General features: G+C 36.9%; 1 protein-coding gene across 1 annotated transcript; it reads left to right on the top strand.

Moving 5' to 3' along the window:
- Positions 1 to 40,740: 40,740 nt before the first annotated feature.
- LOC144361030 (uncharacterized) lies at positions 40,741 to 46,940 on the top strand. Its single transcript, XM_078013356.2, has 2 exons — positions 40,741 to 41,058; positions 42,343 to 46,940. Exons 1-2 carry the CDS (start codon positions 40,833 to 40,835, stop codon positions 45,519 to 45,521), a joined length of 3,405 nt encoding a protein of 1,134 aa, XP_077869482.2. The 5' UTR covers positions 40,741 to 40,832; the 3' UTR covers positions 45,522 to 46,940.
- The last annotated feature ends 25,149 nt before the right edge of the window (positions 46,941 to 72,089 follow it).

The following is a 72,089-nucleotide window of genomic DNA, read 5'->3' as shown; positions in this document are numbered from 1 at the left end:
AGTGATGGTTTTAACATCGCAGTGGCAGGTTAACGTGATAGTGATGTTTAAACGCGATAGTTATGGTGTTAACATGGCAGTGGCGGGTTAACGCGATAGTAATGGTTTAAACGCGACAGTGATGATTGTAACGTTATAGTAGTGATGGTTTTAACATGGCAGTGGCTGTTTAACGTGATAGTGCTGGTTTAAACATGGCAGTGGTGGGTTATTGCGATAGTAATGGTTTAAACGCGATACTGATGGTTTTAACGTTATAGTGATGATTTTAACTTTATAGTGATGATTTTAGCATGGCAGTGGCGGGTTAACGTGATAGTAATGGTTTAAACGCGATAGTGATGGTTTTAACAAGTCAGTGGTGGGTTAACGTGGTAGTAATAGTTTAAACGCGATAGTGATTTTTTTAATGTGATAGTGATGATTTTAACGTGATAGTGATTGTTTTAACATCGCAGTGGCAGGTTAACGTGATAGTGATGTTTAAACGCGATAGTTATGGTATTAACATGGCAGTGGCGGGTTAACGCGATAGTGATGGTTTAAATGCGATAGTGATGGTATTAACGTGATAGTGATGATTTTAACGTTATAGTGATGGTTTTAACATGGCAGTGGCAGGTTAACGTGATAGTGATGTTTAAACGCGATAGTTATGGTATTAACATGGCAGTGGCGGGTTAACGCGATAGTGATTGTTTAAATGCGATAGTGATGGTATTAACGTGATAGTGATGATTTTAACGTTATAGTGATGGTTTTAACATCGCAGTGGCAGGTTAACGTGATAGTGATGTTTAAACGCGATAGTTATGGTATTAACATGGCAGTGGCGGGTTAACGCGATAGTAATGGTTTAAACGCGATAGTGATGGTTTTAACATGGCAGTGGCGGGTTAACGCGATAGTAATGGTTTAAACGCGACAGTAATGATTGTAACGTCATAGTGACGGTTTTAACATGGCAGTGGCGGGTTAACGTGATAGTGATGGTTTAAACATGGCAGTGGTGGGTTATTGCGATAGTAATGGTTTAAACGCGATACTGATGTTTTTAACGTTATAGTGATGATTGTAACTTTATAGTGATGATTTTAGCATGGCAGTGGCGGGTTAACGTGATAGTAATGGTTTAAACGCGATAGTGATGGTTTTAACAAGTCAGTGGTGGGTTAACGTGGTAGTTTAAACGCGATAGTGATTTTTTTAATGTGATAATGATTGTTTTAACATCGCAGTGGCAGGTTAACGTGATAGTGATGTTTAAACGCGATAGTTATGGTATTAACATGGCAGTGGCGGGTTAACGCGATAGTGATGGTTTAAATGCGATAGTGATGGTATTAACGTGATAGTGATGATTTTAACGTTATAGTGATGGTTTTAACATCGCAGTGGCAGGTTAACGTGATAGTGATGTTTAAACGCGATAGTTATGGTATTAACATGGCAGTGGCGGGTTAACGCGATAGTGATGGTTTAAATGCGATAGTGATGGTATTAACGTGATAGTGATGATTTTAGCGTTATAGTGATGGTTTTAACATCGCAGTGGCAGGTTAACGTGATAGTGATGTTTAAACGCGATAGTTATGGTGTTAACATGGCAGTGGCGGGTTAACGCGATAGTAATGGTTTAAACGCGACAGTGATGATTGTAACGTTATAGTAGTGATGGTTTTAACATGGCAGTGGCTGTTTAACGTGATAGTGCTGGTTTAAACATGGCAGTGGTGGGTTATTGCGATAGTAATGGTTTAAACGCGATACTGATGGTTTTAACGTTATAGTGATGATTTTAACTTTATAGTGATGATTTTAGCATGGCAGTGGCGGGTTAACGTGATAGTAATGGTTTAAACGCGATAGTGATGGTTTTAACAAGTCAGTGGTGGGTTAACGTGGTAGTAATAGTTTAAACGCGATAGTGATTTTTTTAATGTGATAGTGATGATTTTAACGTGATAGTGATTGTTTTAACATCGCAGTGGCAGGTTAACGTGATAGTGATGTTTAAACGCGATAGTTATGGTATTAACATGGCAGTGGCGGGTTAACGCGATAGTGATGGTTTAAATGCGATAGTGATGGTATTAACGTGATAGTGATGATTTTAACGTTATAGTGATGGTTTTAACATGGCAGTGGCAGGTTAACGTGATAGTGATGTTTAAACGCGATAGTTATGGTATTAACATGGCAGTGGCGGGTTAACGCGATAGTGATTGTTTAAATGCGATAGTGATGGTATTAACGTGATAGTGATGATTTTAACGTTATAGTGATGGTTTTAACATCGCAGTGGCAGGTTAACGTGATAGTGATGTTTAAACGCGATAGTTATGGTATTAACATGGCAGTGGCGGGTTAACGCGATAGTAATGGTTTAAACGCGATAGTGATGGTTTTAACATGGCAGTGGCGGGTTAACGCGATAGTAATGGTTTAAACGCGACAGTAATGATTGTAACGTCATAGTGACGGTTTTAACATGGCAGTGGCGGGTTAACGTGATAGTGATGGTTTAAACATGGCAGTGGTGGGTTATTGCGATAGTAATGGTTTAAACGCGATACTGATGGTTTTAACGTTATAGTGATGATTGTAACTTTATAGTGATGATTTTAGCATGGCAGTGGCGGCTTAACGTGATAGTAATGGTTTAAACGCGATAGTGATGGTTTTAACAAGTCAGTGGTGGGTTAACGTGGTAGTTTAAACGCGATAGTGATTTTTTTAATGTGATAGTGATGATTTTAACGTGATAATGATTGTTTTAACATCGCAGTGGCAGGTTAACGTGATAGTGATGTTTAAACGCGATAGTTATGGTATTAACATGGCAGTGGCGGGTTAACGCGATAGTGATGGTTTAAATGCGATAGTGATGGTATTAACGTGATAGTGATGATTTTAACGTTATAGTGATGGTTTTAACATCGCAGTGGCAGGTTAACGTGATAGTGATGTTTAAACGCGATAGTTATGGTATTAACATGGCAGTGGCGGGTTAACGCGATAGTGATGGTTTAAATGCGATAGTGATGGTATTAACGTGATAGTGATGATTTTAACGTTATAGTGATGGTTTTAACATCGCAGTGGCAGGTTAACGTGATAATGATGTTTAAACGCGATAGTTATGGTATTAACATGGCAGTGGCGGGTTAACGCGATAGTAATGGTTTAAATGCGATAGTGATGGTTTTAACATGGCAGTGGCGGGTTATTGCGATAATAATGGTTTAAACGCAATACTGATGGTTTTAACGTTATAGTGATGATTTTAACTTTATAGTGATGATTTTAGCATGGCAGTGGCGGGTTAACGTGATAGTAATGGTTTAAACGCGATAGTGATGGTTTTAACAAGGCAGTGGTGGGTTAACGTGATAGTGATAGTTTAAATGAGATAGTGATGGTTTTAATGTGATAGTGATGATTTTAACGTGATAGTGATTGTTTTAACAACGCAGTGGCAGGTTAACGTGATAGTGATGTTTAAACGCGATAGTTATGGTATTAACATGGCAGTGGCGGGTTAATGCGATAGTGATTGTTTAAACGCGATAGTGATGATTATAACGTTATAGTGACGGTTTTAACATGGCAGTGGCGGGTTAACGTGATAGTGATGGTTTAAAACGCGATAGTGATGATTTTAACGTTATCGGAGTGATGGTTTTAACATGGCAGTGGCGGTTTAATGTGATAGTGATTGTTTAAACATGGCAGTGGTGGGTTATTGCGATAGTAATGGTTTAAACGCGATACTGATGGTTTTAACGTTATAGTGATGATTTTAACTTTATAGTGATGATTTTAGCATGGCAGTGGCGGGTTAACGTGATAGTAATGGTTTAAACGCGCTAGTGATGGTTTTAACAAGTCAGTGGTGGGTTAACGTGGTAGTTTAAACGCGATAGTGATTTTTTTAATGTGATAATGATTGTTTTAACATCGCAGTGGCAGGTTAACGTGATAGTGATGTTTAAACGCGATAGTTATGGTATTAACATGCAGTGGCGGGTTAACGCGATAGTGATGGTTTAAATGCGATAGTGATGGTATTAACGTGATAGTGATGATTTTAACGTTATAGTGATGGTTTTAACATCGCAGTGGCAGGTTAACGTGATAGTGATGTTTAAACGCGATAGTTATGGTATTAACATGGCAGTGGCGGGTTAACGCGATAGTGATGGTTTAAATGCGATAGTGATGGTATTAACGTGATAGTGATGATTTTAACGTTATAGTGATGGTTTTAACATCGCAGTGGCAGGTTAACATGATAATGATGTTTAAACGCGATAGTTATGGTATTAACATGGCAGTGGCGGGTTAACGCGATAGTAATGGTTTAAACGCGACAGTGATGATTGTAACGTTATAGTAGTGATGGTTTTAACATGGCAGTGGCTGTTTAACGTGATAGTGCTGGTTTAAACATGGCAGTGGTGGGTTATTGCGATAGTCATGGTTTAAACGCGATACTGATGGTTTTACCGTTATAGTAATGATTTTAACTTTATAGTGATGATTTTAGCATGGCAGTGGCGGGTTAACGCGATAGTGATGGTTTAAATGCGATAGTGATGGTATTATCGTGAGAGTGATGATTTTAACGTTATAGTGATGGTTTTAACATCTCAGTGGCAGGTTAACGTGATAGTGATGTTTAAACGCGATAGTTATGGTATTAACATGGCAGTGGCGGGTTAACGCGATAGTAATGGTTTAAACGCGATAGTGATGGTTTTAACATGGCAGTGGCGGGTTAACGCGATAGTAATGGTTTAAACACGACAGTGATGATTGTAACGTCATAGTGACGGTTTTAACATGGCAGTGGCGGGTTAACGTTATAGTGATGGTTTTAACATCGCAGTGGCAGGTTAACGTGATAATGATGTTTAAACGCGATCGTTATGGTATTAACATGGCAGTGGCGGGTTAACGCGATAGTAATGGTTTAAACGCGACAGTGATGATTGTAACGTTATAGTAGTGATCGTTTTAACATGGCAGTGGCTGTTTAAACGTGATAGTGCTGGTTTAAACATGGCAGTGGTGGGTTATTGCGATAGTAATGGTTTAAACGCGATACTGATGGTTATAACGTTATAGTGATGATTTTAACTTTATAGTGATGATTTTAGCATGGCAGTGGCGGGTTAACGTGATAGTAATGGTTTAAACGCGATAGTGATGGTTTTAACAAGTCAGTGGTGGGTTAACGTGGTAGTAATAGTTTAAACGCGATAGTGATTTTTTTAATGTGATAGTGATGATTTTAACGTGATAGTGATTGTTTTAACATCGCAGTGGCAGGTTAACGTGATAGTGATGTTTAAACGCGATAGTTATGGTATTAACATGGCAGTGGCGGGTTAACGCGATAGTGATGGTTTAAATGCGATAGTGATGGTATTATCGTGATAGTGATGATTTTAACGTTATAGTAATGGTTTTAACATCTCAGTGGCAGGTTAACGTGATAGTGATGTTTAAATGCGATAGTTATGGTATTAACATGGCAGTGGCGGGTTAACGCGATAGTGATGGTTTAAATGCGATAGTGATGGTATTAACGTGATAGTGATGATTTTAACGTTATAGTGATGGTTTTAACATCGCAGTGGCAGGTTAACGTGATAGTGATGTTTAAACGCGATAGTTATTGTGTTAACATGGCAGTGGCGGGTTAACGCGATAGTAATGGTTTAAACGCGACAGTGATGATTTTAACGTTATAGTAGTGATGGTTTTAACATGGCAGTGGCTGTTTAACGTGATAGTGCTGGTTTAAACATGGCTGTGGTGGGTTATTGCGATAGTAATGGTTTAAACGCGATACTGATGGTTTTAACGTTATAGTGATGATTTTAACTTTATAGTGATGATTTTAGCATGGCAGTGGCGGGTTAACGTGATAGTAATGGTTTAAACGCGATAGTGATTTTTTTAATGTGATAGTGATGATTTTAACGTGATAGTGATTGTTTTAACATCGCAGTGGCAGGTTAACGTGATAGTGATGTTTAAACGCGATAGTTATGGTATTAACATGGCAGTGGCGGGTTAACGCGATAGTGATGGTTTAAATGCGATAGTGATGGTATTAACGTGATAGTGATGATTTTAACGTTATAGTGATGGTTTTAACATCGCAATGGCAGGTTAACGTGATAGTGATGTTTAAACGCGATAGTTATGGTATTAACATGGCAGTGGCGGGTTAACGCGATAGTGATTGTTTAAATGCGATAGTGATGGTATTAACGTGATAGTGATGATTTTAACGTTATAGTGATGGTTTTAACATCGCAGTGGCAGGTTAACGTGATAGTGATGTTTAAACGCGATAGTTATGGTATTAACATGGCAGTGGCGGGTTAACGCGATAGTAATGGTTTAAACGCGATAGTGATGGTTTTAACATGGCAGTGGCGGGTTAACGCGATAGTAATGGTTTAAACGCGACAGTGATGATTGTAACGTCATAGTGACGGTTTTAACATGGCAGTGGCGGGTTAACGTGATAGTGATGGTTTAAACATGGCAGTGGTGGGTTATTGCGATAGTAATGGTTTAAACGCGATACTGATGGTTTTAACGTTATAGTGATGATTTTAACTTTATAGTGATGATTTTAGCATGGCAGTGGCGGGTTAACGTGATAGTAATGGTTTAAACGCGATAGTGATGGTTTTAACAAGTCAGTGGTGGGTTAACGTGGTAGTTTAAACGCGATAGTGATTTTTTTAATGTGATAGTGATGATTTTAACGTGATAATGATTGTTTTAACATCGCAGTGGCAGGTTAACATGATAGTGATGTTTAAACGCGATAGTTATGGTATTAACATGGCAGTGGCGGGTTAACGCGATAGTGATGGTTTAAATGCGATAGTGATGGTATTAACGTGATAGTGATGATTTTAACGTTATAGTGATGGTTTTAACATCGCAGTGGCAGGTTAACGTGATAGTGATGTTTAAACGCGATAGTTATGGTATTAACATGGCAGTGGCGGGTTAACGCGATAGTAATGGTTTAAATGCGATAGTGATGGTATTAACGTGATAGTGATGATTTTAACGTTATAGTGATGGTTTTAACATGGCAGTGGCAGGTTAACGTGATAGTGATGTTTAAACGCGATAGTTATGGTATTAACATGGCAGTGGCGGGTTAACGCGATAGTGATTGTTTAAATGCGATAGTGATGGTATTAACGTGATAGTGATGATTTTAACGTTATAGTGATGGTTTTAACATCGCAGTGGCAGGTTAACGTGATAGTGATGTTTAAACGCGATAGTTATGGTATTAACATGGCAGTGGCGGGTTAACGCGATAGTAATGGTTTAAACGCGATAGTGATGGTTTTAACATGGCAGTGGCGGGTTAACGCGATAGTAATGGTTTAAACGCGACAGTAATGATTGTAACGTCATAGTGACGGTTTTAACATGGCAGTGGCGGGTTAACGTGATAGTGATGGTTTAAACATGGCAGTGGTGGGTTATTGCGATAGTAATGGTTTAAACGCGATACTGATGGTTTTAACGTTATAGTGATGATTGTAACTTTATAGTGATGATTTTAGCATGGCAGTGGCGGCTTAACGTGATAGTAATGGTTTAAACGCGATAGTGATGGTTTTAACAAGTCAGTGGTGGGTTAACGTGGTAGTTTAAACGCGATAGTGATTTTTTTAATGTGATAGTGATGATTTTAACGTGATAATGATTGTTTTAACATCGCAGTGGCAGGTTAACGTGATAGTGATGTTTAAACGCGATAGTTATGGTATTAACATGGCAGTGGCGGGTTAACGCGATAGTGATGGTTTAAATGCGATAGTGATGGTATTAACGTGATAGTGATGATTTTAACGTTATAGTGATGGTTTTAACATCGCAGTGGCAGGTTAACGTGATAGTGATGTTTAAACGCGATAGTTATGGTATTAACATGGCAGTGGCGGGTTAACGCGATAGTGATGGTTTAAATGCGATAGTGATGGTATTAACGTGATAGTGATGATTTTAACGTTATAGTGATGGTTTTAACATCGCAGTGGCAGGTTAACGTGATAATGATGTTTAAACGCGATAGTTATGGTATTAACATGGCAGTGGCGGGTTAACGCGATAGTAATGGTTTAAATGCGATAGTGATGGTTTTAACATGGCAGTGGCGGGTTATTGCGATAATAATGGTTTAAACGCAATACTGATGGTTTTAACGTTATAGTGATGATTTTAACTTTATAGTGATGATTTTAGCATGGCAGTGGCGGGTTAACGTGATAGTAATGGTTTAAACGCGATAGTGATGGTTTTAACAAGGCAGTGGTGGGTTAACGTGATAGTGATAGTTTAAATGAGATAGTGATGGTTTTAATGTGATAGTGATGATTTTAACGTGATAGTGATTGTTTTAACAACGCAGTGGCAGGTTAACGTGATAGTGATGTTTAAACGCGATAGTTATGGTATTAACATGGCAGTGGCGGGTTAATGCGATAGTGATTGTTTAAACGCGATAGTGATGATTATAACGTTATAGTGACGGTTTTAACATGGCAGTGGCGGGTTAACGTGATAGTGATGGTTTAAACGCGATAGTGATGATTTTAACGTTATCGGAGTGATGGTTTTAACATGGCAGTGGCGGTTTAATGTGATAGTGATTGTTTAAACATGGCAGTGGTGGGTTATTGCGATAGTAATGGTTTAAACGCGATACTGATGGTTTTAACGTTATAGTGATGATTTTAACTTTATAGTGATGATTTTAGCATGGCAGTGGCGGGTTAACGTGATAGTAATGGTTTAAACGCGCTAGTGATGGTTTTAACAAGTCAGTGGTGGGTTAACGTGGTAGTTTAAACGCGATAGTGATTTTTTTAATGTGATAATGATTGTTTTAACATCGCAGTGGCAGGTTAACGTGATAGTGATGTTTAAACGCGATAGTTATGGTATTAACATGGCAGTGGCGGGTTAACGCGATAGTGATGGTTTAAATGCGATAGTGATGGTATTAACGTGATAGTGATGATTTTAACGTTATAGTGATGGTTTTAACATCGCAGTGGCAGGTTAACGTGATAGTGATGTTTAAACGCGATAGTTATGGTATTAACATGGCAGTGGCGGGTTAACGCGATAGTGATGGTTTAAATGCGATAGTGATGGTATTAACGTGATAGTGATGATTTTAACGTTATAGTGATGGTTTTAACATCGCAGTGGCAGGTTAACATGATAATGATGTTTAAACGCGATAGTTATGGTATTAACATGGCAGTGGCGGGTTAACGCGATAGTAATGGTTTAAACGCGACAGTGATGATTGTAACGTTATAGTAGTGATGGTTTTAACATGGCAGTGGCTGTTTAACGTGATAGTGCTGGTTTAAACATGGCAGTGGTGGGTTATTGCGATAGTCATGGTTTAAACGCGATACTGATGGTTTTACCGTTATAGTAATGATTTTAACTTTATAGTGATGATTTTAGCATGGCAGTGGCGGGTTAACGCGATAGTGATGGTTTAAATGCGATAGTGATGGTATTATCGTGAGAGTGATGATTTTAACGTTATAGTGATGGTTTTAACATCTCAGTGGCAGGTTAACGTGATAGTGATGTTTAAACGCGATAGTTATGGTATTAACATGGCAGTGGCGGGTTAACGCGATAGTAATGGTTTAAACGCGATAGTGATGGTTTTAACATGGCAGTGGCGGGTTAACGCGATAGTAATGGTTTAAACACGACAGTGATGATTGTAACGTCATAGTGACGGTTTTAACATGGCAGTGGCGGGTTAACGTTATAGTGATGGTTTTAACATCGCAGTGGCAGGTTAACGTGATAATGATGTTTAAACGCGATCGTTATGGTATTAACATGGCAGTGGCGGGTTAACGCGATAGTAATGGTTTAAACGCGACAGTGATGATTGTAACGTTATAGTAGTGATCGTTTTAACATGGCAGTGGCTGTTTAACGTGATAGTGCTGGTTTAAACATGGCAGTGGTGGGTTATTGCGATAGTAATGGTTTAAACGCGATACTGATGGTTATAACGTTATAGTGATGATTTTAACTTTATAGTGATGATTTTAGCATGGCAGTGGCGGGTTAACGTGATAGTAATGGTTTAAACGCGATAGTGATGGTTTTAACAAGTCAGTGGTGGGTTAACGTGGTAGTAATAGTTTAAACGCGATAGTGATTTTTTTAATGTGATAGTGATGATTTTAACGTGATAGTGATTGTTTTAACATCGCAGTGGCAGGTTAACGTGATAGTGATGTTTAAACGCGATAGTTATGGTATTAACATGGCAGTGGCGGGTTAACGCGATAGTGATGGTTTAAATGCGATAGTGATGGTATTATCGTGATAGTGATGATTTTAACGTTATAGTAATGGTTTTAACATCTCAGTGGCAGGTTAACGTGATAGTGATGTTTAAATGCGATAGTTATGGTATTAACATGGCAGTGGCGGGTTAACGCGATAGTGATGGTTTAAATGCGATAGTGATGGTATTAACGTGATAGTGATGATTTTAACGTTATAGTGATGGTTTTAACATCGCAGTGGCAGGTTAACGTGATAGTGATGTTTAAACGCGATAGTTATTGTGTTAACATGGCAGTGGCGGGTTAACGCGATAGTAATGGTTTAAACGCGACAGTGATGATTTTAACGTTATAGTAGTGATGGTTTTAACATGGCAGTGGCTGTTTAACGTGATAGTGCTGGTTTAAACATGGCTGTGGTGGGTTATTGCGATAGTAATGGTTTAAACGCGATACTGATGGTTTTAACGTTATAGTGATGATTTTAACTTTATAGTGATGATTTTAGCATGGCAGTGGCGGGTTAACGTGATAGTAATGGTTTAAACGCGATAGTGATTTTTTTAATGTGATAGTGATGATTTTAACGTGATAGTGATTGTTTTAACATCGCAGTGGCAGGTTAACGTGATAGTGATGTTTAAACGCGATAGTTATGGTATTAACATGGCAGTGGCGGGTTAACGCGATAGTGATGGTTTAAATGCGATAGTGATGGTATTAACGTGATAGTGATGATTTTAACGTTATAGTGATGGTTTTAACATCGCAATGGCAGGTTAACGTGATAGTGATGTTTAAACGCGATAGTTATGGTATTAACATGGCAGTGGCGGGTTAACGCGATAGTGATTGTTTAAATGCGATAGTGATGGTATTAACGTGATAGTGATGATTTTAACGTTATAGTGATGGTTTTAACATCGCAGTGGCAGGTTAACGTGATAGTGATGTTTAAACGCGATAGTTATGGTATTAACATGGCAGTGGCGGGTTAACGCGATAGTAATGGTTTAAACGCGATAGTGATGGTTTTAACATGGCAGTGGCGGGTTAACGCGATAGTAATGGTTTAAACGCGACAGTGATGATTGTAACGTCATAGTGACGGTTTTAACATGGCAGTGGCGGGTTAACGTGATAGTGATGGTTTAAACATGGCAGTGGTGGGTTATTGCGATAGTAATGGTTTAAACGCGATACTGATGGTTTTAACGTTATAGTGATGATTTTAACTTTATAGTGATGATTTTAGCATGGCAGTGGCGGGTTAACGTGATAGTAATGGTTTAAACGCGATAGTGATGGTTTTAACAAGTCAGTGGTGGGTTAACGTGGTAGTTTAAACGCGATAGTGATTTTTTTAATGTGATAGTGATGATTTTAACGTGATAATGATTGTTTTAACATCGCAGTGGCAGGTTAACATGATAGTGATGTTTAAACGCGATAGTTATGGTATTAACATGGCAGTGGCGGGTTAACGCGATAGTGATGGTTTAAATGCGATAGTGATGGTATTAACGTGATAGTGATGATTTTAACGTTATAGTGATGGTTTTAACATCGCAGTGGCAGGTTAACGTGATAGTGATGTTTAAACGCGATAGTTATGGTATTAACATGGCAGTGGCGGGTTAACGCGATAGTGATGGTTTAAATGCGATAGTGATGGTATTAACGTGATAGTGATGATTTTAACGTTATAGTGATGGTTTTAACATCGCAGTGGCAGGTTAACGTGATAATGATGTTTAAACGCGATAGTTATGGTATTAACATGGCAGTGGCGGGTTAACGCGATAGTGATGGTTTAAATGCGATAGTGATGGTATTAACGTGATAGTGATGATTTTAACGTTATAGTGATGGTTTTAACATCGCAGTGGCAGGTTAACGTGATAGTGATGTTTAAACGCGATAGTTATGGTGTTAACATGGCAGTGGCGGGTTAACGCGATAGTAATGGTTTAAACGCGACAGTGATGATTGTAACGTTATAGTAGTGATGGTTTTAACATGGCAGTGGCTGTTTAACGTGATAGTGCTGGTTTAAACATGGCAGTGGTGGGTTATTGCGATAGTAATGGTTTAAACGCGATACTGATGGTTTTAACGTTATAGTGATGATTTTAACTTTATAGTGATGATTTTAGCATGGCAGTGGCGGGTTAACGTGATAGTAATGGTTTAAACGCGATAGTGATGGTTTTAACAAGTCAGTGGTGGGTTAACGTGGTAGTAATAGTTTAAACGCGATAGTGATTTTTTTAATGTGATAGTGATGATTTTAACGTGATAGTGATTGTTTTAACATCGCAGTGGCAGGTTAACGTGATAGTGATGTTTAAACGCGATAGTTATGGTATTAACATGGCAGTGGCGGGTTAACGTGATAGTGATGGTTTAAATGCGATAGTGATGGTATTAACATGATAGTGATGATTTTAACGTTATAGTGATGGTTTTAACATCGCAGTGGCAGGTTAACGTGATAGTGATGTTTAAACGCGATAGTTATGGTATTAACATGGCAGTGGCGGGTTAACGCGATAGTGATTGTTTAAATGCGATAGTGATGGTATTAACGTGATAGTGATGATTTTAACGTTATAGTGATGGTTTTAACATCGCAGTGGCAGGTTAACGTGATAGTGATGTTTAAACGCGATAGTTATGGTATTAACATGGCAGTGGCGGGTTAACGCGATAGTAATGGTTTAAACGCGATAGTGATGGTTTTAACATGGCAGTGGCGGGTTAACGTGATAGTGATGGTTTAAACATGGCAGTGGTGGGTTATTGCGATAGTAATGGTTTAAACGCGATACTGATGGTTTTAACGTTATAGTGATGATTTTAACTTTATAGTGATAATTTTAGCATGGCAGTGGCGGGTTAACGTGATAGTAATGGTTTAAACGCGATAGTGATGGTTTTAACAAGGCAGTGGTGGGTTAACGTGATAGTGATAGTTTAAACGAGATAGTGATGGTTTTAAAGTGATAGTGATGATTTTAACGTGATAGTGATTGTTTTAACATCGCAGTGGCAGGTTAACGTGATAGTGATGTTTAAACGCGATAGTTATGGTATTAACATGGCAGTGGCGGGTTAACGCGATAGTGATGGTTTAAACGCGATAGTGATGATTATAACGTTATAGTGACGGTTTTAACATGGCAGTGGCGGGTTAACGTGATAGTGATGGTTTAAACGCGATAGTGATGATTTTAACGTTATAGGAGTGATGGTTTTAACATGGCAGTGGCGGTTTAATGTGATAGTGATTGTTTAAACATGGCAGTGGTGGGTTATTGCGATAGTAATGGTTTAAACGCGATACTGATGGTTTTAACGTTATAGTGATGATTTTTGCTTTATAGTGATGGTTTTAGCATGGCAGTGGCGGCTTAACATCATAGTAATGGTTTAAACGCGATAGTGATGATTTTAACGTTATAGTAGTGATGGTTTTTATCATGGCAGTGGCGAGTTAACGTGATAGTGATGTTTAAACGCGATAGTTATGGTATTAACATGATAGTGATGATTTTAACGTTATAGTTTTAACATGGCTGTGGCGGGTTAACGTGATAGAGATGTCTGAAACGCGATAGTGATGGTTTTAACATGGCAGTGATGGTTTTAACGTTATAGTGATGATTTTAACTTTATAGTGATGATTTTAGCATGGCAGTGGCGGCTTAACGTCATAGTAATAGTTTAAACGCGATAGTGATGATTTTAACGTTATAGTAGTGATGATTTTAACATGGCAGTGGCGGTTTAACGTGATAGTGATGGTTTAAACATGGCAGTGGTGGGTTAACGTGATAGTGATGGTTTTAACATGGCAGTGGCTGTTTAACGTGATAGTGATGGTTTAAACATGGCTGTGGCGGGTTATTGCGATAGTAATGGTTTAAACGCGATACTGATGGGTTTAACGTTATAGTGATGATTTTAACGTGATAGTGATGGTTTTAACATGGCAGTGGTGGGTTAACGTGATAGTGATAGTTTAAACGCGATAGTGATGGTTTTAACGTGATTGTGATGATTTTAACGTGATAGTGATGTTTTTAACATGGCAGTGGCGGGTTAACGTGATAGTGATGGTTTAAATGCGATAGTGATGGTATTAACGTGATAGTGATGATTGAAACGTTATAGTAGTGATCGTTTTAGCATGGCAGTGGCGGGTTAACGTCATAGTAATAGTTTAAACGCGATAGTGATGATTTTACTTAACGTTATAGTAGTGATGATTTTAACGTGATAGTGCTGATTTTAACGTTATAGTGATGGTTTTAACATGGCAGTGGCGGGTTAACGCGATTGTAATGGTTTAAACGTGATAATGATGATTGTAACGTTATAGTAGTGACGCTTTTAACATGGCATGTGTTATTGCGATAGTAATGGTTTAAACGCGATACTGATGGTTATAACGTTATAGTATTGATGATTTTAACATGGCAGTGGCGGTTTAACGTGATAGTGATGGTTTAAACATGGCTGTGGTGGGTTATTGCGATAGTAATGGTTTAAACGCGATACTGATGGGTTTAACGTTATAGTGATGATTTTAACGTGATAGTGATGGTTTTAACATGCCAGTGGTGGGTTAACGTGATAGTGATAGTTTAAACGCGATAGTGATGGTTTTAACGTGATTGTGATGTTTTTAACGCGATAGTGATGGTTTTAACGTGATTGTCATGATTTTAACGTGATAGTGATGTTTTTAACATGGCAGTGGCGGGTTAACGTGATAGTGACAGTTTAAATGCGATAGTGATGGTATTAATGTGATAGTGGTGATTTTAACGTTATAGTGATGGTGTTAACATGGCAGTGGCAGGTTAACGTGATAGTGATAGTTTAAATGCGATAGTGATGGTATTAACTTGATAGTGATGGTTTTAACGTTATAGTGATGATTTATACCTGATAGTGATGATTTTAACATGGCAGTGGTGGGTTAACGTGGTAGTGATGGTTTAAACGCGACAGTGATGGTATTAACGTGATATTGATGATATTAACGTTACAGTGATGGTTTTAACATGGCAGTGGCGGGTTAACGTAATAGTGATGGTTTAAACACGATAGTGATAGCATTAAATGGCAGTGGCGGTTTAACGTGATAGTGACAGTTTAAATGCGATAGTGATGGTATTAACGTGATAGTGATGATTTTAACGTTATAGTACCATAATACCAATTAACATGGCATTGGTGGGTTAACGCGATAGTGATTGTTTAACCGCGATAGTGATTTTATTAAATGGCAGTGACGGTTTAACGTGATAGTGACTGTTTAAATGCGATAGTGATGGTATTAACGTGATAGTGATGATTGAAACGTTATAGTAGTGATGGTTTTAGCATGGCAGTGGCGGGTTAACGTCACAGTAATAGTTTAAACGCGATAGTGATGATTTTAATTAACGTTATAGTAGTGATGATTTTAACGTGATAGTGCTGATTTTAACGTTATAGTGATGGGTTTAACATGGCAGTGGCGGGTTAACGCGATAGTAATGGTTTAAACATGGCAGTGGTGGGTTATTGCGATAGTACTGGTTTAAATGCGATACTGATGGTTTTAACTTTATAGTGATGGTTTTAGCATTACAGTGGCGGCTTAACGTCATAGTAATAGTTTAAACGCGATAGTGATGATTTTAATTAACGTTATAGTAGTGATGGTTTTAACATGGCAGTGGCGGTTTACCGTGATAGTGATTGTTTAAACATGGCTGTCGTGGGTTATTGCGATAGTAATGGTTTAAACGCGTTACTCATGGTTTTAACGTGATTGTGATGATTTTAACGTGATAGTGATGTTTTTAACATGGCAGTGGCGAGTTAACGTGATAGTGATGGTTTAAACGCGACAGTGATGGTATTAACGTGATAGTGCTGATTTTAACGTGATAGTGATGGTTTATACATGGCAGTGGTGGGTTATTGCGATAGTAATGATTTAAACGCGATACTGATGGTTTTAACGTTATAGTGATGATTTTAACGTGACAGTGAAGTTTTTAACATGGCAGTGGAGGGTTAACGTGATAGTGATGGTTTAAATGCGATAGTGATGGTATTAACGTGATAGTGATAATTTTAACGTTATAGTGATGGTGTTAACATGGCAGTGGCAGGTTAACGTGATAGTGATGGCTTAAACGCGATAGTGATGGTTTTAACGTTATATTGATGATTTATACCTGATAGTGATGATTTTAACATGGCAGTGGTGGCTTATCGTGGTAGTGATGTTTTAAACGCGACAGTGATGGTATTAACGTGATAGTGATGATTTTAACGTTATAGTGATGGTTTTTACATGGCAGTGGCAGGTTAACGTGATAGTGATGTTTAAACGCGATAGTTATGGTATTAACATGATAGTGATGATTTTAACGTTATAGTTATGGTTTTAACATGGCTGTGGCGGGTTAACGTGATGGTGATGGCTTAAACGTGATAGTGATGATTTTAACGTGATAGTGATGGTTTTAACATGGCTGTGGCGGGTTAACGTGATAGTGATAATTTGAATGCGATAGTGATGGTTTTAACGTTATAGTGATGATTTTAGCTTTATAGTGATGGTTTTAGCATGGCAGTGGCGGCTTAACGTCATAGTAATGGTTTAAACGCGATAGTGATGATTTTAACGCTACAGTAGTGATGGTTTTTAACATGGCAGTGGCGGGTTAACGTGATAGTGATGTTTAAACGCGATAGTTATGGTATTAACATGGCACTTGCGGTTTAACGTGATAGTTGTAGTTTAAATGCGATAATGATGGTATTAACGTGATAGTGATGATTTTAACGTTATAGTGATGGTTTTTACATGGCAGTGGCAGGTTAACGTGATAGTGATGTTTAAACGCGATAGTTATGGTATTATCATGATAGTGATGATTTTAACGTTATAGTTATGGTTTTAACATGGCTGTGGCGGGTTAACGTGATAGAGATGTCTGAAACGCGATAGTGATGGTTTTAACATGGCAGTGGTGGGTTAACGTGATAGTGATGGTTTTAACATGGCTGTGGCGGGTTAAAGTGATAGTGATAGTTTAAATGCGATAGTGATGGTATTAACGTGATAGTGATGATTTTAACGTTATAGTGATGGGTTTAACATGGCAGTGGCGGGTTAACGTCATAGTGATGTTTAAACGCGATAGTTATGGTATTAACATGGCACTTGCGGTTTAACGTGATAATGGTAGTTTAAATGCGATAATGATGGTATTAAAGTGATAGTGATGATTTTAACGTTATATTGACGGTTTTTACATGGCAGTGGCAGGTTAACGTGATAGTGATGTTTAAACGCGATAGTTATGGTATTAACATGATTGTGATGATTTTAACGTTATAGTTATGGTTTTAACATGGCTGTGGCGGGTTAACGTGATAGTGATGGCTTAAACGTGATAGTGATGATTTTAACGTTATAGTGATGGTTTTAACATGGCAGTTACGGGTTAACGTGATAGTGATAATTTAAACGCGATAGTGATGATTTTAACGTTATAGTGATGGTTTTAACATGACTGTGGCGGGTTAACGTGATAGTGATAGTTTAAATGCGATAGTGACGGTTTTAACGTTATAGTGATGATTTTAGCTTTATAGTGATGGTTTTAGTATGGCAGTGGCGGCTTAACGTCATAGTAATGGTTTAAACGTGATAGTGATGATTTTAACGTTATAGTAGTGATGGTTTTTAACATGGCAGTGGCGGGTTAACGTGATAGTGATGTTTAAACGCGATAGTTATGGTATTAACATGGCACTTGCGGTTTAACGTGATAGTGGTAGTTTAAATGCGATAATGATGGTATTAACGTGATAGTGCTGATTTTAACGTTTTAGTGATGGTTTTTACATGGCAGTGGCAGGTTATCGTGGTAGTGATGTTTAAACGCGATAGTTATGGTATTATCATGATAGTGATGATTTTAACGTTATATTTATGGTTTTAACATGGCTGTGGCGGGTTAACGTGATAGAGATGTCTGAAACGCGATAGTGATGGTTTTAACATGGCAGTGGTGGGTTAACGTGATAGTGATGATTTTAACTTTATAGTGATGGTTTTAGCATGGCAGTGGCGGCTTAACGTCATAGTAATAGTTTAAACGCGATACTGATGATTTTAACGTTATAGTAGTGATGGTTTTAACATGGCAGTGGCGGTTTAACGTGATAGTGATGGTTTAAACAAGGCTGTGGTGGGTTATTGCGATAGTAATGGTTTAAACGCCATACTCATGGTTTTAACGTTATAGTGATGATTTTTACGTGATAGTGATGGTTTTAACATGGCAGTGGTGGGTTAACGTGATAGTGATAGTTTAAACGCGATAGTGATGGTTTTAACGTGATGGTGATGATTTGAACGTGATAGTGATGATTTTAACGTTACAGTGATGGTTTTAACATGGCAGTGACGGGTTAACGTAATAGTGATGGTTTAAACACGATAGTGATAGCATTAAATGGCAGTGGCGGTTTAACGTGATAGTGGTAGTTTAAATGCGATAGTGATTGTATTAACGTGATAGTGCTGATGTTAACGTTATAGTACCATAATACCAATTAACATGGCAGTGGTGGGTTAACGCGATAGTGATGGTTTAACCGCGATAGTGATTTTAATAAATGACAGTGACGGTTTAACGTGATAGTGACAGTTTAAATGCGATAGTGATGGTATTAACGTGATAGTGATTATTGTAACGTTATAGTAGTGATGAACATGATAGTGATGGTTTTAACGTGATAGTGCTGATTTTAACGTTATGGTGATGGTTTTAACATGGCTGTGGCGTGTTAACGGGATAGTAATGGTTTAAACGTGATAGTGATGATTGTAACGTTATAGTAGTGATGGTTTTAACATGGCATGGGTTATTGCGATAGTAATGGTTTAAACGCGATACTGATGGTTTTAACGTTATAGTGATGATTTTAACTTTATAGTGATTGTTTTAGCATGGCAGTGGCGGCTTTACGTCATAGTAATAGTTTAAACGCGATAGTGATGATTTTAACGTTATAGTAGTGATGATTTTAACACGGCAGTGGCGGTTTAACGTGATAGTGATGGTTTAAACATGGCTGTGGCGGGTTATTGCGATAGTAATGGTTTAAACGCGATACTGATGGGTTTAACGTTATAGTGATGATTTTAACGTGATAGTGAAGGTTTTAACATGGCAGTGGTGGGTTAACGTGATAGTGATAGTTTGAACGCGATAGTGATGGTTTTAACGTGATTGTGATGATTTTAACGTGATAGTGATGTTTTTAACATGGCAGTGGCGGGTTAACGTGATAGTGATAGTTTAAATGCGATAGTGATGGTATTAACGCGACAGTGATGGTATTAACGTGATAGTGATGATTTTAACGTTACAGTGATGGTTTTAACATGGCAGTGACGGGTTAACGTAATAGTGATGGTTTAAACACGATAGTGATAGCATTAAATGGCAGTGGCGGTTTAACGTGATAGTGGTAGTTTAAATGCGATAGTGATGGTATTAACGTGATAGTGCTGATGTTAACGTTATAGTACCATAATACCAATTAACATGGCAGTGGTGGGTTAACGCGATAGTGATGGTTTAACCGCGATAGTGATTTTAATAAATGACAGTGACGGTTTAACGTGATAGTGACAGTTTAAATGCGATAGTGATGGTATTAACGTGATAGTGATTATTGTAACGTTATAGTAGTGATGGTTTTAACATGGCAGTGGCGGTTTAACGTTATAGTGATGGTTTTAACATGGCAGTGGTGGGTTAACGTGATAGTGATAGTTTAAACGCGATAAGTGATGGTTTTAACGTGATTCTGATGATTTTAACGCGATAGTGATGGTTTTAACGTGATTGTGATGATTTTAACGTGATAGCGATGTTTTTAACATGGCAGTGGCGGGTTAACGTGATAGTGACAGTTTAAATGCGATAGTGATGATTTTAACTTTATAGTGTTGGTTTTAGCATGGCAGTGGCGGCTTAATGTCATAGTAATGGTTTAAACGCGATAGTGATGATTTTAACGTTATAGTAGTGATGGTTTTAACATGGCAGTGGCGGTTTAATGTGATAGTGATGGTTTAAACATGGCTGTGGTGAGTTATTGCGATAGTAATGGTTTAAACGCGTTACTCTTGGTTTTAACGTGATTGTGATGATTTTAACGTGATAGTGATGTTTTTAACATGGCAGTGGCAGGTTAACGTGACAGTGATGTTTTGAACGCGACAGTGATGGTATTAACGCGATAGTGAATATTTTAACATTACAGTGAAGGTTTTAACTTGGCAGTGGCGGGTTAACGCGATAGTGATTGTTTAAACACGATAGTGATAGCATTAAATGGCAGTGACGGTTTAACGTGATAGTGGTAGTTTAAATGCGATAGTGATGGTATTAACGTGATAGTGCTGATTTTAACGTTATAGTGATGGTTTTAACATGGCAGTGGTGGGTTAACGCGATAGTGATGGTTTAACCGCAATAGTGATTTTATTAAATGGCTGTGACGGTTTAACGTGATAGTGGTAGTTTAAATGCGATAGTGATGGTATTAACGTGATAGTACTGATTTTAACATGATAGTGATGGTTTAAACGCCGTAATGATGGTATTAACGTGATAGTGATGATTTTAACGTTACAGTGATGGTTTTAACATGGCAGTGGCGGGTTAATGTGATAGTGATGGTTTAAACGCGATAGTGATTTTATTCAATGGCAGTGACGGTTTAACGTGATAGTGACAGTTTAAATGAGATCGTGATGGTATTAACGTGATAGTGATGATTTTAACGTTATAGTGATGGTTTTCACATGGCAGTGGCGGGTAAACGTGATAGTGATGGCTTAAACGCGATAGTGAAGGTTTTAACATGGCAGTGGTGGGTTAACGTGATAGTGATGGTTTGAACGCGATAGTGATGGTATTAAATGGCAGTGACGGTTTAACCTGATAGTGACAGTTTAAATGCGATAGTGATGGTATTAACGTGATAGTGATGATTTTAACGTTATAGTGATGGTTTTAACATGGCAGTGGCGGGTTAACGCGATAGTGATGGGATTAACATGGCAGTGGCGGGTTAACGTGATAGTGATGTTTAAACGCGATAGTTATGGTATTAACATGGCACTTGCGGTTTAACGTGATTATGGTAGTTTAAATGCGATAATGATGGTATTAAAGTGATAGTGATGATTTTAACGTTATAGTGACGGTTTTTACATGGCAGTGGCAGGTTAACGTGATAGTGATGTTTAAACGCGATAGTTATGGTATTAACATGATTGTGATGATTTTAACGTTATAGTTATGGTTTTAACATGGCTGTGGCGGGTTAACGTGATAGTGATGGCTTAAACGTGATAGTGATGATTTTAACGTTATAGTGATGGTTTTAACATGGCAGTGGCGGGTTAACGTGATAGTGATAATTTAAACGCGATAGTGATGATTTTAACGTTATAGTGATGGTTTTAACATGACTGTGGCGGGTTAACGTGATAGTGATAGTTTAAATGCGATAGTGATGGTTTTAACGTTATAGTGATGATTTTAGCTTTATAGTGATGGTTTTAGCATGGCAGTGGCGGCTTAACGTCATAGTAATGGTTTAAACGCGATAGTGATGATTTTAACGTTATAGTAGTGATGGTTTTTAACATGGCAGTGGCGGGTTAACATGATAGTGATGTTTAAACGCGATAGTTATGGTATTAACATGGCACTTGCGGTTTAACGTGATAGTGGTAGTTTAAATGCGATAATGATGGTATTAACGTGATAGTGATGATTTTAACGTTTTAGTGATGGTTTTTACATGGCAGTGGCAGGTTATCGTGATAGTGATGTTTAAACGCGATAGTTATGGTATTATCATGATAGTGATGATTTTAACGTTATAGTTATGGTTTTAACATGGCTGTGGCGGGTTAACGTGATAGTGATGGCTTAAACGTGATAGTGATGATTTTAACTTTATAGTGATGGTATTAACATGGCACTTGCGGTTTAACGTGATAGTGGTAGTTTAAATGCGATAATGATGGTATTAACGTGATAGTGATGATTTTAACGTTTTAGTGATGGTTTTTACATGGCAGTGGCAGGTTATCGTGATAGTGATGTTTAAACGCGATAGTTATGGTATTAACGTGATAGTGATGATTTTAACGTTATAGTTATGGTTTTAACATGGCTGTGGCGGGTTAACGTGATAGTGATGGCTTAAACGTGATAGTGATGATTTTAACGTTATAGTAGTGATGGTTTTAACATGGCAGTGGCGGTTTAACGTGATAGTGATGGTTTAAACAAGGCTGTGGTGGGTTATTGCGATAGTAATTGTTTAAACGCCATACTCATGGTTTTAACGTTATAGTGATGATTTTTACGTGATAGTGATGGTTTTAACATGGCAGTGGTGGGTTAACGTGATAGTGATAGTTTAAACGCGATAGTGATGGTTTTAACGTGATAGTAATGATTTGAACGTGATAGTGATGGTTTTAACATGGCAATGGCGGGTTAACGTGATAGTGATGTTTAACGCGATAGTTATGGTATTAACATGGCACTTGTGGTTTAACGTGATAGTGGTAGTTTAAACGCGATAGTTATGGTATTAACATGATTGTGATGATTTTAACGTTATAGTTATGGTTTTAACATGGCTGTGGCGGATTAACGTGATAGTGATGGCTTAAACGTGATAGTGATGTTTTTAACATGGCAGTGGCGGGTTAACGTGATAGTGACAGTTTAAATGCGATAGTGATGGTATTAACGTGATAGTGATGATTTTAACGTTATAGTGATGGTGTTAACATGGCAGTGGCAGGTTAACGTGATAGTGATGTTTAAACGTGATAGTTATGGTATTAACATGATAGTGATGATTTTAACGATATAGTTATGGTTTTAACATGGCTGTGGCGGGTTAACGTGATAGTGATGACTTAAACGTGATAGTGATGATTTTAACGTTATAGTGATGCTTTTAACATGGCAGTGTCGGGTTAACGCGATAGTGATAATTTAAACGCGATAGTGATGATTTTAACGTTATAGTGATGGTTTTAACATGGCTGTGGCGGGTTAACGTGATAGTGATAGTTTAAATGCGATAGTGATGGTATTAACGTGATAGTGAAGAGTTTAACGCTATAGTTATGGTTTTATCATGGCAGTGGAAGGTTAACATGATAGTAATGGTTTAAACGCCGTAGTGATGGTATTAAAGTGATAGTGATGATTTTAACGTTATAGTGATGATTTTTACATGGCAGTGGCGGGTTAACGTGATAGTGATAATTTAAACGCGATAGTGATGATTTTAACGTTATAGTGATGGTTTTAACATGGCAGTGGCGGGTTAACGTGATAGTGATAATTTAAACGCGATAGTGATGATTTTAACGTTATAGTGATGGTTTTAACATGACTGTGGCGGGTTAACGTGATAGTGATAGTTTAAATGCGATAGTGATGGTTTTAACGTTATAGTGATGATTTTAGCTTTATAGTGATGGTTTTAGCATGGCAGTGGCGGCTTAACGTCATAGTAATGGTTTAAACGCGATAGTGATGATTTTAACGTTATAGTAGTGATGGTTTTTAACATGGCAGTGGCGGGTTAACGTGATAGTGATGTTTAAACGCGATAGTTATGGTATTAACATGGCACTTGCGGTTTAACGTGATAGTGGTAGTTTAAATGCGATAATGATGGTATTAACGTGATAGTGATGATTTTAACGTTTTAGTGATGGTTTTTACATGGCAGTGGCAGGTTATCGTGATAGTGATGTTTAAACGCGATAGTTATGGTATTATCATGATAGTGATGATTTTAACGTTATAGTTATGGTTTTAACATGGCTGTGGCGGGTTAACGTGATAGTGATGGCTTAAACGTGATAGTGATGATTTTAACTTTATAGTGATGGTATTAACATGGCACTTGCGGTTTAACGTGATAGTGGTAGTTTAAATGCGATAATGATGGTATTAACGTGATAGTGATGATTTTAACGTTTTAGTGATGGTTTTTACATGGCAGTGGCAGGTTATCGTGATAGTGATGTTTAAACGCGATAGTTATGGTATTAACGTGATAGTGATGATTTTAACGTTATAGTTATGGTTTTAACATGGCTGTGGCGGGTTAACGTGATAGTGATGGCTTAAACGTGATAGTGATGATTTTAACGTTATAGTAGTGATGGTTTTAACATGGCAGTGGCGGTTTAACGTGATAGTGATGGTTTAAACAAGGCTGTGGTGGGTTATTGCGATAGTAATTGTTTAAACGCCATACTCATGGTTTTAACGTTATAGTGATGATTTTTACGTGATAGTGATGGTTTTAACATGGCAGTGGTGGGTTAACGTGATAGTGATAGTTTAAACGCGATAGTGATGGTTTTAACGTGATAGTAATGATTTGAACGTGATAGTGATGGTTTTAACATGGCAATGGCGGGTTAACGTGATAGTGATGTTTAACGCGATAGTTATGGTATTAACATGGCACTTGTGGTTTAACGTGATAGTGGTAGTTTAAACGCGATAGTTATGGTATTAACATGATTGTGATGATTTTAACGTTATAGTTATGGTTTTAACATGGCTGTGGCGGATTAACGTGATAGTGATGGCTTAAACGTGATAGTGATGTTTTTAACATGGCAGTGGCGGGTTAACGTGATAGTGACAGTTTAAATGCGATAGTGATGGTATTAACGTGATAGTGATGATTTTAACGTTATAGTGATGGTGTTAACATGGCAGTGGCAGGTTAACGTGATAGTGATGTTTAAACGTGATAGTTATGGTATTAACATGATAGTGATGATTTTAACGTTATAGTTATGGTTTTAACATGGCTGTGGCGGGTTAACGTGATAGTGATGACTTAAACGTGATAGTGATGATTTTAACGTTATAGTGATGCTTTTAACATGGCAGTGTCGGGTTAACGCGATAGTGATAATTTAAACGCGATAGTGATGATTTTAAGGTTATAGTGATGGTTTTAACATGGCTGTGGCGGGTTAACGTGATAGTGATAGTTTAAATGCGATAGTGATGGTATTAACGTGATAGTGAAGAGTTTAACGCTATAGTTATGGTTTTATCATGGCAGTGGAAGGTTAACATGATAGTAATGGTTTAAACGCCGTAGTGATGGTATTAAAGTGATAGTGATGATTTTAACGTTATAGTGATGATTTTTACATGGCAGTGGCAGGTTAACGTGATAGTGATGTTTAAACGCTATAGTTATGGTATTAACATGATAGTGATGAGTTTAACGTTATAGTTATGGTTTTAACATGGCTGTGGCGGGTTAACGTGATAGTGATGGCTTAAACGTGATAGTGATGATTTTAACGTTATAGTGTTGGTTTTTACATGGCAGTGGCGGGTTAACGTGATAGTGATAATTTAAACGCGATATTGATGATTTTAACGTTATAGTGATGGTTTTAACATGACTGTGGCGGGTTAACATGATAGTGATAGTTTAAATGCGATAGTGATGGTATTAACGTGATAGTGATGAGTTTAACGCTATAGTTATGGTTTTAACATGGCAGTGGAAGGTTAACATGATAGTGATGGTTTAAACGCCGTAGTGATGGTATTAACGTGATAGTGATGATTTTAACGTTACAGTGATGGTTTTAACATGGCAGTGGCGGGTTAATGTGATAGTGATGGTTTAAACGCGATAGTGATTTTATTCAATGGCAGTGACGGTTTAACGTGATAGTGACAGTTTAAATGAGATCGTGATGGTATTAACGTGATAGTGATGATTTTAACGTTACAGTGATGGTTTTCACATGGCAGTGGCGGGTAAAGGTGATAGTGATGGATTAAACGCGATAGTGATGGTTTTAACATGGCAGTGGTGGGTTAACGTGATAGTGATGGTTTGAAAGCGATAGTGATGGTATTAAATGGCAGTGACGGTTTAACCTGATTGTGACAGTTTAAATGCGATAGTAATGGTATTAACGTGATAGTGATGATTTTAACGTTTTAGTGATGGTTTTAACATGGCAGTGGCGGGTTAACGCGATAGTGAAGGGTTAAACGCGATAGTGAAGGGATTAACATGGCAGTGGCGGGTTAACGTGATAGTGATGTTTAAACGCGATAGTTATGGTATTAACATGGCACTTGCGGTTTAACGTGATAATGGTAGTTTAAATGCGATAATGATGGTATTAAAGTGATAGTGATGATTTTAACGTTATAGTGACGGTTTTTACATGGCAGTGGCAGGTTAACGTGATAGTGATGTTTAAACGCGATAGTTATGGTAGTGATTATTGTAACGTTATAGTAGTGATGAACATGATAGTGATGGTTTTAACGTGATAGTGCTGATTTTAACGTTATGGTGATGGTTTTAACATGGCTGTGGCGTGTTAACGGGATAGTAATGGTTTAAACGTGATAGTGATGATTGTAACGTTATAGTAGTGATGGTTTTAACATGGCATGGGTTATTGCGATAGTAATGGTTTAAACGCGATACTGATGGTTTTAACGTTATAGTGATGATTTTAACTTTATAGTGATGGTTTTAACATGGCAGTGGCGGGTTAACGTGATAGTGATGTTTAAACGCGATAGTTATGGTATTAACATGGCACTTGCGGTTTAACGTGATAGTGGTAGTTTAAATGCGGTAATGATGGTATTAACGTGATAGTGATGATTTTAACGTTTTAGTGATGGTTTTTACATGGCAGTGGCAGGTTATCGTGATAGTGATGTTTAAACGCGATAGTTATGGTATTATCATGATAGTGATGATTTTAACGTTATAGTTATGGTTTTAACATGACTGTGGCGGGTTGACGTGATAGAGATGTCTGAAACGCGATAGTGATGGTTTTAACATGGCAGTGGTGGGTTAACGTGATAGTGATGATTTTAACTTTATAGTGATGGTTTTAGCACGGCAGTGGCGGCTTAACGTCATAGTAATTGTTTAAACGCGATAGTGATGATTTTAACGTTATAGTAGTGATGATTTTAACATGGCAGTGGCGGTTTAACGTGATAGTGATGGTTTAAACAAGGCTGTGGTGGGTTATTGCGATAGTAATGGTTTAAACGCCATACTCATGGTTTTAACGTTATAGTGATGATTTTTACGTGATAGTGATGGTTTTAACATGGCAGTGGTGGGTTAACGTGATAGTGATAGTTTAAACGCGGTAGTGATGGTTTTAACGTGATAGTGATGATTTGAACGTGATAGTGATGGTTTTAACATGGCAGTGGCGGGTTAACGTGATAGTGATGTTTAACGCGATAGTTATGGTATTAACATGGCACTTGTGGTTTAACGTGATAGTGGTAGTTTAAACGCGATAGTTATGGTATTAACATGATTGTGATGATTTTAACGTTATAGTTATGGTTTTAACATGGCTGTGGCGGATTAACGTGATAGTGATGGCTTAAACGTGATAGTGATGTTTTTAACATGGCAGTGGCGGGTTAACGTGATAGTGACAGTTTAAATGCGATAGTGATGGTATTAACGTGATAGTGATGATTTTAACGTTATAGTGATGGTGTTAACATGGCAGTGGCAGGTTAACGTGATAGTGATGGCTTAAACGCGATAGTGGTGGTTTTAACATGGCTGTGGCGGGTTAAAGTGATAGTGATAGTTTAAATGCGATAGTGATGGTATGAACATGATAGTGATGGTTTTAACGTGATAGTGCTGATTTTAACGTTATGGTGATGGTTTTAACATGGCAGTGGCGTGTTAACGGGATAGTAATGGTTTAAACGTGATAGTGATGATTGTAACGTTATAGTAGTGATGGTTTTAACATGGCATGGGTTATTGCGATAGTAATGGTTTAAACGCGATACTGATGGTTTTAACGTTATAGTGATGATTTTAACTTTATAGTGATGGTTTTAGCATGGCAGTGGCGGCTTTACGTCATAGTAATAGTTTAAACGTGATAGTGATGATTTTAACGTTATAGTAGTGATGATTTTAACACGGCAGTGGCGGTTTAACGTGATAGTGATGGTTTAAACATGGCTGTGGCGGGTTATTGCGATAGTAATGGTTTAAACGCGATACTGATGGGTTTAACGTTATAGTGATGATTTTAACGTGATAGTGATGGTTTTAACATGGCAGTGGTGAGTTAACGTGATAGTTATAGTTTTAACGCGATAGTGATGGTTTTAACGTGATTGTGATGATTTTAACGTGATAGTGATGTTTTTAACATGGCAGTGGCGGGTTAACGTGATGGTGATAGTTTAAATGCGATAGTGAAGGTATTAACGTGACAGTGATGGTTTTAACGTTATAGTGATGATTTATACCTGATAGTGATGATTTTAACATGGCAGTGGTGGGTTAACGCGATAGTGACAGTTTAAACGCGACAGTGATGGTATTAACGTGATAGTGATGATTTTAACGTTACAGTGATGGTTTTAACATGGCAGTGATGGGTTAACGTAATAGTGATGGTTTAAACACGATAGTGATAGCATTAAATGGCAGTGGCGGTTTAACGTGATAGTGGTAGTTTAAATGCGATAGTGATGGTATTAACGTGATAGTGCTGATTTTAACGTTATAGTACCATAATACCAATTAACATGGCAGTGATGGGTTAACGCGATAGTGATGGTTTAACCGCGATAGTGATTTTATTAAATGGCAGTGACGGTTTAACGTGATAGTCACAGTTTAAATGCGATAGTGGTGGTATTAACGTGATAGTGATTATTGTAACGTTATAGTAGTGATGGTTTTAACATGGCAGTGGCGGTTTAACGTTATAGTGATGGTTTTAACATGGCAGTGGCGGGTTAACGCGATGGTAATGGTTTAAACGTGATAGTGATGATTGTAACGTTATAGTAGTGATGGTTTTAACATGACATGGGTTATTGCGATAATAATGGTTTAAACGCGATACTGATGGTTTTAACGTTATAGTGATGATTTTAACTTTATAGTGATAGTTTTAGCATGGCAGTGGCGGCTTAACGTCATAGTAATAGTTTAAACGCGATAGTGATGATTTTAACGTTATAGTAGTGATGATTTTAACATGGCAGTGTCGGTTTAACGTGATAGTGATGGTTTAAACATGGCTGTGGTGGGTTATTGCGATAGTAATGGTTTAAACGCGATACTGATGGTGTTAACGCGATAGTGAATATTTTAACATTACAGTGAAGGTTTTAACATGGCAGTGGCGGGTTAACGCGATAGTGATTGTTTAAACACGATAGTGATAGCATTAAATGGCAGTGACGGTTTAACGTGATAGTGGTAGTTTAAATGTGATAGTGATGGTATTAACGTGATAGTGCTGATTTTAACGTTATAGTGATGGTTTTAACATGGCAGTGGTGGGTTAACGCGATAGTGATGGTTTAACCGCAATAGTGATTTTATTAAATGGCAGTGACGGTTTAACGTGATAGTGGTAGTTTAAATGCGATAGTGATGGTATTAACGTGATATTGCTGATTTTAACGTGATAGTGATGGTTTAATCATGGCAGTGGTGGGTTATTGCGATAGTAATGGTTTAAACGCGATACTGATGGTTTTAACGTTATAGTGATGATTTTAACGTGATAGTGATGTTTTTAACATGGCAGTGGTGGGTTAACGTGATAGTGATGGTTTAAATGCGATAGTGATGGTATTAACGTGATAGTGATGATTTTAACGTTATAGTGATGGTGTTAACATGGCAGAGGCAGGTTAACGTGATAGTGATGTTTAAACGCGATAGTTATGGTATTAACATGGCACTTGCGGTTTAACGTGATAGTGGTAGTTTAAATGCGATAATGATGGTATTAACGTGATAGTGATGATTTTAACGTTTTAGTGATGGTTTTTACATGGCAGTGGCAGGTTAACGTGATAGTGATGTTTAAACGTGATAGTTATGGTATTAACATGATAGTGATGATTTTAACGTTACAGTTATGGTTTTAACATGGCTGTGGCGGGTTAACGTGATAGTGATGGCTTAAACGTGATAGTGATGATTTTAACGTTATAGTGATGGTTTTAACATGGCAGTGTCGGGTTAACGTGATAGTGATAATTTAAACGCGATAGTGATGATTTTAACGTTATAGTGATGGTTTTAACATGGCTGTGGCGGGTTAACGTGATAGTGATAGTTTAAATGCGATAGTGATGGTATTAACGTGATAGTGATGAGTTTAACGCTATAGTTATGGTTTTAACATGGCAGTGGAAGGTTAACATGATAGTGATGGTTTAAACGCCGTAGTGATGGTATTAAAGTGATAGTGATGATTTTAACGTTATAGTGATGGTTTTGACATGGCAGTGGCGGGTAAACGTGATATTGATGGCTTAAACGCAATAGTGATGGTTTTAGCATGGCAGTGGTGGGTTAACGTGATAGTGATGGTTTGAACGCGATAGTGATGGTATTAAATGGCAGTGATGGTTTAACCTGATAGTGACAGTTTAAATGCAATAGTGATGGTATTAACGTGATAGTGATGAGTTTAACGTTATAGTGATGGTTTTAACATGGCAGTGGCGGGTTAACGCGATAGTGAAGGGTTAAACGCGATAGTGATGGGTTTAACATGGCAGTGGCGGGTTAACGTGATAGTGATGTTTAAACGCGATAGTTATGGTATTAACATGATTGTGATGATTTTAACGTTATAGTTATGGTTTTAACATGGCTGTGGCGGTTAACGTGATAGTGATGGCTTAAACGTGATAGTGATGATTTTAACGTTATAGTGATGGTTTTAACATGGCAGTGGCGGGTTAACGTGATAGTGATAATTTAAACGCGATAGTGATGATTTTAACGTTATAGTGATGGTTTTAACATGGCTGTGGCGGGTTAACGTGATAGTGATAGTTTAAATGCGATAGTGATGGTATTAACGTGATAGTGATGAGTTTAACGCTATAGTTATGGTTTTAACATGGCAGTGGAAGGTAAACATGATAGTGATGGTTTAAACGCCGTAGTGATGGTGTTAACTTGATAGTGATGATTTTAACGTTACAGTGATGGTTTTTACATGACAGTGGCGGGTAAACGTGATAGTGATAGTTTAAACGCGATAGTGATGGTATTAAATGGCAGTGACGGTTTAACCTGATAGTGACAGTTTAAATGCGATAGTGATGGTATTAACGTGATAGTGATGATTTTAACGTTAGAGTGATGGTTTTAACATGGCAGTGGCGGGTTAACGCGATAGTGATGGGTTAAACGCGATAGTGATGGGTTTAACATGGCAGTGGCGGGTTAACGCGATAGTAATGGTTTAAACGCGATAATGATGATTGTAACGTTATAGTAGTGATGGTTTTTAACATGGCAGTGGCGGTTTAACGTGATAGTGATGGTTTTAACGTGATAGTGCTGATTTTAACGTTATAGTGATGGTTTTAACATGGCAGTGGCGGGTTAACGCGATAGTAATGGTTTAAACGTGATAGTGATGATTGTAACGTTATAGTAGTGATGGTTTTAACATGGCAGTGGCGGTTTAACGTGATAGTGATGGTTTAAACATGGCAGTGGTGGGTTATTGCGATAGTAATGGTTTAAACGCGATACTGATGGTTTTCACGTTATAGTGATGATTTTAACTCTATAGTGATGATTTTAGCATGGCAGTGGCGGCTTAACGTCATAGTAATAGTTTAAACGCGATAGTGATGATTTTAACGTTATAGTAGTGATGGTTTTTAACATGGCAGTGGCGGGTTATTGCGATAGTAATGGTTTAAACGCGATACTCATGGTTTTAACGTTATAGTGATGATTTTAACGTGATAGTGATGGTTTTAACATGGCAGTGGTGGGTTAACGTGATAGTGATAGTTTAAACGCGATAGTGATGGTTTTAACGTGATAGTGATGGTTTTAACATGGCAGTGGCGGGTTAACGTGATAGTGATAATTTAAACGCGATAGTGATGATTTTAACGTTATAGTTATGGTTTTAACATGACTGTGGCGGGTTAACGTGATAGTGATAGTTTAAATGCGATAGTGATGGTTTTAACGTGATAGTGATGGTTTTAACGTTATAGTGATGATTTTAGCTTTATAGTGATGGTTTTAGCTTGGCAGTGGCGGCTTAACATCATAGTAATGGTTTAAACGCGATAGTGATGATTTTAACGTTATAGTAGTGATGGTTTTTAACATGGCAGTGGCAGGTTAACGTGATAGTGATGTTTAAACGCGATAGCTATGGTATTAACATGGCACTTGCGGTTTAACGTGATAGTGGTAGTTTAAATGCGATAATGATGTTATTAACGTTATAGTGATGGTTTTTACATGGCAGTGGCAGGTTAACGTGATAGTGATGTTTAAACGCAATAGTTATGGTATTAACATGATAGTGATGATTTTAACGTTATAGTTATGGTTTTAACATGGCTGTGGCGGGTTAACGTGATAGTGATAATTTAAACGCGATAGTGATAATTTTAGCGTTATAGTGATGGTTTTAACATGGCTGTGGCGGGTTAACGTGATAGTGATAGTTTAAATGCGATAGTGATGGTATTAACGTGATAGTGATGGTTTAAACGCCGTAGTGATGTAATTAACGTGATAGTGATGATTTTAACGTTACAGTGATGGTTTTAACATGGCAGTGGCGGGTTAATGTGATAGTGATGGTTTAAACGCGATAGTGATTTTATTAAATGGCAGTGACGGTTTAACGTGATAGTGACAGTTTAAATACGACCGTGATGGTATTAACGTAATAGTGATGATTTTAACGTTATAGTGATGGTTTTGACATGGCAGTGGCGGGTAAATGTGATAGTGATGGCTTAAACGCGATAGTGATGGTTTTAACATGGCAGTGGTGGGTTAACGTGATAGTAATGGTTTGAACGCAATAGTGATGGTATTAAATGGCAGTGACGGTTTAACCTGATAGTGACAGTTTAAATGCGATAGTGATGGTTTTAACGTGATAGTGATGATTTTAACGTTATAGTGATGGTTTTAACATGGCAGTGGCGGGTTAACGCGATAGTGATGGGTTAAACGCGATAGTGATGGGTTTAACATGGCAGTGGCGGGTTAACGCGATAGTAATGTTTTAAACGCGATAGTGACGATTGTAACGTTATAGTAGTGATGGTTTTAACATGGCAGTGGCGGTTTAACGTGATAGTGATGGTTTAAACATGGCAGTGGTGGGTTATTGCGATAGTAATGGTTTAAACGCGATACTGATGGTTTTACCGTTATAGTGATGATTGTAACTTTATAGTGATGGTTTTAGCATGGCAGTGGCGGGTTAACGTGATAGTAATGGTTTAAACGCGATAGTAATGATTTTAATGTTATAGTAGTGATGGTTTTAACATGGTAGTGGCGTTTAATGTGATAGTGATGGTTTAAACATGGCTGTGGTGGGTTAGTTGCGATAGTAATGGTTTACACGCGATACTGATGGTTTTAACGTTATAGTGATGATTTTAACGTGATAGTGGTGGTTTTAACATGGCAGTGGTGGGTTAACGTGATAGTGATAGTTTAAACGCGATAGTGATGGTTTTAACGTGATACTGATGGTTTTAACGTTATAGTGATAATTTTAACTTTATAGTGATGGTTTTAGCATGGCAGTGGCGGGTTAACGTGATAGTGATGTTTAAACGCCATAGTTATGGTATTAACATGGCACTTGCGGTTTAACGTGATAGTGGTGGTTTAAATGCGATAATGATGATTTTAAGGTTATAGTGATGGTTTTAACATGGCAGTGGCAGGTTGACGTGATAGTGATGTTTAAACGCGATAGTTATGGTATTAACATGGCAGTGGCGGTTTAATGTGATAGTGATAGTTTAAATGCGATAGTGATGATTTTAACGTTATAGTGATGGTTTTAACATAGCAGTGGCAGGGTAACGTGATAGTGATAGTTTGAATGCGATAATGATGGTATTAACGTGACAGTGATCATTTTATGTTATAGTGATGGTGTTAACGTGATAGTGATGATTTTAACGTTATAGTGATGGTTTTAACATGGCAGTGGCGGGTTAACGTGATAGTGATGGTTTAAACAGGATAGTAACCATGGCACTGATTGTTTTAATGTTACAGTAATTGTTTCAAAGCTGCAGTTATAATTTGTTTGTTACTAGATACACAACTACATTTATTTAATAAGTATACCTGTCAACAATAACAGTATTTGAAACTAATGTGCCATGAATTACCATTAATTAAGTTCATGGATATCGTCATCGTTACCTGAGTGACATGCAGCCATTAACACACACTTTACATTCATCGCCAAGACTATTGCAAAGTGACTGGTATCTTGACCCAATTCCTACTAATTGGCTTGTAGGTTGTGCTTGTATATGAATACATGCACTAAAATGGTTTGGTAGCAAACTTCTTCGGTATTGAATGACATATTCGAAAATTGATAAGAAATAACTGAAGCAACCCACCATATTTATCCTACCCGTATAAATAATGGAGTAGCGAGTTATAATGTTTACAATGTCTGTCTTTGTCGTTGGCGGCGTCATTGTTGGCATTGTAAACATTTTTTATAACCAGAATAATTCAAGTGAATTCTGTTCAATCATTTCCAAACTCTAGAATATTATCAACCAACCAATGTGTAATCTCGGGGCAGTTCAGGTTAATGTAGCTGGTTTATATATTGTGCATGTACGACATTTGTGTTGATAAACATAAATTTTCCCACAATCCAATACGGTCTTGTAATGGAAATTACCAGTATGAGGTTTGACCTGGACGCGACTTGCACTAATTATCGGCGGTGACTCCTTAGATACCTTCCAATCACCAAAAAAAAAAACATACCCAATTACTAGTAAAGCTTGGTAACGTCTTAGTTTGTACTCGTTGATTTAAACATGGGGCTTATATATTTTTGAGTGGTACTGATAAGATTCGCTTAGTTTAAAAGTTCAAATCTAGTGAAAAAAAACATACACTAAGAATGTGGATTATTTTTTTTACGTTGTCCGTGTCATTGGATGAAGCTGGTTTATGTTATCTCAAAATGTTCAAGAGTGAGCTGCAGAAATATGTTAACTTAGAATGTCCATTCTTGAGAGCTGTTATTAGTTGATTCATATATGTTCAGACCTATGTTATCCAAGGATGTTCACTATTGAGTATTCACATATTCAAATTGGATCCGTCATCATTTCACTTTAAAATATTACGAAAACAATTTTAAGATATTTCTGCTGTAATTTGCACCCGAACATTTTGATCATTCTTATCCAAGGGTATGCAGTAACATATATTGAAACCCGGTAGGAAGGACAGTCACAGTGACCCCGTGCCTGCCATAAATTAAATGGAATTATGAAATATGCATTATAAGAGAAATTAAGGCAAATAGCGAATAAGACACCGCAAAAGTTTAATTTAGTTCGAATGTTTTTTATTATAAGGCCGAGAGCAAAACCACTGTTTTACTAGCAGTAACAAAGCTGACCAGCGTACAAAACATGAGGCGCATAAAATGCTAGTCTACAGTGTGATTATCAGTACAGAACAGTATAATAGAGTATACTTCATTTCTGTTTCAGTTTGTGTTAAACATGTCCCTGAATTTAAATAACATCGGTGCAGATGATAATTTGATATTGGCTCCCGCAATGGAAGGACTTATGGGCGGAGGTGGTGGGAACGATAACAAAGGTCAAAAACCAGGTGAGGTTGATGTAAAAACTGTTCTTGATCAGTGATATCATTTATATGTAAATGTATTGAATATCTGAGTAATATCATTTACTTATAAATGTATAAAATATTTCGATGATATCATTTATTTATAAATGTATTGAATATCTCAATGATATCATTTATATATAAATGTATTAAATATCTCAATGATATCATTTATATATAAATGTATTAAATATCTCAGTGATATCATTTATATATAAATGTATTGAATATCTCAGTGATATCATTTATATGTAAATGTATTGAATATCTCAGTAATATCATTTATTTATAAATGTATAAAGTATTTCGATGATATCATTTATTTATAAATGTATTGAATATCTCAGTGATATCATTTATATATAAATGTATTAAATATCTCAATGATATCATTTATATATAAATGTATTAAATATCTCAGTGATATCATTTATATGTAAATGTATTGAATATCTGAGTAATATCATTTATTTATAAATGTATAAAATATTTCGATGATATCATTTATTTATAAATGTATTGAATATGTTAGTGATATCATTTATATGTAAATGTATTAAATATCTCAATGATATCATTTATATATAAATGTATTAAATATCTCAGTGATATCATTTATATATAAATGTATTAAATATCTCAGTGATATCATTTATATATAAATGTATTAAATATATCAGTGATTTCATTTATATATAAATGTATAAAATATTGCGATGATATCATTTATATATAAATGTATTAAATATATCAATGATATCATTTATATATAAATGTATTAAATATATCAGTGATATCATTTATATATAAATGTATTGAATATCTCAGTGATATCGTTTATATATAAATGTATTGAATATCTCAGTGATATCGTTTATATATAAATGTATTGAATATCTCAGTGATATCATCTATATATAAATGTATTGTATATCTCAGTGATATCATTTATATATAAATGTATTAAATATCTCAGTGATATCATTCATATATAAATGTATTAAATATCTCAGTGATATCATTTATATATAAATGTATTGAATATCTCAGTGATATCATTTATATATAAATGTATTAAATATCTCAGTGATATCATTTATATATAAATGTATTGAATATCTCAGTGATATCATTTATATATAAATGTATTAAATATCTCAGTGATATCATTCATATATAAATGTATTAAATATCTCAGTGATATCAAATTGAACTTCAATTTTCTCATTTTAGTGAATATTTTTCTTAACTTGAAAATGGCTAGATTGATTGAGTTGATATACTTTTCTCATGATACATCTGAAACAATGTAGTGATATCAGCCAACAGCCAGCTTGGCGAATGGAGCCGGGAACAGCCACTGGTGGCGCTGTGTACAATCAAAACATACTAGTATTTAGGCTTGCCAACGCTCACCTCGGCTAACAGTGTAAAAAGCAGAGACACTTGTTAAAATTGGTGACCAGTTTAGTATGATAGAAAGCGTGTACAGTTTTCACTGTACAATAGACAGAGTGAAGGGTCAAGACCGAATATACGTGATCCCGGCGTTTTATAATAGATGCTCTATTAAAGGGCGATAGTCGTCGCGCCACGCATGCGCAAGATATATGGGTTTCATATAAACAAAGATTGCGGCTTTGACTGTTGCGCAGATCAACGAGTACAAACGGTTACCAAGCTTTAAATAGATATGTTTTTAAGTGATTGGAAGGTATTGTGCAAATTGCGCCCAGTTCAAACATCATACTTGTGATTTCCATTAGAAGAGCGATTTAGATTTTGGTGAAAACAATGTTTGTCAACACAAATCTCGCACACGTGCAGCGCGACGACCACCACCCTCTAATAATTGCACTTTCAAATAATATTCATGAGATATGTCTACGTCATAACCTCGTTAAGGTCATTAGCATATTCTGTTCGCAGTGCGCATGCTTTGGGCTCTTTTTCCGTATTTCACAACGCATGCATCATCACAAATGCAATTTACGTTTTAGGCAAAGTAACGTTCAGTACCGTCAATAAGTTTGTCAATCAAACCTCACTGATGGTGTTGAACGTTGTGTTCGTATTCGAAGCCCACACATAAGCGATGCTACCAGATATGTACTGAATCTAACAAGCTTCACCAACACAGCGACTGTTCAGATAGCAAAAGATTTGTACACACTTCTACCTTGTCGTACGCTGTAATATGCAATTATAATTCTGGTTTCTCAATAACTCGGATTTAGTTGTAACACAGGAACTATGTTTCGTATATTTGTATTGTATTGCATGGACCATGTGAGACGTGTCTTTTGGCACAGTCTCTCCATGGTGTTGAGGGGCTGTGCTTTAGGCAATATGTCGTATGTTGGTCATTCCGGTATTGAATAGTGTGTATTATATGTGAAACTTGTTCTTGGTGTATTTCTATTGGATATACGACATGTCGTCAATGTGTATTAATTGCCTGTGTCAGACAAGTTTGTGTGTCATGATATATTGTGTATGAAACATGTTCCTGGTGAATGTCCGGACTCTTTAATACGCCCTCTAGCGGTATCCGGCAAAATTCGGTAGCTCTAAAATTTCCTGATGCATTGTCCAATGTTTATGTATTGCCTTTCCATTATTGCTGCATGACTATATAGAATAAGAATTACAACATTGCCAATGATACGTGCTCTATATTATACATGATAGTTTAAAATATGCTCGATTGGGAAAACATCGGTGGGCAGCTGTTCTTAGTAATTGCACCAAGAATTGATTCGATGCGTCAAAGTGCCACTATAACGTGTAATTAATAAACAAATTTGTTTAATTACAGGAAACAATTCACTGCCCAATACACATGCACATAAACTCTATAAACACAAGTGCTCCCTGATGTCTAAGCTGGACTTGAGTGGCAATGTTCTCAATTGTCTGGTGCAAGAGGGCGCTATCACATTGGAAGACTACTACTGTATTTACCAACCAGGCATTACACAGACTATGCAAAACGAGAGATTAATTGATGTACTAGCTGTCAAAAATGACACTGCCTATCAAACATTTCTAAATGCCATAAGGGTCGATCATCCCGATATTATTGGATTATTAGGAGTTGAAGCGCAATTCCAGCGACTTGCTGTCACCCCGTCACCAACACCGACCGTAAGGGAGATAGCGTCGCCCAAAAGTCTCCCACTACGCGAGCCGCCTGTGGGTCAAAGTGACAGCACCTGTGCGACCCCGTCCCTCAATAAACATATAATTAAGAAATTTGCGTCAAACTTCAGTGATGGGGGTTCATCATTACACAATATTAACTCCGAGGAGAGGAAGACTATTCGGAAAATAGTGGACTCACTGCCACAGAATCCCCTACAAGGCAAGTCACTGCCAGAGACGACCATTTCAAATCAAGAGCTTTCTCCGAGTTTTTCACGCGACAATGTGTCAACTCTGACCAGGTTCGATGAGACGGAACCACAACAAAGTAGTGGAATTCCAGGTAGTCCTAGAGCGTCAACACCACAGCGATTTCACAGCCCACATTCACACGCTCTCCCTATGCACTACCGAACAGCAACTAGTGGTGAACTGGTAGTCAGACCTCCTCCGCCACCTTACCGAATGCGGAATCAACAAACATCACAGGAAAACATGTCAGGAAATGTACCAAACTACCCTTGTCATCGGCTGCCAGCAACAGACTGGAGTGCAGGCCAAGATCGCACGGCGAATGACAGTCAAGACAATGTTGCATGTGTATATGATACTGACTTTGGAACAGACAGTGATGTCGAAATGTCTGCATCACTTCCAACGTATGTCACCACGGGGATAGGTGATATTTCCGATCCACAGTGTTTGCCAGTGGAAACATTTTCTCCGTTGCAGACTTCTCCGTTCGTACAAACCGGATTTCGACAATCGTGTCAAGGCTCCCCAATCAGAGAGAAGGTAAAGTGGTCATCTGTCTCCTCAATACCATCCATATCGGGAAAATTACGTTCAAGAACTCCCCCTTCGCGACACAAACCTGACGATCCAAATATACCAACCACGTTTTACTATACTCCTGAAACTCAAGATTATACATATAAATTTAGGCACCCTTCACAAACGATATCACCTGAAGGTAAAACAGAAAGTCATAAATTATGTATGAAACAAGCCGCGACACATATGACTTCTGCTTCCCATCGTGTACCGCCTTCGGTTATAACTTCGTCTTCACTGCAAACACCTCCACAACCGCCTATTCGGGACCTTGATCAACCCCCCAAAATAGCATTCGCACACCGTGTTGCTATTCCCCGCAATCGTGACCGGACAACGACAGAGGAAATGCACTATGACGATAGCGCTGCCTACGCCACAGTCGACATGGCCCCAGTGTCACCTAGAGACATACATGCTACACCGATTAATTACAGAGACTCCACTTCTCTAGCAGCGTCACCTGTGATCTCAGTGCCTCGGGCCATTCACGCTGTGCATCACAGTCAATCATCAGCTTTAACAAATGAAAGTAATGACTCTGACAAATTTAGATACCCATCTCAACGTATGGATACTTCAAAGGAAGAAATCATTGAACCTGAGGGAAACTTTACATCGCCTCCCTCAGCGAGGAGAAGGAGTAAATCAGCAGCTCAGCGAGCAGCCGAGAGACGATTAGCGCAAACACCACCTCCGCCGAGAAGACCCGCGGCTACGGTTGCTAGGCGGCTGGCGGTCACCCCTCCGCCGACAGGATCATCCAATCCAGGATATAGCACATATACACATTTAAGTGAGTATATGATTATATGATTACTATTAGGCAAACGAATTCTGTGATTACATCCAATAAGTTTCCTTTCGTTATTTTGACCAGTCGTCACAATTAATTAATGAATGCTGTCAATTAATTATTAAGAGCAGTGTCTTGGAGCCAAATCAACTTCACCTTAAGGTCAAATCAACGATACCTTACAATACCTCTTTGTCATTTATTTGATGTTACCTTCCAGTCAGCAACTTGTAAAGAATTTGTAGTGCTTTTAAAATTTATTTTAGACACGAAACAATACTAGAAGATAACACCTGTTATCGAGTTTTATGATTTGAAAGTATTATTTACAAATAAACTTTTAATGCATTTTCAGAACAGGAAATAAATAAATAAAAATAATAAAGTATGTGCCAATAATTTAAATATCCAATGTAATAAATAATAAGATGAAAAAAAAAACGCTGTACCATAGAAATATTTGAAACTTAAAAAATATAAACGAAAAGTATAAAAATGAGTTGTTCTTGATCCTATCAAATCGTGGTTTTGAGGTAGAATAAAGTGACGTGGACGTGGTTCGCCCCAGGAGTACAAGTTCCAGAGTCCGCCACATGACCTAGTCTTGAGGTCAGGGCAATTATCGTTACTATGGTACTTTTGTACGTATAATACAACGATATAATAACGATCAATAATGTTTTATTGCGACTGGTACAGTACATGTAGATTTCGTGCTACGAATGAAATATAACAATAATAGGCGGAAGTCAGTTTGTGCTCTAATTCACTAAATACATTTGGCGATATAAACTTGTGACGTTCACATGCAAGTATATGTTTCGTTGTTGTGTATAACAGCTTCGTTATGAGAGGACATATTCTAAAGCCACACGCACAGTTGGTATTGTGTCGTGGTAGATTGTGGGAAAGTGGCTGATATTACAAGACTGTCCCCGATTCAGATACAAAACAAAATATAGAATAAAGTAATCTTTTAATTCCCTAGATTAAATATGGAGACTTTCAGGATTTAAAAAAAAATCAAAATCAAATACTAGTAGCAACAACAATAAGAATTAATTGGTGGTTGTTGAATTTTGGCAAAGACACAGTTTATCACAGTCACATACCATACACATGTACATACTTCAGACAGTGACACACCTTTTACAGAATCTTATCTCGCACATGTACATACTTTTACAGACACTAGTATTGAATGGTATGGTAGTATTGAATGTTCACGTTTTTGTTTGAACTGTTGCTATGGTGATAATAAGAACGATTTCTACTGTTTTTCAGACGAGGACTCATCAGTAAAAGCGACTGCAGGGAGATTTCTGCGAAAGCTTTATACTGAAGAATACAGCTGGATGGCTCAACTAAGTCTTAAGAGACACATTACGGATATGTACACTGATTTGAGACTTGTAAAAAAAGATCTCCATGGACGAGTTGACAGTTTTGAATCATATGACTTGGAAGAGATTTTCGAAAAAGAGCTATGTAACCCAGAAACGAGTCGTATTCTAGTTGAAGGTGATGCCGGGGTTGGAAAAAGTACTATGTGCCTCAAGCTGGTGTATGATTGGGCTGTTAAGTCGCCAAAATCCTCAATTAAGGGGAAAATGCCAATTTTAATGCGAGTCAGGAATATGGCTAGTGATGTTAAACACGCCATTTTGGATTTGTTTCCAGACAGCCTTGGACCCATCTTTCGGGATGAATTTTGGGACTATTTTCAAAGACTGCCAGAAGAATTCGTTCTGATTTTGGACGGGGTGAACGAACTCCGGGAAAGTGCCCAAAGTGATTTATTCGAGTTGTATGGAAACAAAGCCACATGTAAGAGCACAATGTTGATAACCACACAGCCTCCTAAAAACACCATACTTCACCATTCGTGTGACGTCACTGTAGGGGTTAAGGGGTTTACGTGGTACCACACTGTCGATTTCATTAGAAAGTATTATCGTCAGAATTTCCCAATAGCTGCCGAGCTTACACGAAAGCTTGGGCTTCCAATTAATGCCTTTGAATTCAACTCAATGAGGTCTGTATCCAAACAAAACTATTTCTCAAAGTTGTGTATCAGTCCTCTTCATATTGGAATTCTCTGTTCCATCTGGGAGGATTTGGAAACCAAATTCATTCCAGAAAAATCATCGGATCTGTTTCGAATGTTGACCCTGTGCACCATCAAACGCCTTGCTATGAAAGAAGGTATTGCCGTCCAAGCTAGTGATTTGGAAGAGATACCCACTGTGTATTACGACGCAATTCTACACTTGGGTAGGGTAAGTTTTGCTTACCTACAAAGGAACGAAATACGACTTAAAAAAGCAGACGTCAAAAACCACCACAATATCGTTATTCAAATTGGTCTTCTAATGCGAGAATTCGGTCAGTATACTATTAACAGGGGAATGCATTTCGTTCCTTTTCACAAATCCTTCCTGGATTTCTTAGCCGCATTCTATTTGCACCACGAAATCCGCAGTAAACCTCTGAGCGACCACTCACACCTTTGTCGGCAGGTATTACGGAACGTACATTGTCATCAAGTATGCGTCTTTCTCCTTGAACTTTTAATTAAAGATGACATGGCTCATCATTTCTTTCAGGGGTTCCGTCGTATAGACTCGCTCGATACGATTTTTGAATATGCTCATTTGTCAAAGTTGGGCGAGAGGTACGCCAGCATCATAGCGCCGTTATTGCCAAAGTCCTTATCGATGCATCGACAAAACTGGCCGGTTTGGAAACAGCATATATTGTGCAACCTTCTTAGGCAAGACAACTCGAATCTTCGTTTTCTTCAAATTCACGAACCTCTCCCCTTTATCAGCCCGGCTATGTGGCACGCCATTCAGCAAAACACCTCCATAGCCTCACTTAATCTTGATGAATTTTCTTTAAATACGTTGCCTAGTGACAGGCATAAGATTCAACTTTTAGCCCGAACGTTGAGTTATAAAAGGAATCTGAGAATGCTAAAGTTACAAGTCAAACTTTGTTATTTCGGAAGTCAAGATATTTTTCCCGTTCAAAGTCCCGCAGCGGAAGCCGTGTCAGTGGAAAATTTACAGGCGATTGTAGACAGTATCCGCTGTAGCAGTATCGAACATCTCTATGTATTTCCATGTTTTGGCTCGAAATTTTCACCAACTCACATGGCTGTTATTTCTGAAGTATTGAAACACAATACGCGCCTGTTGTCGCTTAGCATTGGCGGCCACGACTATTTTTGTGATTCTGGTATTCCGTCGTTATACCAAAACGGTTTAAAATTTAACTCTACTTTACAGAGTTTAAACCTGTCCTTCTGCAATCTCGGTGAAGACGAATCATCGTGGATGTCAGTATGTGGGTCGTCACTGGAACCCATGTTCTATGATTTCACGGGAGCGGCGGTTATCGCTCACATTATCCGACATTGTTTCAGTCTGACGCAGGTTAATGTGTCTCAGTGTAAGCTTACACCACAGGGTGCACAGCACCTTGCTAACGCAATGAAACAAAACCAAACTGTGACAAGTTTAGATCTTTCCTATAACAGTATCGGGGAAGTCGGTATTGCTGAAGTGGGCAATGTGCTCAGGATAAATACAACTTTGAATGAACTTCAGTTAAACCGGATTGGTTTTGACGAACATTCAATAATGGTATTTTCAGATGCCCTTGGGAGAAATAGAGGTTTGCGAAAATTGTATTTGAAAGAATGTGGAGTTTGGGGAAGAGCGTTGATAGTACCACTGGTGAACGCCCTTTGTCACAAAACAGACCTGGAGTTGTTGGATTTGAGCTTGAACGCTATTGCAGATGACGGTATTGTCATACTCATGGATGTATTGCAACATTCTAACCAGATGAAACATTTAGACTTGAGCGTGAATAAAATCTCTGATATCAGCATTCAGTCTCTGGCCCAGGGATTGCTTGCTATGCCACAGCTTCAAGCATTGTTGTTGCAACTAAACGACATCACGTCCCGTGGCGCTCGCGTTATCGCCTCACTTTTACCACGACTAACGCAACTGAAACGTCTTGATCTTGAGAAAAATAAGATCGGCGACAAAGGCGTCACGTGGGTCGCGAAATCACTGAAAAATCATCCAAATTTGAGAGTAGTTAACCTATGTGACAACGATATAGGCAACTCGGGTGCCAAGTCTATGGCAGAAGTGTTACATATTAACCCGACTATCACACATCTCAAACTGTGTGGCGATGTAAGACAAACGAATTACATAGATAACGAGGGTGTTTGGAATATATCGAGAGCGTTAGCAACAAATCGTACCCTTCTATACTTGGATTTCACACGTCAGCATATTGGGAACGAAGGTGCCATGGCCTTAGCAAATGCGCTCGAAGGCAACCCCGACAATGACATCATCATTAATTTGAATTTCAACGAGAGAATAACAGATGACTGTAAACAACGACTGAGGAAGTTTTTCTGTAGCTTTAATGTCTAGGCTACAACAAGATATTTGTGGGTTTAATGTCTGGGCTATGACATAAATGTGGCTCTAATGTCTAAGTTACCACGAGTCATCATGGCTCTAATGTCTAAGCTACCACGAGTCCCCATGGCTCTAATGTCTAAGCTACCACGAGTCATCATGACTCTAATGTCTAGGCTACCACGAATCGTCTTGGCTATAATGTCTAAGCTACCACGAATCACCATGGCTCTAATGTCTAAGCTACCACGAGTCATCATGGCTCTAATGTCTAAGCTACCACGAATCTTCTTGGCTCTAATGTCTAAGCTACCACGAGTCATCATGGCTCTAATGTCTAAGCTACCACGAATCTTCTTGGCCCTAATGTCTAAGCTACCACGAGTCATCATGGCTCTAATGTCTAAGCTACCACGAGTCATCATGGCTCTAATGTCTAAGCTACCACGAGTCATCATGGCTCTAATGTCTAAGCTACCACGAATCACCATGGCTCTAATGTCTAAGCTACCACGAATCACCATAGCTCTAATGTCTAAGCTACCACGAATCTTCTTGACCCTAATGTCTAAGCTATTTTGTAGCTTTACATTTCTTTTTATGTCAGTAGTTGTTAAGACGTTGTCGCCACCGCCACTTTGTTTTCTGTTTGTTAACGCCCTCTCATTCATAATAAATTAATTGTAATTATATTGTGGCAACAATATCAGCTATATTCATAATTGTTATTTATAACGAGCCGGGCCTTGTCACTGAATTATTATATTTTTATACATAAGGAAATAAAACTACTGCCTAAGATGATATATATAACGTGACATATGTCAACATAAAATGTAACACAAATGCGTGTATCGTTGTTTATTTCTTATAGTATTTTTCAGAAACAATAGCTTTTATGAGTGCGTTTTTATTAACCTATTACACTATGAGTAAACTTTCTCTTGAGGTTGTGCCAATTTTCCTGTAATATAGTTTAGTGTTCGGCCCACTGTTGTTTTATTACTGTATTATATTTGTTTGGTCCACTGCTGTTATAAAACTTACTGCCCCGTTCTTAAAGGAAAAATGTACCTTTGTAATTTGAGGGAACGCTGAAACCAAAGTTGTCACCATAGTCAAATATTTTATTTATTTATTTGTGATCGTTATTACAGGATGTTGTGCGTTAAGTTACATTGTCTTTGTAATTGCAAGTTTGTTTCTGAACTATTGAGTTGAGTTTGTCACGTGACATCTCCAAGACATTGAATTTAATTGCCATGTATCATCTCCAATATATACATAATGGGTTTTTCTAGTCGTGTGGTTTCCCACTGTGTATATTATATGTATGATATTGAAATGACTAAGAATGTGAACACAGACACATTGAGATATAGCATAATAAATAGATGGACAGATCTCGTGATTTGCCATCACAAACACAGACTTAAATGTGCATTTCTGTGTACATTTGACATTACTATGATCACGTGTACGTTAGTTCATAATCACAGAAAACAACATAATCTTTGGTGTTTCATTTCATTTCATATACATATTCAAGCTTTCAGAAAATAGTCATTAATCAACCAATATTTATACTCCATGTATTTACATCGTCAGTAATAAGTATGGCGGCAAAATAACGGAGTTGGTGTTTCATTCTATTTTCACTTTAATCTTCTGATACGAAAATCATAGAGTACAAAAATGGTTTGATAAAACACTTTTCATTGGATATCAAAAAAAATCCAGGGTGTGATGATCTAGCGCCCTCACTGTTAAAGATAGATCAAAAGAACAACGTATTCTCTAGTAGTTGTATTAAATCTCAAGAGTTACATTCCAGTAATTACTAGTATCCGCCCTAATACAATAGCAATTGTCAGCAGAGATATACCAACACGCTACTGAAAAAAATGAATTTATTGTCAGATCACATATTCGACGTCACCAAATATGAACATTCAATGAATTCCACGCTCCCGTTTATTTGTACCTTGTACTAGAAACCGTGCTTGTATAGAGTCGGCATTCTAAGTTGGGACAACAGAGGTATTATAAATAAAGCGTTTTTCGTCAATTCACGATGAGCTCACATGACGTTACCAATCGTGATGAGCTGTGGGAAACCAACGTGATACATCATAGGTAACAACCAAATTTCATCTTTATAGGTCAAGAAATATTGTCAACCGCGTTTCGCAGTATAGCGGTTAACTATTGTCTGTTCGTGATGGCAAACATACGGGTATGGTATGTGGGGTCATGTGACAGTCAGTCTAGGCCAGTCTCGCTACAGTGCAGTTTTCGGCGGTTTCCTCTTTTAGTCACATTTTGTTCATTCCTGTGCCTCTCGTGTGAATCATCATGCATCAGGCAGTGCGGCACTATTAACCCAGCAGTAAACCTTTAACATCACGACTATGTTTTTTCAAGTGCAAGTAGAAAAGACGGTTGATAGAACTCGCAGATCCCGTAGTGTCGGGAATGCGCGACAACATTCACTTCGGTTACTAGTAGCCGATTGGGAAGACCTTAGACGAGCCAAAACATACAAGACATACATTTCGGTTTATGTTTTGGACGGCAAAAAACAAGAAACATTCTGAAGCCGAGAAGAAACAGAGGGCAATATTAATTTTATTTAGTATGCAGCCTCGTTGGCATCATATCCGGCACCACAGCAAGATTGCTAACAGATCGCATTGAGTACAGTTTCGAGGGCGGAGAATTCAAAGAAACCATGAGCATCTTTCACGTGCCGTATTCGGCCATAGGCGTTACGTGTTCTCCAACTTTAAAGATGTTGAACATTAAGTTAAGTAACTCTTTATGTAACTATTTTAACACTCATGCCGATCTTGATTTGTGAGGTAGTACCCCTAATTTATTGGGTGTGAATTGTCGCGGCAAAAAAATCGAGTTGTACGATGTGAGTGGTGTTACAGTCACTCCACTTTTTGACTGACTTACTATATTACGATTTGCGTGCCTTTGCCAGTAACTCTTGTGAGTAGGTTTAGAGTTGCGGTAATTTGTTTGTAAAGTGACAACCACTTGGTCTATAGTGTTAGACGTGTATGCCGTTTATGGCTACTCCTCCACGGTATGTATTTGCGTCAACCGAAATTGATAATTTGATCTTGGAGGGGAGTACTGAAGAGATATGTATTCCCCCATGTTATTAGTCCATTGTTTGTGGATATAATAAGGCAGTTAAGCGTCGACTGGTGTTAGATTGTAGAAACTTTATTTTTTTTGTCCTTGTTCACATTTAACGTTAGTTGTTAAGACGTGTCTCTCGCTTGACAATGATTCGTTCGTGTGGATCATTTAATTATTGTTTACACCAAGTCCACGTACCATAACATCATGCTCATCTGCAAACATCAGGGCTATTTTGGATTCTCCCAAGATTCTAGTTAGGGTCGTAAGTATTGTGTATCCTAGGCGTTTAGCTTTGGAATTCGGCATTTCCATAGCGCCATGTTTACTCACAAAAATATTAAAGCGAAGGTAAGTTGTTGGTCAGTTGCATGTGTGCAACTAGGTTATTGGTGAGCTTGCATCAACGTATCGATGAAATCAAAGCTGGTAACGGTCTATTTAAATCTAGGGCTCTTTCATACCGTGGATGTTTGAAGGAATCAGTAAAACATTGCAATTCCACAATAGGTATATTTTTTGCCTGTTTTCATCATGTTAGATAAGCGAGGAATTTAATGTGCATGAATGTAACTGTATGTTATTATGAAAGATTGGAGCGGATAACCAGAAAGTGGTGAGGATTGTATGTAACAGTAAATACTTTGAAGGTGTTTTTTTTCATACACCATGTGTGCAAGTGTATTGACCAATATGATAAGGAGGCGAGTGTAAGTGGTCTCTATAAAAACAAGTTGAAAGTTCAACCTGGAAGGAACTCGTTGCAGTTCACCGTACAGTAAAAGTTTTGAAGGCTTAAACATGCAATTGCGCACAAATAGCTAGATCGTGGCGAAGATTGCGAGAGTCGAAAGTAGAGTACCTGAGTTACAGAATATAGTGTTATGCAATTTGATTTATGCGATAGTATATACGCTGGTATGCCCAAGGTGTGCGCATCTGGGGCAGAATGTTCTAGCCGGTGGGTTTAGTAAACATGTTGTTTACAACGATTGGAGTATTCAGTTTTGATGATTTCCAGGAGCTTGATGCCCTGTGGGATCCCCATTTCAGTGGATATGTTTGCTTTTGACAGCAACAGTCACGACGACTGGAAGACGTCCTATTAGCCTGAGGAAGTATTACTTTGTTGAATCGCGCAGCGAAGATACTATTGTAACAATCAACAATAATAGTGTTATGGAAACACTATTATCGGCAAGGAAGTGTCACTTTTGTATTTTTTTCCTATTTGTTTGGATGTTTGCTTAGTCTCCAACAGTCATGTTTATACAATTACCTGGTCGCATGTTACAGAGGGTTACGGTTATCCAACCATCCATCTTTTTATTGATAGTCTATCCCAGCATATTTTTGTTGAATCCAGAGAAGACTCTGTATCTGTAGAAATGTTTTGAAGTCGCTTTGTATGAAATACTCATTATGTAAAGTTTTGTTAATTTGAAGAGTTTTTATTTTGCTATGTTATTTACGAAAACCACAAGTATTTTTTTTTATTTCTCAATTAAAGCTGAGCAGTACAAACAGGGTAATACAGTCGTTATTTCTAGACTCGATTCAGTTGCGTGCCCTGTAAAAATGTTACGTAGATGTGTCGACGCCGCATTCGTTATATTCACGTCATCTGAATATCTCTTTACTAATAGGTCATATCAAGAAATAAACAAACAAAAAACAAAAACAAAAAAAGTTGTGTTACACCAGAGCGAAGGAGACGATTGTCAAGCGTCTTCGGGAAGTGCATGGTGATGATGCTTTAGAGTTTGCGGGCAGAAGGTGCAACTGCCGCATCTAACGCAAGTTTACGGCCAGGGCCTGGGCCGATCAGATACCGTCAAAGATGGCGATGCTGTTGACTCGCTGACTAGACATTTGTCAATTTCGTAAACTTTGTAGGTGTACGGGCCCGTTCTTTTTTTATCTACGAGCCCGCACCTGGCATGAACCATACCTTATGTAAGTGTGTGTTGTACATTGTCGGATGTTACGAGTCTAGTAAAGACCCTTTGAGACCTTCGGTGCGCTCTTGATGAATACAATTCACGCCCTCTAGTGATGACACGAAGACCGTTCAACTCGTTTTGATTTGTACTCGTCCGTCAAAAAAGATAATGTTTTGAAAAATTATAATAGATAACGAAGAACCAAACATAGTGTACGATTATAACAGATGACGAACGACCACAGAACCAAACATAGTGTACGATTATAATAGATAACTAACGACCACAGAACCAAACATAGTGTACGATTATAATAGACGACGAACGACCACACTACCATACATAGTGTACGATTATAATAATAGATGACGAACAACCACACAACCAAACATAGTGTACGATTATAATAGATAACGAACGACCACACAACCAAACATAGTGTACGATTATAATAGATAACGAACGACAACACAACCAAACATAGTGTACGATTATAATAGTTGACGAACGACCACACTACCAACCATAGTGTACGAATATAATAGATAACGAACGACCACACAACCAAATATAGTGTACGATTATAATAGTTGACGTACGACCACACAACCAAACATAGTGTACGATTATAATAGTTGACGTACAACCACACAACAAAACATAGTGTAGGATTATAATAGTTGACATACGACCACACAACCAAACATAGTGTACGATTATAATAGATAACATACGACCATACAACCATACATAGTGTACGAATATAATAGATAACGAACGACCACACAACCAAATATAGTGTACGATTATAATGGATAACGTACGACCACACAACCAAACACAGTGTACGATTATAATAGTTGCCGAACGAACACACAACCAAACATAGGGTGCGATTATAATAGTTGACGTACGACCACACAAACAAACATAGTGTACGATTATAATAGATAACATACGACCATACAACAAAATATAGTGTACGATTATAATAGATAACGTACGACCACACAACCAAACATAGTGTACGTTTATAATAGATAACGAACAACCACACAACCAAACATAGTGTACGATTATAATAGATAACGAACGACCACACAACCAAACATAGTGTACGATTATAATAGATAACGAACAAACACACAACCAAACATAGTGTACTATTATAATAGATAACGAACGACCACACAACCAAACATAGTGTACGATTATAATAGATAACGAACGACCACACAACCAAACATAGTGTAAGATTATAATAGTTGACGAACAACCACACAACCATAGTGTACGATTATAATAGACAACGAACAACCACACAACCAAACATAGTGTAGGGTTATAATAGATAACGAACAACCACACAACCAAACATAGTGTACGATTATAATAGATAACGAACGACCACACAACCAAACATAGTGTACGATTATAATAGATAACGAACAACCACACAACCAAACATAGTGTACGATTATAATAGATAAAGAACAACCACACAACCAAACATAGTGTACGATTATAATAGACAACGAACAACCACACAACCAAACATAGTGTACGAATATAATAGATAACGAACGACCACACAACCAAATATAGTGTACGATTATAATAGATAACGTACGACCACACAACCAAACATAGTGTACGTTTATAATAGATAACGAACAACCACACAACCAAACATAGTGTACGATTATAATAGATAACGAACGACCACACAACAAAACATAGTGTACGATTATAATAATTGACGTACGACCACACTGCCAAACATAGTGTACGATTATAATAGATAACGAACGACCACAAAACCAAATACAGTGTACGATTATAATAGATAACACACGACCACACAACCAAATATAGTGTATGATTATAATAGTTGACGAACTACCACACAACCAAACATAGTGTACGATTATAATAGATAACGTACGACCACACAACCAAACATAGTGTACGATTACAATAGATAACGATCAACCACACAACCAAACATAGTGTACGATTATAATAGTTGACGTACAACCACACAACCAAACATAGTGTACGATAAATAATAGATTACGAACGACCACACAACCAAACATAGTGTAGGATTATAGTAGATAACGAACAACTACACAACCAAACATAGGGTACGATTATATTAGATAACGTACGACCACACAACCAAACATAGTGTACGATTATAATAGATAACGAACAACCGCACAACCAAACATAGTGTACGATTATAATAGTTGACGAACAACCACACAACCAAACATAGTGTACGATTATAATAGATTACGAACGACCACACAACGAAACATAGTGTAGGATTATAATAGATAACGAACAACCACACAACCAAACATAGTGTACGATTATAATAGTTGACGAACGACCACACAACCAAACATAGTGTACGATTATAATAGTTGACGAACGACCACACAACCAAACATAGTGTACGATTATAATAGTTGACGTACGACAACACAAACAAACATAGTGTACGATTATAATAGATAACGAACGACCACACTACCAACCATAGTGTACGATTATAATAGTGGACGTACGACCATACAACCAAACATAGTGTACGATTATAATAGATAACGTACGACCATGCAACCAAACATAGTGTACGATTATAATAGACGACGAACGACCACACTACCATACATAGTGTACGATTATAATAATAGATGACGAACAACCACACAACCAAACATAGTGTACGATTATAATAGATAACGAACGACCACACAACCAAACATAGTGTACGATTATAATAGATAACGAACGACCACACAACCAAACATAGTGTACGATTATAATAGTTGACGAACGACCACACTACCAACCATAGTGTACGAATATAATAGATAACGAACGACCACACAACCAAATATAGTGTACGATTATAATAGTTGACGTACGACCACACAACCAAACATAGTGTACGATTATAATAGTTGACGTACAACCACACAACCAAACATAGTGTAGGATTATAATAGTTGACTTACGACCACACAACCAAACATAGTGTACGATTATAATAGATAACATACGACCATACAACCATACATAGTGTACGAATATAATAGATAACGAACGACCACACAACCAAATATAGTGTACGATTATAATGGATAACGTACGACCACACAACCAAACACAGTGTACGATTATAATAGTTGCCGAACGACCACACAACCAAACATAGGGTGCGATTATAATAGTTGACGTACGACCACACAAACAAACATAGTGTACGATTATAATAGATAACATACGACCATACAACCAAATATAGTGTACGATTATAATAGATAACGTACGACCACACAACCAAACATAGTGTACGTTTATAATAGATAACGAACAACCACACAACCAAACATAGTGTACGATTATAATAGATAACGAACGACCACACAACCAAACATAGTGTACGATTATAATAGATAACGAACAAACACACAACCAAACATAGTGTACTATTATAATAGATAACGAACGACCACACAACCAAACATAGTGTACGATTATAATAGATAACGAACGACCACACAACCAAACATAGTGTAAGATTATAATAGTTGACGAACAACCACACAACCATAGTGTACGATTATAATAGACAACGAACAACCACACAACCAAACATAGTGTAGGGTAATAATAGATAACGAACAACCACACAACCAAACATAGTGTACGATTATAATAGATAACGAACGACCACACAACCAAACATAGTGTACGATTATAATAGATAACGAACAACCACACAACCAAACATAGTGTACGATTATAATAGATAAAGAACAACCACACAACCAAACATAGTGTACGATTATAATAGACAACGAACAACCACACAACCAAACATAGTGTACGAATATAATAGATAACGAACGACCACACAACCAAATATAGTGTACGATTATAATAGATAACGTACGACCACACAACCAAACATAGTGTACGTTTATAATAGATAACGAACAACCACACAACCAAACATAGTGTACGATTATAATAGATAACGAACGACCACACAACAAAACATAGTGTACGATTATAATAATTGACGTACGACCACACTGCCAAACATAGTGTACGATTATAATAGATAACGAACGACCACAAAACCAAATACAGTGTACGATTATAATAGATAACACACGACCACACAACCAAATATAGTGTATAATTATAATAGTTGACGAACTACCACACAACCAAACATAGTGTACGATTATAATAGATAACGTACGACCACACAACCAAACATAGTGTACGATTACAATAGATAACGATCAACCACACAACCAAACATAGTGTACGATTATAATAGTTGACGTACAACCACACAACCAAACATAGTGTACGATAAATAATAGATTACGAACGACCACACAACCAAACATAGTGTAGGATTATAGTAGATAACGAACAACTACACAACCAAACATAGGGTACGATTATATTAGATAACGTACGACCACACAACCAAACATAGTGTACGATTATAATAGATAACGAACAACCGCACAACCAAACATAGTGTACGATTATAATAGTTGACGAACAACCACACAACCAAACATAGTGTACGATTATAATAGATTACGAACGACCACACAACGAAACATAGTGTAGGATTATAATAGATAACGAACAACCACACAACCAAACATAGTGTACGATTATAATAGTTGACGAACGACCACACAACCAAACATAGTGTACGATTATAATAGTTGACGAACGACCACACAACCAAACATAGTGTACGATTATAATAGTTGACGTACGACAACACAAACAAACATAGTGTACGATTATAATAGATAACGAACGACCACACTACCAACCATAGTGTACGATTATAATAGTGGACGTACGACCATACAACCAAACATAGTGTAAGATTATAATAGATAACGTACGACCATGCAACCAAACATAGTGTACGATTATAATAGATAACGAACGACCACACAACCAAACATAGTGTACGATTATAATAGTTGACGTACGACCACACAAACAAATATAGTGTACGATTATAATAGATAACGTACGACCACACAACCATACATAGTGTACGTTTATAATAGATAACGAACGACCACACAACCAAACATAGTGTACGATTATAATAGATAACGAACGACCACACAACCAAAAATAGTGTACGATTATAATAGATTACGAACGACCACACAACCAAACATAGTGTTCGATTATAATAGATAACGTACGACCACACAACCAATCATAGTGTACGATTATAATAGTTGACGTACGACCACACAAACAAATATAGTGTACGATTATAATAGAAAACGAACGACCACACAACCAAACATAGTGTACGATTATAATAGATAACGTACGACCATACAACCAAACATAGTGTACGATTATAATAGTTGACGTACGACCACACAGCCAAAGATAATGTACGATTATAATAGATAACGAACAACCGCACAACCAAACATAGTGTACGATTATAATAGTTGACGAACAACCACACAACCAAACATAGTGTACGATTATAATAGATTACGAACGACCACACAACGAAACATAGTGTAGGATTATAATAGATAACGAACAACCACACAACCAAACATAGTGTACGATTATAATAGTTGACGAACGACCACACAACCAAACATAGTGTACGATTATAATAGTTGACGAACGACCACACAACCAAACATAGTGTACGATTATAATAGTTGACGAACGACCACACTGCCAAACATAGTGTACGATTATAATAGATAACGAACGACCACAAAACCAAATACAGTGTACGATTATAATAGATAACATACGACCACACAACCAAATATAGTGTATGATTATAATAGTTCACGAACTACCACAGAACCAAACATAGTGTACGATTATAATAGATAACGTACGACCACACAACCAAACATAGTGTACGATTACAATAGATAACGATCAACCACACAACCAAACATAATGTACGATTATAATAGTTGACGTACAACCATACAACCAAACATAGTGTACGATAAATAATAGATTACGAACGACCACACAACCAAACATAGTGTAGGATTATAGTAGATAACGAACAACTACACAACCAAACATAGGGTACGATTATATTAGATAACGTACGACCACACAACCAAACATAGTGTACGATTATAATAGATAACGAACAACCACACAACCAAACATAGTGTACGATTATAATAGTTGACGAACAACCACACAACCAAACATAGTGTACGATTATAATAGATTACGAACGACCACACAACGAAACATAGTGTAGGATTATAATAGATAACGAACAACCACACAACCAAACATAGTGTACGATTATAATAGTTGACGAACGACCACACAAACAAACATAGTGTACGATTATAATAGATAACGAACGACCACACTACCAACCATAGTGTACGATTATAATAGTTGACGTACGACCATACAACCAAACATAGTGTACGATTATAATAGATAACGTACGACCATACAACCAAACATAGTGTACGATTATAATAGTTGACGTACGACCACACAGCCAAACATAGTGTACGATTATAATAGTTGACGTACGACCACACTACCATCCATAGTGTACGATTATAATAGATAACGAACGACCACACAACCAAAACATAGTGTACGATTATAATAGATAACGTACGACCATACAACCAAACATAATGTACGATTATAATAGTTGACGAACGACCACACATCCAAACATAGTGTACGATTATAATAGATAACGTACGACCACACAACCAAACATAGTGTACGATTATAATAGATAACGAACAACCACACAACCAAACATAGTGTACGATTATAATAGATAACGAACAACCACACAACCAAACATAGTGAACGATTATAATAGATAACGAACAACCACACAACCAAACATAGTGTACGATTATAATCGTTGACGTACAACCACACAACCAAACATAGTGTACGATTATAATAGATAACGAACAACCACACAACCAAACATAGTGTACGATTATCATAAATAACGAACAACCATACAACCAAACATAGTGTACGATTATAATAGATAACGAACGACCACACAACCAAACATAGTGTACGATTATAATAGTTGACGTACGACCACACAAACAAATATAGTGTACGATTATAATAGATAACGTACGACCACACAACCATACATAGTGTACGTTTATAATAGATAACGAACGACCACACAACCAAACATAGTGTACGATTATAATAGATAACGAACGACCACACAACCAAAAATAGTGTACGATTATAATAGATTACGAACGACCACACAACCAAACATAGTGTTCGATTATAATAGATAACGTACGACCACACAACCAATCATAGTGTACGATTATAATAGTTGACGTACGACCACACAAACAAATATAGTGTACGATTATAATAGAAAACGAACGACCACACAACCAAACATAGTGTACGATTATAATAGATAACGTACGACCATACAACCAAACATAGTGTACGATTATAATAGTTGACGTACGACCACACAGCCAAAGATAATGTACGATTATAATAGATAACGAACAACCGCACAACCAAACATAGTGTACGATTATAATAGTTGACGAACAACCACACAACCAAACATAGTGTACGATTATAATAGATTACGAACGACCACACAACGAAACATAGTGTAGGATTATAATAGATAACGAACAACCACACAACCAAACATAGTGTACGATTATAATAGTTGACGAACGACCACACAACCAAACATAGTGTACGATTATAATAGTTGACGAACGACCACACAACCAAACATAGTGTACGATTATAATAGTTGACGAACGACCACACTGCCAAACATAGTGTACGATTATAATAGATAACGAACGACCACAAAACCAAATACAGTGTACGATTATAATAGATAACATACGACCACACAACCAAATATAGTGTATGATTATAATAGTTCACGAACTACCACACAACCAAACATAGTGTACGATTATAATAGATAACGTACGACCACACAACCAAACATAGTGTACGATTACAATAGATAACGATCAACCACACAACCAAACATAATGTACGATTATAATAGTTGACGTACAACCATACAACCAAACATAGTGTACGATAAATAATAGATTACGAACGACCACACAACCAAACATAGTGTAGGATTATAGTAGATAACGAACAACTACACAACCAAACATAGGGTACGATTATATTAGATAACGTACGACCACACAACCAAACATAGTGTACGATTATAATAGATAACGAACAACCACACAACCAAACATAGTGTACGATTATAATAGTTGACGAACAACCACACAACCAAACATAGTGTACGATTATAATAGATTACGAACGACCACACAACGAAACATAGTGTAGGATTATAATAGATAACGAACAACCACACAACCAAACATAGTGTACGATTATAATAGTTGACGAACGACCACACAAACAAACATAGTGTACGATTATAATAGATAACGAACGACCACACTACGAACCATAGTGTACGATTATAATAGTTGACGTACGACCATACAACCAAACATAGTGTACGATTATAATAGATAACGTACGACCATACAACCAAACATAGTGTACGATTATAATAGTTGACGTACGACCACACAGCCAAACATAGTGTACGATTATAATAGTTGACGTACGACCACACTACCAACCATAGTTTACGATTATAATAGATAACGAACGACCACACAACCAAACATAGTGTACGATAATAATAGATAACGTACAACCATACAACCAAACATAGTGTACGATTATAATAGTTGACGTACGACCACACTACCATCCATAGTGTACGATTATAATAGATAACGAACGACCACACAACCAAAACATAGTGTACGATTATAATAGATAACGTACGACCATACAACCAAACATAATGTACGATTATAATAGTTGACGAACGACCACACATCCAAACATAGTGTACGATTATAATAGATAACGTACGACCACACAACCAAACATAGTGTACGATTATAATAGATAACGAACAACCACACAACCAAACATAGTGTACGATTATAATAGATAACGAACAACCACACAACCAAACATAGTGAAGGATTATAATAGATAACGAACAACCACACAACCAAACATAGTGTACGATTATAATCGTTGACGTACAACCACACAAACAAACATAGTGTACGATTATAATAGATAACGAACAACCACACAACCAAACATAGTGTACGATTATCATAAATAACGAACAACCATACAACCAAACATTGTGTACGATTATAATAGATAACGAACGACCACACAACCAAACATAGTGTACGATTATAATAGTTGACGTACGACCACACAAACAAATATAGTGTACGATTATAATAGATAACGTACGACCACACAACCATACATAGTGTACGTTTATAATAGATAACGAACGACCACACAACCAAACATAGTGTACGATTATAATAGATAACGAACGACCACACAACCAAAAATAGTGTACGATTATAATAGATTACGAACGACCACACAACCAAACATAGTGTTCGATTATAATAGATAACGTACGACCACACAACCAATCATAGTGTACGATTATAATAGTTGACGTACGACCACACAAACAAATATAGTGTACGATTATAATAGAAAACGAACGACCACACAACCAAACATAGTGTACGATTATAATAGATAACGTACGACCATACAACCAAACATAGTGTACGATTATAATAGTTGACGTACGACCACACAGCCAAAGATAGTGTACGATTATAATAGATAACGAACAACCGCACAACCAAACATAGTGTACGATTATAATAGTTGACGAACAACCACACAACCAAACATAGTGTACGATTATAATAGATTACGAACGACCACACAACGAAACATAGTGTAGGATTATAATAGATAACGAACAACCACACAACCAAACATAGTGTACGAATATAATAGTTGACGAACGACCACACAACCAAACATAGTGTACGATTATAATAGTTGACGAACGACCACACAACCAAACATAGTGTACGATTATAATAGTTGACGAACGACCACACTGCCAAACATAGTGTACGATTATAATAGATAACGAACGACCACAAAACCAAATACAGTGTACGATTATAATAGATAACATACGACCACACAACCAAATATAGTGTATGATTATAATAGTTCACGATCAACCACACAACCAAACATAGTGTACGATTATAATAGTTGACGTACAACCATACAACCAAACTTAGTGTCCGATAAATAATAGATTACGAACGACCACACAACCAAACATAGTGTAGGATTATAGTAGATAACGAACAACTACACAACCAAACATAGGGTACGATTATATTAGTTGACGAACGACCACACAAACAAATATAGTGTACGATTATAATAGAAAACGAACGACCACACAACCAAACATAGTGTACGATTATAATAGATAACGTACGACCATACAACCAAACATAGTGTACGATTATAATAGTTGACGTACGACCACACAGCCAAACATAGTATTATGATTATAATAGTTGACGAACGACCGCACAACCAAACATAGTGTACGATTATAATAGTTGACGTACGACAACACAAACAAACATAGTGTACGATTATAATAGATAACGAACAACCACACAACCAAACATAGTGTACGATTATAATAGATAAAGAACAACCACACAACCAAACATAGTGTACGATTATAATAGACAACGAACAACCACACAACCAAACATAGTGTACGAATATAATAGATAACGAACGACCACACAACCAAATATAGTGTACGATTATAATAGATAACGTACGACCACACAACCAAACATAGTGTACGTTTATAATAGATAACGAACAACCACACAACCAAACATAGTGTACGATTATAATAGATAACGAACGACCACACAACAAAACATAGTGTACGATTATAATAATTGACGTACGACCACACTGCCAAACATAGTGTACGATTATAATAGATAACGAACGACCACAAAACCAAATACAGTGTACGATTATAATAGATAACACACGACCACACAACCAAATATAGTGTATGATTATAATAGTTGACGAACTACCACACAACCAAACATAGTGTACGATTATAATAGATAACGTACGACCACACAACCAAACATAGTGTACGATTACAATAGATAACGATCAACCACACAACCAAACATAGTGTACGATTATAATAGTTGACGTACAACCACACAACCAAACATAGTGTACGATAAATAATAGATTACGAACGACCACACAACCAAACATAGTGTAGGATTATAGTAGATAACGAACAACTACACAACCAAACATAGGGTACGATTATATTAGATAACGTACGACCACACAACCAAACATAGTGTACGATTATAATAGATAACGAACAACCGCACAACCAAACATAGTGTACGATTATAATAGTTGACGAACAACCACACAACCAAACATAGTGTACGATTATAATAGATTACGAACGACCACACAACGAAACATAGTGTAGGATTATAATAGATAACGAACAACCACACAACCAAACATAGTGTACGATTATAATAGTTGACGAACGACCACACAACCAAACATAGTGTACGATTATAATAGTTGACGAACGACCACACAACCAAACATAGTGTACGATTATAATAGTTGACGTACGACAACACAAACAAACATAGTGTACGATTATAATAGATAACGAACGACCACACTACCAACCATAGTGTACGATTATAATAGTGGACGTACGACCATACAACCAAACATAGTGTAAGATTATAATAGATAACGTACGACCATGCAACCAAACATAGTGTACGATTATAATAGATAACGAACGACCACACAACCAAACATAGTGTACGATTATAATAGTTGACGTACGACCACACAAACAAATATAGTGTACGATTATAATAGATAACGTACGACCACACAACCATACATAGTGTACGTTTATAATAGATAACGAACGACCACACAACCAAACATAGTGTACGATTATAATAGATAACGAACGACCACACAACCAAAAATAGTGTACGATTATAATAGATTACGAACGACCACACAACCAAACATAGTGTTCGATTATAATAGATAACGTACGACCACACAACCAATCATAGTGTACGATTATAATAGTTGACGTACGACCACACAAACAAATATAGTGTACGATTATAATAGAAAACGAACGACCACACAATCAAACATAGTGTACGATTATAATAGATAACGTACGACCATACAACCAAACATAGTGTACGATTATAATAGTTGACGTACGACCACACAGCCAAAGATAATGTACGATTATAATAGATAACGAACAACCGCACAACCAAACATAGTGTACGATTATAATAGTTGACGAACAACCACACAACCAAACATAGTGTACGATTATAATAGATTACGAACGACCACACAACGAAACATAGTGTAGGATTATAATAGATAACGAACAACCACACAACCAAACATAGTGTACGATTATAATAGTTGACGAAAGACCACACAACCAAACATAGTGTACGATTATAATAGTTGACGAACGACCACACAACCAAACATAGTGTACGATTATAATAGTTGACGAACGACCACACTGCCAAACATAGTGTACGATTATAATAGATAACGAACGACCACAAAACCAAATACAGTGTACGATTATAATAGATAACATACGACCACACAACCAAATATAGTGTATGATTATAATAGTTCACGAACTACCACACAACCAAACATAGTGTACGATTATAATAGTTGACGAACAACCACACAACCAAACATAGTGTACGATTATAATAGATTACGAACGACCACACAACGAAACATAGTGTAGGATTATAATAGATAACGAACAACCACACAACCAAACATAGTGTACGATTATAATAGTTGACGAACGACCACACAAACAAACATAGTGTACGATTATAATAGATAACGAACGACCACACTACCAACCATAGTGTACGATTATAATAGTTGACGTACGACCATACAACCAAACATAGTGTACGATTATAATAGATAACGTACGACCATACAACCAAACATAGTGTACGATTATAATAGTTGACGTACGACCACACAGCCAAACATAGTGTACGATTATAATAGTTGACGTACGACCACACTACCATCCATAGTGTACGATTATAATAGATAACGAACGACCACACAACCAAAACATAGTGTACGATTATAATAGATAACGTACGACCATACAACCAAACATAATGTACGATTATAATAGTTGACGAACGACCACACATCCAAACATAGTGTACGATTATAATAGATAACGTACGACCACACAACCAAATATAGTGTACGATTATAATAGATAACGAACAACCACACAACCAAACATAGTGTACGATTATAATAGATAACGAACAACCACACAACCAAACATAGTGAACGATTATAATAGATAACGAACAACCACACAACCAAACATAGTGTACGATTATAATCGTTGACGTACAACCACACAACCAAACATAGTGTACGATTATAATAGATAACGAACAACCACACAACCAAACATAGTGTACGATTATCATAAATAACGAACAACCATACAACCAAACATAGTGTACGATTATAATAGATAACGAACGACCACACAACCAAACATAGTGTAGGATTATAGTAGATAACGAACAACTACACAACCAAACATAGGGTACGATTATATTAGATAACGTACGACCACACAACCAAACATAGTGTACGATTATAATAGATAACGAACAACCACACAACCAAACATAGTGTACGATTATAATATTTGACGAACAACCACACAACCAAACATAGTGTACGATTATAATAGTTGACGTACGACCACACAAACAAATATAGTGTACGATTATAATAGATAACGTACGACCACACAACCATACATAGTGTACGTTTATAATAGATAACGAACGACCACACAACCAAACATAGTGTACGATTATAATAGATTACGAACGACCACACAACCAAACATAGTGTTCGATTATAATAGATAACGTACGACCACACAACCAATCATAGTGTACGATTATAATAGTTGACGTACGACCACACAAACAAATATAGTGTACGATTATAATAGAAAACGAACGACCACACAACCAAACATAGTGTACGATTATAATAGATAACGTACGACCATACAACCAAACATAGTGTACGATTATAATAGTTGACGTACGACCACACAGCCAAAGATAATGTACGATTATAATAGATAACGAACAACCGCACAACCAAACATAGTGTACGATTATAATAGTTGACGAACAACCACACAACCAAACATAGTGTACGATTATAATAGATTACGAACGACCACACAACGAAACATAGTGTAGGATTATAATAGATATCGAACAACCACACAACCAAACATAGTGTACGATTATAATAGTTGACGAACGACCACACAACCAAACATAGTGTACGATTATAATAGTTGACGAACGACCACACAACCAAACATAGTGTACGATTATAATAGTTGACGAACGACCACACTGCCAAACATAGTGTACGATTATAATAGATAACGAACGACCACAAAACCAAATACAGTGTACGATTATAATAGATAACATACGACCACACAACCAAATATAGTGTATGATTATAATAGTTCACGAACTACCACACAACCAAACATAGTGTACGATTATAATAGATAACGTACGACCACACAACCAAACATAGTGTACGATTACAATAGATAACGATCAACCACACAACCAAACATAATGTACGATTATAATAGTTGACGTACAACCATACAACCAAACATAGTGTACGATAAATAATAGATTACGAACGACCACACAACCAAACATAGTGTAGGATTATAGTAGATAACGAACAACTACACAACCAAACATAGGGTACGATTATATTAGATAACGTACGACCACACAACCAAACATAGTGTACGATTATAATAGATAACGAACAACCACACAACCAAACATAGTGTACGATTATAATAGTTGACGAACAACCACACAACCAAACATAGTGTACGATTATAATAGATTACGAACGACCACACAACGAAACATAGTGTAGGATTATAATAGATAACGAACAACCACACAACCAAACATAGTGTACGATTATAATAGTTGACGAACGACCACACAAACAAACATAGTGTACGATTATAATAGATAACGAACGACCACACTACGAACCATAGTGTACGATTATAATAGTTGACGTACGACCATACAACCAAACATAGTGTACGATTATAATAGATAACGTACGACCATACAACCAAACATAGTGTACGATTATAATAGTTGACGTACGACCACACAGCCAAACATAGTGTACGATTATAATAGTTGACGTACGACCACACTACCAACCATAGTTTACGATTATAATAGATAACGAACGACCACACAACCAAACATAGTGTACGATAATAATAGATAACGTACAACCATACAACCAAACATAGTGTACGATTATAATAGTTGACGTACGACCACACTACCATCCATAGTGTACGATTATAATAGATAACGAACGACCACACAACCAAAACATAGTGTACGATTATAATAGATAACGTACGACCATACAACCAAACATAATGTACGATTATAATAGTTGACGAACGACCACACATCCAAACATAGTGTACGATTATAATAGATAACGTACGACCACACAACCAAACATAGTGTACGATTATAATAGATAACGAACAACCACACAACCAAACATAGTGTACGATTATAATAGATAACGAACAACCACACAACCAAACATAGTGAACGATTATAATAGATAACGAACAACCACACAACCAAACATAGTGTACGATTATAATCGTTGACGTACAACCACACAAACAAACATAGTGTACGATTATAATAGATAACGAACAACCACACAACCAAACATAGTGTACGATTATCATAAATAACGAACAACCATACAACCAAACATTGTGTACGATTATAATAGATAACGAACGACCACACAACCAAACATAGTGTACGATTATAATAGTTGACGTACGACCACACAAACAAATATAGTGTACGATTATAATAGATAACGTACGACCACACAACCATACATAGTGTACGTTTATAATAGATAACGAACGACCACACAACCAAACATAGTGTACGATTATAATAGATAACGAACGACCACACAACCAAAAATAGTGTACGATTATAATAGATTACGAACGACCACACAACCAAACATAGTGTTCGATTATAATAGATAACGTACGACCACACAACCAATCATAGTGTACGATTATAATAGTTGACGTACGACCACACAAACAAATATAGTGTACGATTATAATAGAAAACGAACGACCACACAACCAAACATAGTGTACGATTATAATAGATAACGTACGACCATACAACCAAACATAGTGTACGATTATAATAGTTGACGTACGACCACACAGCCAAAGATAGTGTACGATTATAATAGATAACGAACAACCGCACAACCAAACATAGTGTACGATTATAATAGTTGACGAACAACCACACAACCAAACATAGTGTACGATTATAATAGATTACGAACGACCACACAACGAAACATAGTGTAGGATTATAATAGATAACGAACAACCACACAACCAAACATAGTGTACGAATATAATAGTTGACGAACGACCACACAACCAAACATAGTGTACGATTATAATAGTTGACGAACGACCACACAACCAAACATAGTGTACGATTATAATAGTTGACGAACGACCACACTGCCAAACATAGTGTACGATTATAATAGATAACGAACGACCACAAAACCAAATACAGTGTACGATTATAATAGATAACATACGACCACACAACCAAATATAGTGTATGATTATAATAGTTCACGATCAACCACACAACCAAACATAGTGTACGATTATAATAGTTGACGTACAACCATACAACCAAACATAGTGTCCGATAAATAATAGATTACGAACGACCACACAACCAAACATAGTGTAGGATTATAGTAGATAACGAACAACTACACAACCAAACATAGGGTACGATTATATTAGTTGACGAACGACCACACAAACAAATATAGTGTACGATTATAATAGAAAACGAACGACCACACAACCAAACATAGTGTACGATTATAATAGATAACGTACGACCATACAACCAAACATAGTGTACGATTATAATAGTTGACGTACGACCACACAGCCAAACATAGTATTATGATTATAATAGTTGACGAACGACCGCACAACCAAACATAGTGTACGATTATAATAGTTGACGTACGACAACACAAACAAACATAGTGTACGATTATAATAGATAACGAACGACCACACTACCAACCATAGTGTACGATTATAATAGTTGACGTACGACCATACAACCAAACATAGTGTACGATTATAATAGATAACGTACGACCATACAACCAAACATAGTGTACGATTATAATAGTTGACGTACGACCACACAGCCAAACATAGTGTACGATTATAATAGTTGACGTACGACCACACTACCAACCATAGGTTACGATTATAATAGATAACGAACGACCACACAACCAAACATAGTGTACGATAATAATAGATAACGTACAACCATACAACCAAACATAGTGTACGATTATAATAGTTGACGTACGACCACACAACCAAACATACTAGTAGTGTACGATTATAATAGTTGACGTACGACCACACTACCATCCATAGTGTTCGATTATAATAGATAACGAACGACCACACAACCAAAACATAGTGTACGATTATAATAGATAACGTACGACCATACAACCAAACATAGTGTACGATTATAATAGTTGACGAACGACCACACATCCAAACATAGTGTACGATTATAATAGATAACGTACGACCATACAACCAAACATAGTGTACGATTATAATAGATAACGAACAACCACACAACCAAACATAGTGTACGATTATAATAGATAACGTACGACCACACAACCAAACATAGTGTACGATTATAATAGAAAACGTACGACCACACAACCAAACATAGTGTACGATTATAATAGTTGACGTACGACCACACAACCAAACATACTAGTAGTGTACGATTATAATAGTTGACGTACGACCACACTACCATCCATAGTGTACGATTATAATAGATAACGAACGACCACACAACCAAAACATAGTGTACGATTATAATAGATAACGTACGACCATACAACCAAACATAGTGTACGATTATAATAGTTGACGAACGACCACACATCCAAACATAGTGTACGATTATAATAGATAACGTACGACCATACAACCAAACATAGTGTACGATTATAATAGATAACGAACAACCACACAACCAAACATAGTGTACGATTATAATAGATAACGTACGATCACACAACCAAACATAGTGTACGATTATAATAGAAAACGTACGACCACACAACCAAACATAGTGTACGATTATAATAGATAACGAACAACCACACAACCAAACATAGTGTACGATTATAATAGATAACGAACAACCACACAACCAAACATAGTGAACGATTATAATAGATAACGAACAACCACACAACCAAACATAGTGTACGATTATAATAGTTGACGTACAACCACACAACCAAACATAGTGTACGATTATAATAGATTACGAACGACCACACAACGAAACATAGTGTAGGATTATAATAGATAACGAACAACCACACAACCAAACATAGTGTACGATTATAATAGTTGACGAACGACCATACAACCAAACATAGTGTACGATTATAATAGTTGACGAACGACCACACAACCAAACATAGTGTACGATTATAATAGTTGACGTACGACAACACAAACAAACATAGTGTACGATTATAATAGATAACGAACGACCACACTACCAACTATAGTGTACGATTATAATAGTTGACGTACGACCATACAACCAAACATAGTGTACGATTATAATAGATATCGAACGACCACACTACCAAACATAGTGTACGATTATAATAGATAAAGAACGACCACACAACCAAACATAGTGTGTGAATATAATAGTTAACGAACGACCACACAACCAAACATAGTGTTTGATTATAATAGATAACGTACGACCATACAACCAAACATAGTGTACGATTATAATAGATAACGAACGACCACACAACCAAACATAGTGTACGATTATAATAGTTGACGTACGACCACACAAACAAATATAGTTTACGATTATAATAGATAACGTACGACCACACAACCATACATAGTGTAGGATTATAATAGATAACGAACGACCACACAACCAAACATAGTGTACGCTTATAATAGATAACGAATGACCACACAACCAAACATAGTGTACGATTATAATAGATAACGTACGACCATACAACCAAACATAGTGTACGATTATAATAGTTGACGTACGACCACACAGCCAAACATAGTGTACGATTATAATAGTTGACGAACGACCACACTGCCAAACATAGTGTACGATTATAATAGATAACGGACGACCACAAAACCAAATACAGTGTACGATTATAATAGATAACACACGACCACACAACCAAATATAGTGTATGATTATAATAGTTGACGAACTACCACACAACCAAACATAGTGTACGATTATAATAGATAACGTACGACCACACAACCAAACATAGTGTACGATTACAATAGTTGATGTACAACCACACAACCAAACATAGTGTACGATAAATAATAGATTACGAACGACCACACAACCAAACATAGTGTAGGATTATAGTAGATAACGAACAACTACACAACCAAACATAGGGTACGATTATATTAGATAACGTACGACCACACAACCAAACATAGTGTACGATTATAATAGATAACGAACAACCACACAAACAAACATAGAGTACGATTATAATAGTTGACGAACAACCACACAACCAAACATAGTGTACGAATATAATAGATTACGAACGACCACACAACGAAACATAGTGTAGGATTATAATAGATAACGAACAACCACACAACCAAACATAGTGTACGATTATAATAGTTGACGAACGACCAAACAACCAAACATAGTGTACGATTATAATAGTTGACGTACGACAACACAAACAAACATAGTGTACGATTATAATAGATAACGAACGACCACACAACCAAACATAGTGTACGATTATAATAGATAACGAATGACCACACAACCAAACATAGTGTACGATTATAATAGTTGACGTACGACCACACAAACAAATATAGTGTACGATTATAATAGATAACGTACGACCACACAACCATACATAGTGTAGGATTATAATAGATAACGAACGACCACACAACCAAACATAGTGTACGTTTATAATAGATAACGAACGACCACACAACCAAACATAGTGTACGATTATAATAGATAACGAACGACCACACAACCAAACATAGTGTACGATTATAATAGATAACGAACGACCACACAACCAAACATAGTGTACGATTATAATAGATTACGAACGACCACACAACCAAACATAGTGTACGATTATAATAGATAACATACGACCACACAACCAAACATAGTGTACGATTATAATAGTTGACGTACGACCACACAAACAAATATAGAGTACGATTATAATAGAAAACGAACTACCACACAAACAAACATAGTGTACGATTATAATAAATAACGTACGACCATACAACCAAACATAGTGTACGATTATAATAGTTGACGAACAACCACACAACCATACATAGTGTACGATTATAATAGATAACGAACGACCACACAACCAAACATAGTGTACGATAATAATAGATAACGTACGACCATACAACCAAACATAGTGTACGATTATAATAGAAAACGAATGACCACACAACCAAAACAATGTGTACGATTTTAATAGATAACGTACGACCATACAACCAAACATAGTGTACGATTATAATAGTTGACGAACGACCACACAACCAAACATAGTGTATGATTATAATAGATAACGTACGACCATATTACGAAACATAGTGTACGATTATAATAGATAACGAACAACCACACAACCAAACATAGTGTACGATTATAATAGATAACGTACGACCACACAACCAAACATTGTGTATGATTATAATAGATAACGTACGACCACACAACCAAACATTGTGTTCGATTATAATAGATAACGAACAACCACACAACCAAACATAGTGTACGATTATATTAGATATCGTACGACCACACAACCAAACATAGTGTATGTTTATAATAGATAACGAACAACCACACAACCAAATATAGTGTACGATTATAATAGTTGACGTTCGACCACACAACCAAACATAGTGTAC

This window comes from Saccoglossus kowalevskii, chromosome 3, assembly GCF_978046115.1.
Source record: "Saccoglossus kowalevskii chromosome 3, keSacKowa6.1, whole genome shotgun sequence".
In the NCBI taxonomy this organism is placed as follows: domain Eukaryota; kingdom Metazoa; phylum Hemichordata; class Enteropneusta; family Harrimaniidae; genus Saccoglossus; species Saccoglossus kowalevskii.
The sequence above is the reverse complement of the archived record's forward strand: the minus strand, read 5'-3'. Positions and strand labels throughout refer to the sequence as shown.

Coding starts and splice junctions, on each gene's coding strand:
- LOC144361030 (XM_078013356.2), top strand. CDS start 40,833: ATGGATACTTCAAAGGAAGAAATCATTGAACCTGAGGGAAACTTTACA. Junction 41,059..42,342: donor TAGCACATATACACATTTAA/GTGAGTATATGA, acceptor ACTGTTTTTCAG/ACGAGGACTCATCAGTAAAA.